Source organism: Sciurus vulgaris (genome assembly GCF_902686455.1).
Source record: "Sciurus vulgaris genome assembly, chromosome: 4".
Lineage (NCBI taxonomy): Eukaryota > Metazoa > Chordata > Mammalia > Rodentia > Sciuridae > Sciurus > Sciurus vulgaris.
The window spans coordinates 10,492,058-10,553,005 of NC_136464.1; the positions used below are offsets into that span (position 1 = coordinate 10,492,058).

Here is a 60,948-nt window from a genome sequence, read left to right on the forward strand (position 1 = left end):
TCAATAACAATTCAAAGCCGAATGATGTAATTGTTTAGATAATCACTAAATGGATAGTAAAGAATTTATTAGCAACAACATAATGGGGGGAAATGGAATAATAAAATACTAATTAAAGAAGATAAGAGAGGAAGGAAAGGGACATAAAACAGGTGGGAGAAATAACAGCAAATGATAAGATAGTAGATTTAACTCACATAGCAAATATTGTTATATATATAAATGGCCTAATGTTCTGATTAGAAGATAGAAAATTAAAAAAAAATTGATGGTAATGAGAAGACACATAAGTCATATTAAGGTTAAAGAAGGCTATACATAAAACAATATCAGCCCGAGGGAAAAGAAAACTTTTGCAATCAGGCTAATACCACACACAGTGGAGGATAAAGGCCGAAGTAAAGAGCACAGGAATCAGCGAGGCCTGGGCCCAGCAGGCTCAGCCTAAAGGCACCGCCTCCTCTAGTCACAACACGGCCTGAGTGTCCTGGGCCCTGAATCGTCAAATCAAGAAGCAGGTGCAGGAAAACCTGGACAAGCCCAGCTCTGTGGAAAATGCTGGCCATGCCACAGTGGAGAGGCCCACCTAGGCCTGGAGTCCAGCGGAGGCCAGGCCAGTGAATGGTCCATTATTTTGTAGAGGAGGGGTCTTGCATTAAGCAGGGGCAGCATTCAGGGGTGGGCTCCTGAGGGGAGGGGTGTGAAATGGGGTGGGCGCTACGCCTTCCAGTGTGTGGATGTTCCCTGGCACCTGCAGCAAGGAAGGGGCATCAGACAGCAAGAGTGTCGCCAGGCGGTGCTGCGGGTCCACACGCAAGGACTTCAGGACCACTGCAGTGTGGGATGGAAATGACCGCATCTTGAGAGGAAGCCTGGCCTGGCCCTGGATTATGTACCCATTTATGCCACTCAAAAGTGAACTTGTGCCTGGGGTAGAGAGACCTGGTAGAGGGTCCTGGGCCAGGAAGCAGTGTCGTTCCACTGTTTAGGGAAGATGGGAGGGGCAGAGTGGCTTTCTTAAAAGTTGGATGAGACAGAAGGGAGGGACGTCATCATTGCTGAAGTTCATCAAAGCAGAACAGACCGAGTGGGCAAAAATCACAGAGAACTCTGCGATCAGCCGGTTTTTAGGGTTCCTGAATACCGGCTGCTTTTCTTGGGGGCACAACTTGTATGTGTACTAAAGGCCCTGACGAGTTCTGCAGAGAACAAACTGGTCAAACTCTATCTGGGAAGTTTCCGATCTTACCTGCTCATGGTGCTTTAACAAATGTTCATGATATTTCCCAGGACACTGTAGTCCCAAGGAACACAGATAGAGGTATAAGGTATTGCGAAGGCATTGGCTCTAGAAGTTCAGAAAGCCAGAACTATGGAGACCTCCTACTCTAGAATCTTGCCCAACCATCCCCATGGCTCCAGAAAGTCTGGCAGACTGGACTCTCCTAGGATATGGGTTTAGGGGTCGCTAATGCCTATAATTCTCTCTGGTCAGCAGCAGGCAGCAAAAAGAAACACCGACAAAATTCTGGGAGGGCTGAGAATGGCAATGGGGGCAGAAGGCCCAGCGCCCGCGGGGCACCTCTGGTCTGGGTCCAGAGGCTCCAGTGGAAGCCACTCTGAAGAAGCGTGGCCCGGGGCCGAGGCTGCGGCTCAGTTGTAGAGTGGTAGAGATCTCCTGGCATGTGTGAGGCATTGAGCCACATAAAAAGATAAAGTCATGTCCACGGACAACTAAAAAGTATTCAAAAAAAATAAGAAGTGCTGACTGGGGTGCATCTCAGCGTAGAGCACTTGCCTGGCGGACAGGGAGGAGGTGTGGAGGGAAGTGGTGGGTCCAGAGGCAAAGCCACGCAGAGGGAGCATCCTCTGGCAGCTTTCTCGCAGGCCCACCCGCCCGCGACGTAGTGGCGTCCTGCTGCTTAGCAAACCTCGGGCCCTACTGTCTTCCTTTCAGCTTTGCTCAGCCAGCTTCAGCCTGCAGTGCTGTTGGAGGGTTATTTAGCTTCGTTATTGAATTTAAGCCAGTCAGGATTCTCAGTAGAGCGAACAGTGGTATCTGGGGCTGATCATGAGAATCTCTGAGACCATGGCTTGAATGGCTGGCGGCCACTGCGGCCTGTTCGTGTGATGAATGGTCCTCTGCCACTGTCCGGAACCAGTGCTATCCTTCGTTGGTCTCGTTGAAAACAGAGCCATCGCTGAGGCAGGAGAGGATCTAGAGTCCTGGACCAAGGAAGAGAGCAGGCGCTGAAGACCAGTATTTTGATTTTTCAGCCAATAGGTACTGTTTCGGTCCTCCCACCCCAAACATCTGCTATTCATTTAAAAGAAAAATTAGGACAAAAGATAAAGCATTGACATTTCCCAGTAGTTTCTGCATGAAAGGAGAGCACCCCAAATCCAAGCAGTATAACGTGTTCCAGTTTTGCAAATCCATTCAAACTCTCCCAGGATCGTTTTGAGAGCTGCGCCTTTTCTTGCAGTCCATGCCTACGAGGACAGTCCTTTAATTCTGGCCCCCACTACCTTCCTCATGATACCAGGTTAATTTGAAGGTCCTGGATTGGTATCTCAGGCACGAGTTGTTTTAAGCAAGGCTGCCTTTTTGTCTTGTCCCTTCCATGTGTGCCAGATGCTGCCACCCGGTCTTGGACCTTCCAGCCTCCAGAAGCGTAAACTAAAATGAGCCTCCATTCTTTATAAAGCTCCCAGTCTTGGGTGTTCTGTAGAAGCTGCAGAAGTGGGCTCTGCCTGCGGTGAGCAAGTTAACAGATCACAGACTTGTTCATGCTGGTGGCAAATCCAGGAAAAGACTGGACTGGCAGGTGGCCCAAGCAGTCCCAGTTTAGAACAGAACAGTGTCACGAACTTGCACAGTGCCATGTGTCAGACACTTTAGTAAGGACTCGCACCACTCAACAACCCGTAAGCACAATGTGTGGTCCCTCATTTTGCAGATGAGCAAACTGGGTTAGTGTGTTACCCATTTGTGCAAAGCCTGTGAGCAATGAGAGGGGATTCTAACCCAGGAGCTGCAACCTGAGTCCAGGCTTCGTGCACTACACTGGACGGCCACTCCACATGGGTGTCCCTGGAGGCCTCCCACTGTTTTCAACGGCGCATTCTGGCGGTGGGAGTTAGTAGTAGTACCAGGGGTGGCCGGGGAGGCAGTGAGCACCTGTTACAGGAGATGGGTACGCAGAGGCAGGATGCCACTTTGAAGGGACCGTGGCAAGGCTGTCCTTGCAGCCAGGACAGAAGGAAAGCTGTGGTGGTACAAGCCAGTCAGAAACCTGAAAAGGCTAAGACCCTCTTCAGCGTGCTCCCTTCTAAGGGATTTTTGGGTTGGGCTGCTTTGGATTGTCCGAAGTGTTTTTGGATTTTTCCTTCTCCATGAAGTGTCTCGGCTTGGAAAAAAATATTTGATGATCTAAATCCTAGCTTTGTATATAGAAGTCTCTCTGGGAGAAGACATGAAATCCTTTTATGTTGACCAAGATCAGGTTAATTCAAAGAGAACGCTGAGACTCTGCTCTGGAAAGAAGCCCTCTGTGCCTGTGGTTCAGGTGCCAGCTTCTGGCAAGGCTTAGACTCTAGGCTACATGCTGAGCATTTCAGAAATCCTGGCAGGTGGCTTCACTGCTGTGTCCCCTGCTTTGAATGGCATCCTATACTCCAGCATAAGGAGAAGGAAAAAAAATGAAGGGAGGGAGGAGGGAAGAAGGAAAGAAAGCAAAGAGGCCGCTGTCTGGCGAGTCTTGGCTGAGACAGTTCTAAGACTTCCAAGAACCTCCCAAGCGTTCATGTGCACGGTCCGTCTCAGGAGGCTTGAGAATGCCTTCTCTTCTCAAACTATTTGGTTTCCCCTTCTTTCATTTTTTTTTCTGAGGGATATTTTGTGGGCATTTCTTTTCGGAAATAATATTCTAACTTTAAATTGTCATCTGTGAATTACAACCTTTCCTCGTCACAAATACTTATTTCGGCAAATACTTATTGAGTACTGAGAGCCTGGCTAGTCTTCTGGGGACATCTCAGAAAGGACTCATTTCTCCCCTTGGTTTACTGAGTTCAACTTATACAGGTAGTGGGGCTTTGTAGCACTCAAAACCAGGGCCAAAATTCGTCGTGCCAAGCTCTGTTCTAAGAGTTTTACAGTTTGACTGAGGCAGGTCATTAAGCTGTCACTAAGTCCATTTTACAGATAAGGAAACGGAGGCATCAGGAGGTCATCAGGACTCAACTGGCAGAGGCACAGCTGGGACTCAGGCCTGGGACTCAGACTCATGAGAGCAGCAGCTCGGGCACCTGCAGAGTTGCTGAGAGGATGTCGAGTGGCAGAGTCAGCAGACCCCTGTGTGGGTGATGGGACAAAGTCCACCCTCTGTTGCAGCCACAGCACTCACACATAGTAGGAAGAGAAATCCTGGCTTTTCAGGACGCAGTTGCCTCTTGGTTTCATATCTGAATACAGATTTCAGAAATGAAAACACAAAACATGACGCATCATTTTTCTTTCTTCAAAGTACATATACTTTGTCCTGTTTTCATCAGCCATAGCAGAAGATGTTATTACACTAAACACTCCAGGTATTAAGTTTTCTGAGAATTGCACTTAAATAAAACACCATGTGCATTTGCTAAAGGCAGGGCAGGGTAGTTGAGTGCCAGGGGGAAAAAAAAGAAGAAAAAGAAAATTGGAATGTGGTTACCCAACACCTGTCAGTAAACTTTCTAGAATGTTCTGCAGATGGAGGGTACCTCTCAGAGCAGAGTCAGGTGGAAGGCCCAGGGTGAGTCCTTGGGCTGGCCCTTCTGAGGCCTCACCTCTCAGTCCCAGTACAGCTGAGCCCTCATCATGTGGGCTGAGGCCGTCTCCATCTTGACTCAAAATTCAGCCTCCTCTCTGGCTTTTCCCAATCACCCACTCCCATCAAGCCTGTGGTGGCTGTCATCATTGCACGGACAATCTGTGGGGTCTGAAGGGGAGGGTGTACTGCAGTCAGAGGCATTCCTGAGAGAAACTCCATTACCTGTGCATCTTCTCCACATCCCTGGAGAGGGCTGGTGGTGGGTGGGTGAGCAGGTCTTCTAGAAAATGCTGGAGACTCTTGGAGGTTCCATCTGTCTCTAAATCCTACCCATTCCTGGAGCAGTAATCAGCTCCTCTCCATCTCCTGTCCCAGTTAGAGAGGGATGTAAGCAAACCCTCAGACCCAGGGAAACATCCTGGGCTGTCAGAGTCACTCGTGAGCAGACAGGCCTACGCTGGCTGCCACCCCCAGGGGGGATGGCTCCAGCAGGTCCCTCCTTGCCCTCCCACCAGGCCCAACCTCCCTTGACGTGCATCCATTTATCCAACATACAGACATGTCTGACGTGTTTATCAAGTGCCTTCCACGTGCTAGGCCTTCTTCTGGGATCTGAGGACCAGAGGAAGCCACAGGACAGAGACAGGAAGCAAGCAGCAAGATCCTGAACAGACCCCCTGCAGACAGGCCACGGTGAGGGGTTTTATTCCAAGTGGAATGGGAGTCACCGTGGAGATGTGACCAGGACAACGTGTGACAGTTCAGGGAGAAAGACTCCCCTGGTGCTGGGACCAGAGCATAGCCAGCTGCAGCAGGGGAGCAGCGTGGGCTCCTCTCCATAAGCAGGAACGGCAGCTCCTTCCCTTACCTTGGAGTCCCATCTGTCTCTGCCACTCTGTCCAGTCATATTGCTCTGAGGACAGCTTTTTTGTTACCTGGAAGAGCTAATGGGGCTATCACTGAGTCCCCTGCCCTGCAAGTGCAGGGCATGCAGGCCTGAGCCCCCACAGGGCTCTATGGCATCTAAGCAGCAGGCCCACCTGCCCAGAGGACTGGGCTACCGGCAGCAGGCTCTGGGGTCATTTCACATTTCCACGGCATGTTTCTGGCTGGTGGTACCTGTCCAGCTGTCTCACGCTCAGCCCTGCAGGCCCTAGTTCCGCTCACCTCTCAGGGCCACGCTCACTCACTGCCTCCTCTTAAAGCCTGTGGTGAGCCACCCTGCTCCTCCCTCCTCTTGCTGCCTGACTTCATGGAGACTGTCCTGTTTTTGCTGTTGTGAGCCATTGACGCCTGTCCCATTGGCAAGAGTGAGCTCTGTGGATCCTTGGTCGGGGGTGAATTTCCCTTCTCTCCGTTCCCTGCCAGCTCCAGGAGCCCTTGGGGATCAGTGGGAAGGTAGAGGGGGAGGGAAGCCCTAAGCTCACCCTCTGAGCCCCAGGAAGCGTGAGCTGTACCCTGCTGCTCGGTCTCCAGGAGCAGAGAAGGGGGCAGGCAGAACTCACAGGAAGCTGCTGTTGGTCAGCTCCTTTCCTCCCGGTCAGGAGAGGACCCTTCCCCTCTCTTCCATCCAGTGAATTCCAGGCTTCAGGATTTAGTTACCACTCCTTCAGGGAGCCTTGTCTCCCAGCTGTGACAGCTCGTGATTCTTCTGTGCCAGTCTCAGGCCAAGGGTGAGGTGTCTACCTTCACTCACTCTGGGGGCAGATGTGGCCTGCGCAGCCAGCTGGTGCAGTGTCCTCAAGACACCGAGGCTGAGCACCAGGCTCTTGCTCAGCTCAGAACCCTGACTTCTCCAGCCTGAAGAAGTCCCCAGGAGTCACAGAGAGACCCTGGCAACAGCACTTGGGTTTAGAGGTCCCATCCCCAGCCTCCTCCCAGCACCTCCAGGCCCTTCCTCAGCCTCACTGGGCTCACACTGGCCCCATAGCGGCACTCTCACCTGCTCCACTTGCCATGCAGTCCATTCCGCCTGGAAGGTTCTCCTCTGTCGCCCCAGCTGGCCCCTCTGCCTCCTTCTCATTTGTGGCCAAGTCTTCTCCCACCATCTATTTGCTGCTTTGGCTGCTCTTTTCCCAACTCCTCCAAATCAGGTGCACATATATCCCTGGCCATCTTGCTCATCTCTGCCTGAGTGCCTCCCACAGGTGAGGGTTCCTGGAAGGTGTGGGGTGCAGTGGTCCCCAAGGATGGGAATGGGGGTTTGGAGGGGCCAGGAGCAGTGGGATTTTCAGGGAAGGAACCGTTGGAAACAGAGCCAGTTTCTGGAGATGACTCAAGAAGAGAAATAGTGTTGTCCCCACTAAACATGGTGGCACACACCTGTAAATCCCAGTGACTCAGGACGCAGAGGCAGGAGGGTCCCAAGTTCAGTAACTTTGTAAGATGCTAAGCAACCTAGTAAAACCCTGTCTCAAACTGAAAAATAAAAAGGGCTGGGGATGTGGCTTAGTGGTAAAGCAGCCTGGGTTCATCCCCAGTACAGGGAGGGGGATGCAAGATGGTGACCACCTGCATCCAGATCAAGTTATGTGCAAAACAACTTTCAGAAATCAGTCACGGGAGATTCAGAGGCTTCAGGAATCAATCTGTGCTTCTCTCCTTTCTCTCCTTCCCGCTTCCACCCATTCTAGTCCCTGTTCCTGCATGTCTCTGGACACTGCAGCAAGAATCCCTGTCCTAAATGAAAGTGAACAATGAAATCTCACCCCCTTCCCACGAGGTGCCCAGCTGACAGAGTGCACATAGCTTGGAACAACTGCCAAGGGTCAGAGAAGGTCTTGCAGCTGTCTTCTCTCTCAGCCACTGAGGGAGTCAGTATTATCACCATCTTAAAATGAGGCCCAGGTGACACTGGCCCAAGGTCACACAGCTGGAGTCCCAAGCTCCACTCCTTTCCCTTTGCTCCCCATCTCTGAGTGTTTAGAATCATCCAAGGGGGTTTGCCAGAGGCGAAAAGCAAAACCCAAGGTGTAGTGACAGCTAGCGTTAGCCAGAGGAGCTCCATCAGGTGCTAAGAGACGTGTATCGGCCCTTCCTTAAGCTCAGACTCCAAACAGGGGGCAGAGCAGAGTCACACCACTTGAATGAGCTTACGTGGGAGTCCTGTGGGATCCTGCCCTCCAGGCAGCTTTCAGGCAGGCACCTTAACAGGCAGATAAAGGTATATTTTCCTTGGTCTACACTTGGCAAAGATCAGCAACTTCAGAGAAGCAAGGGGCTGACATTCAATTAGATTTCTAATCGACAGACATTTCTCTAAAACACAGGGAAGCAAAAATCTGTAGGAATGAATTTTGTTGTTGGACAGGTAGCTTTTAAGAAAACCGTCCAAGTCATTACCCTCAATCATCCTTAAGAAACCACTTAGCCTTTCCTCCCACAACATACCTGTGCAAACTTATGGTTTGCCAATTTCCTTCTTAAACTTCTTTCATTTTCTTATATTGCAAACTTTCCATTCTTCACTTCTGATTACTTTGTTCCATTTCCTGGTTCAGCTCTGTGGGACTGTTTGAGGTCTCAGTCACCAGGAGTAGAGGATTCCCTGGCCCAGGATTCTTTTCCCAAGTAAGACATCTAATTGGATTCTCTTCTGCAATAGGAGTGCATGCCGCTGGTTGAAGGCATGGCTATTTTTCCTCTTCTAGCCTGCCTTAAGTGTTTTGACAAATGATGACAGAATGACAAGATTGGAATGAGGGTCTCACAGCAGAACAGGTTTGGGGGTGTTGGAATGAAACTGAAATTTGCTTAAACGTGTTTTGATAATGAAACAGCTCTAGGATTTGAACCTACCTGCCATTTACTGATGACCTTTACCTTAGAATTGTCCAAAGGGAACATGATTAAGGTCAGCACAAATCCATGGGGACCGGACCCTGAAGGAGCATAGAGATGGGTGCATACCATCACTCTTCTCAGCAGGTGGGTCCTAGTGAGCCAGGCTAGAGAAATCACAAGGGACCTTGTGCTGATCCGTGGCCAGTGGGGCAGCTGGACATCCAAGATTGCATCACAAGGAAGCAACCCAGTCCTCCGGCAGGAGTTAGAAAACTTCTGTCAAGGGCTAGACAGTAAACACTAAACTCTTCAGGCAACCTGATCTCTGTCGCCAAGTACTCAACTCTTGTTGAAAATAACCATAGACGATGAACAGGTGGGCCTGGGTGTGTTCCAGGAAAATTTTATTTACAGAAACAAGCAGGAGTGGGGTCGGGGCTGTGACTGCACACCGTGTGCTGGAGCCCCACAGTGGCAGGCGTCCCCACACAGCCCTACCCCAGCCCCATGCCAGCAGCCTTGCTTCATTTCATAAAATGCTGCAACAGCAGGGAGGTCAAGCCCTAGGGCTACATTTTTAGGCCAGTGATGAGAAACATCTTTTTATCTCATCTCAGATTCTCAACTTCTTCAAATCCAGTTTTTCTAAAGCAGAAACCAGACTTCTTCCACTAGCATGGGCCTTCCTGACACAGAAGCTGCCACCTACCATCCAAGTCCCCGCAAGCAGCTCCTGCAGGGCTGGGTGGGACTCGGGTGGAGGGGGCTCCCTGAAGCCATTCTTGCGCTCATTCCCCTCTCCAGCTGCTGTCTTGCTCGGAGACCATCTGCTGATACATCCATCCTGAGACAGTGTTCTCAAAGATGGTTCATGAAGATAAACAGATACTTAGAAAGGCTCCATGTGAAAAATGACTCAGATTTGTTCAGCTCTTGGCTCATGAAGCTTCAGAGAGGTGAGTATAGCAGTTTTAGCTCAGTGACCACAAGCTCGCTGCAGAGAGCACTCCTGAGTTCCAGCTGGAAGGGGACTTTCAATTGCATCTCGACACACACTTGGTTCATCTTGTCAAGAGCGCTGACTGCTACACCAACCAGCACTGTAGCACAGATCCAGGCTCTTGGCCTTGTCTGCCCACCGGGAACCAGCTATTGGCAATGCTTGGCCCTGCTTGTTTCCACAATCAGAACGTGCTTCGCTGCTTATCTGTTGGTCCCAAATCTGAAGACTATTTTTATTTTCAAAATGAACTGCTCAGGAATAAAACGCCTTCCTTTTCCTCTCTGCTTACTAAGTTCACATTCTGATTTTTCAGCTCATTGGTGGTTATGGGCTGAAAGTATGGGTCCACTCTTCAAAGTGGAAGAATGAGAAGTGATCAGGTTTAGATTAGGAGCTGAAGGTTCACCCAGCAGCTGGGACTAGTGCCCTTACAAGAAAGGGAAGGTGGAGAGATCTTGCTCTCTTCATGTGACTGCACAAAGGAAGGCCACAGGACAGGGGCCTTCATCAGGAACTGAGTCTGTTGGCACTTTCCTTGATCTTGGACTTCTGGTCTTCAGAACCGTGAGAAATAAAGGTCTGTTGTTTAAGCCATTCAGTCTATGGTCTGGTTACAGCAGCATGAGCTGAGACAATGGCTGAATAAAATACATCTGAACAATCACCTTAAATAATACACAATATGGGGAGAGCTGTGCTTGCCCACAGTCTTTACAAATTCCAGTAACCTGCTGAGGCAAAGAACAGTGAAAGGAGCCAGATACGGGACCAAGGAGTGAGCCCTGACTGCTTCCGCTGAAGCACTGGTCTGGGAGCAAGCACTGCAGGGTAGGCCTTCCTCTCCAAGCAGCTATTTCCTACCACTGGGGATCAGTGGTTGACTTCCAAGGGTAGAAAGAAGCTATGACCCTATCTAAAAACCGTACCTCCTGGAGGGTGAGGCCATGTGCCACCCAGCAGCTATAGGAGGGGAGAGATGGAAATGCCCATTCTCTTGCCTCTGAAAGCCAGTGGATTCCCACCAGGAACTCGGAGGCAGATGGGTCCAGGTATGGTGTCAGTCCTCTCAGTGCTGACCCTGGAGGCTGGACAGCTGGACAACTCCTGAGCACACAGCATAGCATCAGTCTTCATGTACCACACCATGAGCATAAGGGCCTGGACGGAGCTGGGTATGGTGGCACACATCTGTAATCCCAGGTACTGGGGAGGCTGAGGCAGGAGAATTATTGAGTTCAAGATCAGACTGCCTGGGCAACTTACTGAGTGAGACCCTATCTCAGAATAAAAACAAAACTCGAAAAGCACAAGCCCTGGTTGGAATTTCCTTTTTATTTATCTTTTTTTTTTTTTTTTTAAGTTACAGACACTTAAATCTTCAGCAATAATTTATAATAGTTACAATACAACTTGGATATTTCAGCTATTAGAAGAACACAAACACAGAAAATTAAAGTACAAAGAGAGATGTAAAAAATGAGGTTACTGTAATGTATCATAGAAGGGGTTAAAATTCAAAATATCAGACCCCACATACTTAAACTGAACATGAAGTTTAAAACCTCCCCATGAGAATATGAGTCTAAAATTACAAATGTCAGCAACTGCCTAAGCCCAAGAATCAACTGTGTTTTCAAGGTAAGGGGAAAAAAAATGCTTTGGTAAGCTATCTTTAAACACGTCTGCCCTGTCTGCATCTGGAATGACTGTATATAAACACAGGCACAGCACATATTTGAGTCTCACAAACTTCTTTACTAATGTCTCAACCATCTTTATACTTTAGTAAATGAGAAAAGCAATTCAGTCTTTTGAATTTTAAGTTTAAAAAAACTTAATAAAATTATTTCTAGGAATCTTAAAGCTCTCTATCCAAAAGTATAAAATGTTATACACCTTCAAACTCTGAGGTGTTCAAATCTTAGGGAGCTCAATACAGGATATACAACTTGTTCTTAATATGAAACCCCACAGACTTCTATGCACCATGACTTTAGATGGTGGGACAGTTTACAGGGGTCTTCCTTCCTCACTGGCCTGGGCTTCGGCCATGACAGTGACCACAACCAGGTCAGCTCCCCTCCCAGCCTTCTTCCAACCTCAGCTTCTCTGGCACATAACCTGTCACTCCTCAGTTAGTTCCTCCTTGGGGGATTCAAGCTCACTCAATAAATCTTTGCCAGCTGCTCCAGCTTTTGAAGCAAAAAGAAGTGCTCCCTGTTTAAATCCGAGGTTCTTCAAGCTTCGGGCGTAATCTGCATATATGGCAGTAGTGAGTTTCTGTAAACCGCAGTTAAGGAAAGAAGAGCAGAAAGGGTGGGGCTGATGCTTGACTCCCAGGGCCAGGAGAAGGGCCAGCCCTGCCCTAGGGGACCTGACGCCCACAGTGGGCAGCACAGGATGAGAGCAGGCAGCTCCCTGCAGGGGGATGATGTCTCAGTCTCTAACATCACTGCACTCTGTGCCAGCGGAGCACACGCTTCTCCTTCCTGAAGATCCAAGCAACAACTTCCCGGAGTCTGCCACCACCTACACCCAACTGAAAACTAGGAAAGATGACAGAAGAGAAACCCCCAGACACCCTTGCTCCATGTGAAAGTCTGAGAGGCCGGCAGCTGGGGGCCAGATATTCACTTCCCCAGGGAAGGAGCTCTACAGATCTGGGTGCTTAGCACTGTTATGTTGGCTTATATCTCAAAGGGGTACTTCGAACCAGAGTCAATTTCACCAGTAACTAGCTACATGTCCATGAGTGAGCTTTTGCTTTAATTTTTCAAAAATTTTGGTTTAATTTTAGTGTATTTCCAGGTAAATATACAAAATTTATTTAAGAATACTATTTTACAGGTCTTTATACCTTTTTTAAATTATTTCTTCAGCTTCCTTTGAAGTGCAAACAAACATTATGGAATTGAGCTCCTCCTGTGCAGCCCTCCCTGTGCCCCCTCCATCCAGCCAGGGCCAAGGTCAGTGATACAGTGACCCTCGCTCCAATTCTTCCTCCTCCCATCTCTGCCTCTCACCTGGCTTTGGTGAGTCAGAACATAGATCTTTTTTAATATAATATCATTTCTGTCCAGGCAGTTGGACTAGGAGAAGTTCCAAGCCCCACTCATGTCACCTCCTACCCCTCCACGCCAATGCCCTCCCTCACAAAGGATATCTGTGTCCTCGCCGGCTTCCAACACACCATACTCGAGACACGCTTCCACAAACAAGGCCGCTCTGTCGAAGTACCGCATGCTGCTCAACACAACAGAACAGATGTGAGCCCCTACAGCATACGGGCAGAACCATCTAAGGCACGTTTCTCTATGAAGGCTTAGACACGTGCTCCCTGGAACTAAGTACCACACGAGTCATGTCAGCACCTAGGCCTGGTTCATAAAGGGAAGGAGACACAATACAAACGTCTCGAACCCCAAGCTTTGCTTCAAATCCTTAAGAACTTTGTCAAACACTTTAAATCACAGAACTCTACAGAGGCATGACAAAGATGACGTCCTCACTATAGACCAAACAAATAATCTTTTGTCATATTCGCCTCCTTTAGTTTTCAATAAGTAAATGTCCCATCAAAAGCAATGGGTCCCCCTCCTTGAAATGGTCAGAAGGGACACCCCACCTTGTTGTGCTCCCTTCTTACTACTCTCTCTGGGCGTTCCCTCAGCTGCTCTGCTCAAAGAGGAATCTTTACTGATTCTCTGAAGATTTCTTTTATATTATTTTTAAATAAGTGCTTGTTAGGGTTGGCTAATATATTGGTAGGAAACTATCACAGTTCCTAGATCAAATGAAGAATTAATGAGTTCCAAGGGTTCTACCCCCTTCAGGTTTTTAAAAAATAAACCAAAAGGGATACTTCTTTTACTGCACACATCAGGTACCTCATCTACCCACTAAAGCCTCAAGGAAGTGTGAAGTGATCAATCAGGACAGTCCTGAGAGCCAGGAGCACTTGAGGTGTACCTGTGAAGTGTCTCCGCCACACTGGAAAAGCAGCCCAGAGAGAGCAGGACAAGGAGGGCCTTTGACTTCTGATTGACTTGTGGGGAGCAAAGGTGATCCACCCACCGCTTCAGAACATCAGCACATTCTTCAGAATTCAAACGGACCTGGGAAGGACACCCATGTTAGAAACTAAAACATCCTGCATTAAAGTAATTAAATCAAAGCGAGAGATCTGCTCCTATGAACTAAGTGCTAGCCTTTGCTTTACCAAAACAATGCCCCAAAGTGGCTGCTTACCATGAATGGCAGCCAGTGATAGTGACCTGCATCTGTGGAACCAAGGGGCCTGACAGCACCCCTGGACTGCACACTGGGTCAGACTCCAGCAGAAAGAAGAATCAGGTGCTTTCACTTATTTGTTACCAATATAAGTTCTATTTATCAATATGAAGAGATGCAATTTACAAAGAACAGGAGGGAGGACAAGAGTTACAAGAAAAATATTAGCAAAGCAGGTTTGCAGGTGAAAAAATGCTTCCAAATCACGAGTCAGAGTTTGAAGACTGAGCTTTCTACTCCGAATGTTCCAGATACCTACTGGACCCACCTACCTTTGCAAGCCACGCTGCCCGATTCCACTCTCCATATGTCTGCAGGTAGCGGCAGGCATCTGCAGCTTTGTCTATCAGGCAGAGCAACTGAACACCCTCTAGAAGACAGAAGAGCAGCCCCCTCAGGTGACATAACAGCCTTCTGTTTGGCACATCATTAAAGAGTAAGATCAGCTGCCATCTACCTTCATCTAGTCTTGACCATCTTTTACAAGCTGAGGATACTAACATGAAAATCTGAAATCCAAAATGCTGCAAAATATGAAACCTTTTGAGCACTGACGCCACATGTGGAAAATTCCAAATCATGAAACTTTGTTTAATGCACAAAATGATCAAAAACATTGTGTAAGATGGCTTCAGGCTATGTGTGTAAGCTATATAGGAAACATAAATGAATTTTCTGTTTAGACTTGGGTCCCATCCCTAAGACATCTCATTATTTCTACACAAAAAATCAAAACTTCAAAAGTTTTAACATCTGAAACACTTCTGGTTCCAAGCATTTTGGAAAAGGGGAGCTCCAGCTGGACCTAATAGAAACATTCTTGACTTAAATTTTAATATGCAATATTAAAACAGAGTTCCGCAAGGTTACAACTCAAGTAACCAGAGCAATAAGCACAAATACTGCCCTGGGAATCACGAGGTAAAGCTCATCTCACTCACAAGCTTGATCAATCTAGTGTGCCCAGGACTGTCTGACTCCTCTTGTTTTTGCAATTATTAATAGTGCTCCTTTCATTCTGAAAACAAGTTCTGGTTTAGATTAAAAAATCAGTCACCTTACTAATAGCTAGCAGTAACTTTCTTCCCTCAGCACATACCAGAAAGACATGTCCTCAGCCACAAAGTGCTTGGCAGAGCATGGGCAGGACCTTCCTGTGCACTGACAGACGTTGCCACAAAGTGCACCTTACCTGCCAACTTGCCGTTTGCAATCATGTTGGTTGCCACCAGCTTAATGGTGCTCTGAGAGGGGCCTGATGAGGTGACAGTGGTGACCAAACAGGCTTTCAGCGAGTCACAATAATAATGCTGGTTATCTGCACTTGTTTCCAACAGTAACTGTACCGCTCTGTCTGTCTAATAAGAGAATCAGTTTTCTTATTATAATTAAGAATATTTTCTTACAGTATAGCCTTTTAAAATTCATAATGCAGAATACTAAAGTCTATAGCTCAAGGAATACATTCACTTTCAAAAACTGCTCCTGAATGTTTTGTTTACATAGGCAGAACTTAAACTGAAGAGCCACACTACTTCTCTAAGGCAAATATAAAAACAGGTAGACCTGAGCTCCTCCAGCTCCAGGCTAACTGATGCAGCAACGACAGATGACGCGTCAGAGCTGCACTTCATCCTCCATCAAGGAAGCCAAAGTACAAGCTGCCTAATCAGGTTGGTATCTTCTCACAATGCTTCTTGTTTTAAATTTAAAGGAAGCCAAAATTTACAGGGAAGGACGGACACACACACACACACACACAATGGTCTAAAATGCTAATGAATTAGAAACTTCATGGAACATGAAAAGAGTTATAAAAACTGGCATACTTGACCCAGGAGCAGTAACTGGTCTGTACATTTCCTGGTGTGATCATAAGTTGACCGTTTTACTTCCTGTAGATTAACCCTTTCTAGTTGAAATTTCTAGAGTAGGAGAAAAACAGGAAAATTGAGATTGGATTATAAAAACTTTGAGTTATTTAAATTTTACTGTACTTGAACGTTTTAAGAAATGTTAGTTTGACTCGTGAGATTACTAGATGGTTAACTTTACTGAAATTCAACAATTTAATAAGAATCTGGAAAGAAAAAGTGTTGACATGTACTATATCACTTGTGTGTATATCTGCCTGCTTACAGACACTGGCACTTGAATACAACTGGAAAAAAAAAAAAAAAAAAACCTGCATGTACTGAAGTATTATGACAGAGGGCAACAAAATTTTATGAAGCTATCTTTATACATTTTGAATAGTAAATTTAAACCAAATGAATAAACAATTTGTTACGTATAGGGAAATGAGAATCAAAATGAATCTTCTAAAGTTAAAATATTTCAGACAAATAAAAATTAAGATTGTTTGATAGTAGGAATTTAATGTTTATTAAAAACTCAGGTTTATAAGTTTGCAAGTCCTGAATCAGACGTTTTTATGTGAATATGCCAAAAAGACTTATTTCTATGATATGGACTTTAACTCAGTTTTATAAGTTTTCCAAGTTTAAGATATTTAGAAACAAGTAAGATAAAACCTTTAAATATTTGAATTAAAAAGTATAAATATTTTTAAAAAGTATAATACCTGAAAATAGGCATTTTCACAAAGGATATCATAGCATATATCCAGCGGGTTGTTCAATTTGTCCCGAGGAGTGGTTTCCTTGGTTACCACTGTACTCCCAGACTTGGCCTGGGACAGACTGTGCAGGTAGTGGGCTGCCACTGTCCAAAAGTGCAGCTCTGATTCATCACCATAAAGCCTGAGGGGTGAAATCAAGGTTACAACTCACACAGCAAACCTGGGCCTGCAAACACAGTACTGTCATTTCCAACTCCATCAGGTCACTGCAGTGGAGCCTGGGAAGGGGACAGGGATGAAGCATCAAGTTCTCCAGGTCTGTTACTGGGTTTCCAACAAAACATAGGGGTCTGACTGCATAGGGCACCTGCAGACCATAACATCACTCTGTTCTGTGTGAAGACCAAGTGTCTATCTGGTTTGCCAGTAGCAGACAATGCGGGTCAAAGTTTCACATTGGGAAGAAGTTCCTCTGGGATAACTGGCTAAATAAGACGTGAGTGTAATTTAATGTGCTCTGTGAGCGTGGAGGGAAAGGTCTTTTTTTGAAAGTGACAACTCTACTGCATAGTGACAAAGTACAAGTTATCACTTCTGAATTCAATTTACTGGCATATTTCAACACATTCTGTTTGCATCTGATATTTTATTTTTTTTGGTATTGGGATTGAATCCAAGGGTGCTTTAGCACTGAGCTACATCCCCAGTACTTTTTATTTTTTGAGGTCATACTAAGTTGCTAAGGCTGGTTTTGAACTTGTGATCCTCTTGTCTCAGCATCCCAAATGGCTGGGATTACAGGCTTAAGCCACCTCACCCAGCCTGTATCTGGTATTTTAAAACACATCTTAAAAAGTTCTGTGTAGGAAAAATTCATTGCAATATAGAAGGGCCTAGATCTCCTGTTTAAATGTAATTCAATTTTACCCTACTTGTACCACTGTTCTTAAAATTAAGACTCAAATCTAGAGGAGGGACTCATATATTTTTCTAAAATATGAGAATCTGGCCATAACTTTTACAAACTCTTGATAAGAGAAGTGAGTTAACTTGAAATTTTCTTTCTCTTACAGAGTCTATTTCAGAGTGTTACCTTGAAACAAGCAGGCACCTCTGCAGGAGAGTGAATTCTGGATCAAGCAAGAGGTTCTTTATGTCACTGTAGGTAGGAATCCAAGGAGGTAAAGCAAAAATTTTCAATCAAACAATGAAGCCAGATAAATCAATATACTGTTGAGATGGAAAATTCCACCCAATGGATATATTTAGAACTTACAAAAACAAAGTTACTTTGCCATAATGCTGAGATTACAAAAGCTGAGGGGGCTGAGGACCTAGGCTTGGAGCACTAGCACCTATCTGCCAGCAGGAGGCAGTGTTCTGGCTCAGCCCTACAGACACGCAACAGTTTCATGGTAGTTTCAGAAACTATGAACAGTTGCCAACAATCAAAATCAGAATTTCATTGCTAATTAAATTATTTTGCTAATCATGAGGAACAATACATGCTTTAGAGAAGAAGGCATTCAGAATTTATTTTGAAACTATTCAAAAAGTAAATATTTAACAAAAATAGCTAGTATTTCTATGAATTAATGTTTTTAAAATAGATAAGTATGGAATATTCATAAATCAGAGGGAAGATATTCTTTACAGTTTCCCACTTAAATGTTAATCTTTTAATACAGAAAACAATAAAATAATTATTTTGGTTTTTCCATTAACAAAACATTCTAGGATACTTAATTTGTTAAATACTATAATTACATGTGGCAATCTAGGTTGCAAAAATATCTTACATATTACCAAGAACTCCATGTGGACCCACGATTTTCTACTTCCTTTACACTATTAATACCAATATACACTCTTACAGGTAACATTAATTTTTCAGTCAGAACTATGCACACACAGTACCAGACACAGGTCTCAGTTTTAATGAGGGAACTGGACTCAAGTCACTTGAGTGTGTCCTTTAGCACCTGGCTTCACAGGGGTTTGTGGTGGAGGCTGGTCAAACACAAGGATGTCACACACAGCTCCTAGTCCTGCCCTGAGGTGAGGCTAGAGCAGTCTGGTAGTTGTGAATTTGGTGAAAACAGATGCTCTGTCCCTGTAATTATTAAACAGGTCCTTCTCTTAAAATGTCAAGGATGGTAACAGAATGGTCTCTTCTTGGGCCCTAAATAATTTTAAAAACACAAATTATTTAAATTTTAAGAAGTCCCAATATGCTTTTCTTTCTCATATTCCTATCTTCTAGCACTTACTTAGACACATAGCACTTACTTAGACAATGAATTCAACTGCTCTTGAAGGAGATTCTTTATTTCTTCATTTTCTGGATAATCACTGTTCAGAAAAGATTTTGAATAGGTTCATTTTCTCTCCATTTACAACCACTTATTTCTTGACCAGAAAAAAAAAAAAGTTGTTTTAATATAGAAAAAAACCTCTTTGTAGAGCCTGGTTAAAAATCCAGCTATAGATTAATATAGCAACAACATACTCAGGACCCATAAATCACCTTTAATGTCTGAGTCAAAGAAATGAATAAAGAAAATCTCTCTGGCCTCCAAGAGACTGAAAAATTTATCAGCAGGCTCTAAAAACTTTGAAGTTTAAGTTAATTTTAATAAAGAACCTATAATGAATAAAGGAATCTGCTCTTTCTGCCTTACACATGGTCATTTGTGTCCCTAGGGAGACAGTTCTTAGAGAACAGACATTCATTGTATTTTTTTAGAAATCCCTCATCCAATGCCAACCTCAGTGCTCCACATGGTGAAAGTTCAGTCCTGTTTGTAGATTTAATTAATAACTAGTTCCTGTGACTTCTTTTCACTATGATGTAGATGTTAGACTAAAAATTCCTCTGAAGAATTAGGTTTGGCCTCCAATCCCCCATCCTCCCTTGGTCGTCTTCACACTCATCTTTTTCATCATCATGAGCCCACATTCAGACCACCTGAGAGCAACCTGTGTATTCCCAGCTTCACACTGATCCACACTTCCAAGGCCCCACAGAGACAGAAACAAGAGGCAGACTAGAAACGTTTAGTGTCTCTGCCCTCTTTCTGATGGACTTTAAGGCTCCATTCCTTCTAAGCTCTGGAGTATACACTACAGCTGATTTTCATGGGTGACCTTCAACCTGCAAAGTTATTATAAAAGAAAAATAAAAATGAAAAAACTTACACCTGAGAAATAACCAAAGAATACCGTCCATTCCAAGGCTGGTGTAGTAAGAAGGCTTTCAGGGCGAGGGAGGCCCTTGGAATAAGGAGATATGGGCACCACACAGGCTCTAGACATTAAAAAAAAAAAAAAAAAGAAGAAGAAGAAAAGAAAACAAAAATTCTTTTTAAGTAAAATAAGGTATTAAACTCTGGTACTACCTAAATAACAGACTCAGTATATTGACCAAACAGATACCAACAATGCTCATGAATTTAAAATATTAAAAATAATTATATTTACCAGTATCTCTGGTACCACTTGATACCTTTACTTTTCTGAAACTGTTAAACTACTATAGCCCAAGAACCTGGAGTTTGTCACTGAAGAGACCAGGTGACTTCTGCTCGCTGGCATTCCCAGGTCTTAGGCAGGCAGCCCTACAACAAGGGGGCTCTCTGTCTAGACCAGGCCCAACATTCACAGCCAGTGCTGGCTTACTTAGATGCCAATGCTTTACCATGTTCCAGTGCAGAGCAACAGAGGACCCAGAGGCTCCAACAGACAACACCTATCACTCCCCACACTCTCAATGCCCACTCAGTACTTGAGGGCCACTGGCTTTTGCCACTCAGCCTCATGACCCCTCCAGCCCCTGCAGTCTTCCCTCCATGCTGAGCAGACATGATTACTTTAAACCACCCAAATCTATCAATGATGTTAGTAATACAGACTTCAGACAGAGCTGTCCAATTCAACGGCCAATAGTCATGGATGGCTACTGAGCATTTGAAAAATGGTTAGCATGATGAAGGAAATGAATAAAAAGTTTATCTTACCTATATTAAAAAAGTGATACTTGATTCAGTCATTAGATAACTTTTAGCAATGTTTGGGTACAGGGTACAGAATTATTTTTCAATGGAAAATTTTATAAAATCCAAATACAGCTCAAGTATGTCAGACTGAAATTTGTCCTCTGAATCGAGAAGACAGTAATTTATTTGCAATAAATGCAAAGTACTCACTGGATTATGAACACCAAGTACTAAAACATGTAAAATACTTCATTAGTAATTAAGTAAGTTAAAGGCAGCCCAACCAACACCAGCAGTAACTTGGCAGTGCCTCCAGCTTGAACATAAAAAGGGCGGGTTTTCGAAACCTCACTGTCTCCAAAAGTGCCAAATAGTTTCTGCAAAGGTACAGACATTTCCCAGAATTGACTAAGTAATGACTAAATGAGTTTCTCGAGCAATCATCTACAAATAATAGTCTGGAGTATGCACCAAAGGTATGCTAAGAGAATACTCAATGCAGAAAGTTCCTACTCTGCTCCAATTAGGATCAGAGGAACTGTTTCCTTCCACAAGTATCTTCCAAAAGTAACATTGCACTTCCTAAGACAAAAGCTGCCTTTTCAATCTCTCACTTTAAGAAGCCAGCAATCTTATCACTAGATTCATCTTTGATGAGTCCTCCTAAATTCTGAGTAAGCCATGATGAATGTAGACATACTCTATCTTGTTAACAAACTGCACAAAAATGGATAAGAAAGGGACACTTAGGAAACCTGATCTGGGAATGACTGATACCTGCAGTTACCAGGAGTGGCATCTCAGCAGTCACAAACTCTCAAGATTAAAGATCATTTACTTTCTCACACTCACGATTTCTAGAAAATGACAGAAATTATAAAGCAGCAGCTCTCTCTCAAGATGATGGCAGCTTGTGGCGAAACTGCTGGACTCGGAACATCCCTTCATGAGAATCTCATACCAGTTAACTCCTGCTCATCCATCCTGAAACACGCAGACTTCATGGACATCTCTAGGACTCGGATGCAGCCATCATCAGACGCCAAGATCACTTTATCTGATGTGCACCAGTCCACATCCAAAATCCGAAAGGTCACATTTCTTCCACTTCTTAAACTGCTCACCATCTGAACCTGCAAGAGTGAATGTTGTCATCACTTTCACAGAAAATGAAAACATCTATTATTTTGGATTAAATGATCAAGGAAGACAGCGCTGTGTGGGAGAGGCCTTGACCAAGGGTAGCATTCAGCAGCCCTCCTGGCCTATTTTCCACATGCAGCCTAATTATTTAATAGGTCTCAACTGCAATGATAACATTAAAACATGACCTGTGAAGCTGTTACCTTTAAAACAAATACTGTAAAAGTAAAAATGTTAAAAAAAAAGAAACTAATCTGTTATGAGAAGCTTGACACACACATTACACAGTTTTCCTTTCTGAGTCAGGAGAACGGGAGAAACAGAACCAACTCCTGTGCCTGGTGGCCTCGCTTATGTTATTCCCCTGTGGGGCTGCCTACCTCTTTAGTATCCCACACTTCGGCACCATCATTGTACATTGCTATTAATTTTTGGTTTCCTTTGCCAGGGGCAAAACGAATCTTCCTCACCCAACTCCGATGTGTAGGGATTCCTCTAAAGACAAAGAAACAAACAATAGAATGAACAGTAATAGCAAGTCACCAAGAACAGTAATAGCTAGTCACGAGCTGTCCAATGTCTCTTTCTAGCTCTGTTTCTGATGAGGTCTGATAACAGGAGAATAACTTCACATTCTGGGATGCAGTCTGCATTTGACAGGAAGGTCTGCCCATCAACAGGTGCTTCTGCCTGGGCCATTTGCAGTAAGGTTCTACTGTGCATGATCCAGAGCATGGCTTGAAGCCCTTCTTCCCAAGTTCAGGTGACAAGGGACCAAGGCTTCAAGCTTCACTTGGCCATGTTTATTGGTCCTGTTTGTAAGTCACAGGCCTCCAATGGAACCATACCAAGAGGTTACTATTACTATTTCTTTTCTCTCTCTCTTTTTTTTTTTTTTCCAACAAAGATTTCATTCTTGGCTCATACCTGGATACTCTGCCTTTCAAATCCCAAAAATTTAAATTTCCATCCATGTCTCCAAGTACTAATGTATCTCCTTTCCAAGCAATGCAGGTAATACTACCCATACTTCCCTAGAAAACAACAGCAATGAAAACACATGTAAGTAAGTTTTCTGGGTAGATCAATAGAGAAGGGATCCCTTTTGAGGGAGAAATATCTTAGAAGAAAGCAAGCTATATGAAGAAAGTAAAGGAAAGCCTTTCTGGAGAATTGATTCTAACTTGTTTTTCACTGCAAAGGGATAAATAAATTCATCCCAAGGAAAATTTAATTATTTTAATACAAATTGTGCATTGATTTTTCTATTGAAAAAAAAAAAGACCCAGAACTTTACTGATATCATCTGGAATTTCTGGAATAATGAAGGTAAAAAGATTCTGTTATTAAAGGCGTTCCTACAGTTTGAATTCACAGGAAGTTTTGCAAAGAAGTTACAAACATCAACATAATTATTAAGAATGAAACACGACTATAATAAATTCAACAGGGAGGAAGAAAACTCACTTCCCACAGATGTACAGAGGTGGTCCTGCAGATAGCTTAGCTGCTTAAGCACTGAACTCAGCCAGACTGAGCCTGAAAGCCAGCTTTACCACTTAAACTGGAATGGACATGGGGCACGTTTATTTATTAACCTTTCTGTGTCTGGGATTTATCATTAACAGAGAGTATGGTAAGCTCGTGAAACTTGACAAGATATTCCTTAGGTTAATAAATTTATTAAGGTAAAGGCCTTAAAGTCATGTCTGCCACACTATAAACACTTGAAACATGCTAGCTATTAAATGCTACTACTAGTCAACTGCTTCTCTATTTACTAAGAGAAATATTATTTATGCATTTATAGTTAAATATAAAAATTCACATGATGTCTAATGACTAGGAGCAGGGAAGTGCAATGTTTGACAAATTTACTATTAACAGACTGCCACCTACACCAAATATTGCATAAATACTAGTGGCAGTCCAGAAACAAAGGAAAAGCTAGATTAAAATTTAATATTATAATGAGTTCAATAAGAAAGAAACATTTTTATATTAAGTAAATGAAATTCTGCATAGTAAAATACAATGCTCTCAAATCTTATTTCTATTTTCTTGACCATACTAATACAATGTTTAAGAATTTACCTTTAACTTTACTTTTAGTCTTCAAAACTTTCACATTTTAAGTCTTCCTTTTTAACTTTAAAAAAGTAGAACATTACACTTCAAATTAGCCTAGCAATCAGTGTGACCAGCTTTGAGTTCATGGTGATGTACTGATACTCCAGGGACTGTCCAGACCTTTCCACCAGAGTGCCAATGGGACACAAGCATGTGAGGTATGGAGGAGCTTAGAGAAGGCCCGGTAAGACCTGCTTTGTGGCACTAAATAATCCCAGAGAACCAGAGCAGAACCAAACTCAGAGAGCACACTACTTGATACTTGCATACTGCCTACCTGTGAGATGGGACGCTCAGTGATCACAAGTAAGGCTGGTACAAGGCAGAGAGATTCACTCATCTGTTCCAGCTTTCTAAATAAGCAGGATTATAGAATTCTCCACAAATACATTATTTAAAATATGTCAAGCTTTCTCCTTCCTTTTACCATTTTATATACTCTACAGTTCTAGAGCCAAAATCCAGAGGACAAGTTTCAACTCAAAATGAATGTTAAATACTTTACATTTGAGAGAAGATTAAGATAAATAATTGGATTAAAATAAAACAAAACCTCAGCCTACATTCTACATCAGTCTCTGGAAAACAATTCCAGAAAGTAAAAAAAATAAACCCAAATCAATTTCTCAAATACTATATAGCTGTCAATTTCCTTTCCCTAAAAGCAATCTGCTCTAAAATATTTACTAATTTCATTGAAGGCTACATTCTCATTATTCTGGTCATTCCTTCAGGGAACTACACCTTACTGGAAAATAATGATTTGGGCAGAACCGAGACTTGCTACATCCTGACTCAGGTCTTCACAAAGTGATGGATCCCTGAAAGCTGTTACATGCAATGATCATGCTGAAAAAAGCACTTATAAAATGAAACACTCATGTCTAACATCCAAATATTCAAAATTTCTTTGGTGGACGGGTTGGGGGGAATGGCATCTCAAAAATTACTCAAGAATTTCTACATTTTACTCTCAATGTGCAATAATTAGAAAACAAAGAGACCCAGCTATTTGTGTGGAGCACTGGAAGAGCTCAGATGGTGCTTTCTCTGGGGTTCTAAAAGAAAAGCTGTTTAGAGTGCTAAGAAAGCAAAGTAGGACGTTCCAAAGGATGGCTACATTACACAGAAACGCATGCCTGAATTCTAACAATAGTTTTCATTTAAAGTTAAGTTTCTTTCCTATTATAATTAACAGACATCAAACTTCTACTTTTGCATTATTATTTTTATCCTTTCAAAATCCTGAATGTTTGGCAATATCAGGTGCTACGAGGTTTCAGATGTGATTCATTCTATTTAATATTAAAGATCAAATTACAATTTGAAAAGCACTCTTGAATGTTAGCTTCAATTTCAGAAGTCATAAAGGTTTTTTTTTTTTTTGAGTAGATAGCCTGAATTATTCTACAACTGTCAATATGGAAGATTGGGAGCCAGTTCCTAGGAGGTCCCCACTGATTGTGACTTCTGAAAGCAGGTCATTTTAAAAATACTGTAGCTTCTTTCCTGCTGTCTCTTGGTTCACTCACTCTGGTGGAAGCCAGCTGTCGTACTACAAAGAGACTCAAGCATCCCTACAGAGAAGGACCCATGAGGAAGAACTGAGGCCTTTCACCAATAGCCAGCATTAATTTGTAATAGCCAGTGAATGAAGCATCCTGGAAGTGGATTTGTCTGCCCTATCATATTTGAAATAACTGCAGCTCTGGCCAACATCTTGACTGTAACCTCGGGAGTCCTCGAGCCTAATAAGGAGATTGGCCTTTCACCAGAACATTCCATTTTTAGATGGCAACTTTAAGAATGGATTTTTTACCACTTTAAATAGAGATTTTAAAAAATCTCCTCATGTCTCCATTTAACCATTCTAGTAGTTTATATTAGTTGACAAAAACATTTTTTAATCCATCTGCTAAAAACAACCTGAGAGTTGCATATTGACTATAAAACCCTAGTTGAAGGATTTCACAGGGCCAAAAACAGGGTGGGGGGGGATATACATCTATCAATATAGATGTAAATATCAATACTATTACACTTACAATCTAATTACTATTATCTGAAAATAATACTAGATTGTAAGTCAAATCTGTCAGAGGAATTCCTGAAATGGAAATAAACAGATGAAGTTAGACCTGAGTTTCAAACACTGTTCTGCCATATAACTAAGTCAGGTAACTTTGGGAAAGTTACTAATTCTCTTTCAGTTTTATTATAGATAAAATGGAGATAACTCCACACCAATTATTATGGGAATAATGAGTAGTGCATGGTAAATATTTAATCAAACAGTTACAATGTTACTCTCTAGCAGTACAAAGCAATTTTATCAGTGATAATACCTTCTTAAACAGTAAAATTTATTTATATGAGGTTTTTTTGAAGAAGCATTCCAATTTAACTATGCTTCACTGACAAAATGGATCAACACAATCTTTGATAAGAACTGTGATGGAGATTTAGTCAAGGGGTAGACTCACATCCGGTGGAATCCGAGCACTATCTTTCACAGAGTTTCCTTCAACAGTGAGATGATAAACTTGGCCATCGTTATCAGTAAATACAAAATGCTCCCGAGCAGAGATGTTCTGACTGAGTTCAGATTTACTTTCTGCCTCCTGCAATAAGCTTTGTGACAGAGAAAAATAAGGTAAAGATTTTTTTTTACTTAGAATGACATTCATCATTAACGAACTTGCTCACAGTCCAGATCCATTAATAGAGGTCCAAAACCATTTAAAAGTCTAAAATGAATCCTGTCCAACAAATAAAGTAAAATATAGATTACTTCCAAATAGTTACATCATGGGAGGAAGTTTTCCCAGTACAGGGGAAAACAGTAATGTAAACTTGACACAAACTTTTTTTTTTTTTTTTTTTTTTGGCTGCAGAACTCAACAGAAGAGAGTGTTCACTGAACTCTTATGGTCTCTGAAGCTTTGAAGCTTTTTATTTTTAAAATGGTGTGGATGGGGATGATAGAAAAATTTAGAATTTCCACCTTTTCTGGGGTGTGCAGAAATAATATCTGCTCTATGTTTATGGTACATTCGTTTGAATTTTGGAAGCTGAAGTGAAGAGAACAGAAGGGCACTAGAATAATCATATTCATTAAAAGATACTGATGGGTGAATAGTACTACATGTTATTGAATGCACTAAGTAACACAAAATTCAATTAATTTTTCAGATTTCGGTTACATACTGAAACATGAACCCAAGCCTGTTAAAAAACGAAGTCCAACCTACTACTGCAGATGCCTTTTGATGACCTTGTCGACTTCTCAGTCACAAAACTGACAGTGTAAATGACACTGGAAGGAAATGGCAAACTATACCTGATCACAGAGGACTCGACAATACTCAGCTCTGTGTCCGACACAACAGTCTGGCGGGCCATGGCCTCTCGGGTAGCGAGCTGTTTCTTCTTCAGGCTCTTCAAGTTGTGAGATGGTGACCACTCCTGCGAAGCAGACAGACAAACCCAGAAGTGCCAGGTATCCCCTGCCAAAGCATCCTTCTAGAAGAGCAGGGCACACTCCCCACTGACCAGCATCACTTACTCTTACTGCATGTGAATTGTTCTTCAGATTGTACCAATTTACAGGAAGGTTGAATAAATGCATTTTAATTAGAGTATAAGGCAGAAAAGCTTAATGGCCGTTTAGATGCTTTCTCTTTTTACAAAATGAAAAGAACGGATTCAATTATGGAATCTCCTATTCCTCAACTTCCCAGTATACCTCTTACCCACACAGGGTAAGATGCATGCATGCCCCTCAAGTCAGGGCCCACCATCAGGTCAGGAACTGCTCCTTTTGTTTTTTTCTACATCCCCACCGATTCCAATGCATTTAATCCAATATCCTCTCATTCGTAAAAGTTCCTAACAAGTAGTTATTTTAAATGATTGCGTTTCTAGTTTACATAAGCAGTACTGTTATACAGCATTGTTTCTTCCTCTTTTCATTATTTTCAATATATTTTAGGTCATCTTCTTATTGGTTCTACACAGAAGCTAACACTCCACAGGCATTCACCAATTTTTAATCTGTCTGTTCTCTCAGCAAAGAACACCAGATCGCCGCCAAACTCCCATCATGACAAATGACTTATAAAAGTTCACTTACGACCGTGGGCTCAGCAGTTGCAGACAGAGGATATCTGTGCCCGGATGCGCAGTGTGCAACAATTCCCACCCCTGTATCTCACCCACAGTTCAAACTATCTGGTTTCCCAATTTTTGTTAGTCTAAATGAATCATGATTATTTCCCTTGGTACATCTCTGAAAACCAATGAGTTTGATTTTTTTTTTTTTGACAGCACTGGGGATTGAGCCCACAGGGTCCTTACCACTGAGCTACAACCCCAGACTCTCATATTTTAAAACAGGGTCTCCATAAGTTGCTGAGGCTGGCCTCAAATTTGCAATCCTCCTGTCTGGGATTTCCAAATCACTGGGTTTGGAGGCATATGCTGCCATGTCCAAGGAGCTCAAACTTTTTTTTTTTTTTTAATATTTTTAGTTGTAGACGGACATAATATCTTTATTTTATTTATTTTTCTATATGGTACTGAGGATCGAACCCAGTGCCTCATATGTGCTAGCCAAGCACTTTACTGTTGAGCCACCACCAACCCCTTGAAATTTTTTATATGTTTGTTGGCTTTTTGGATTTCTGTCATGTATTAAACGTTCAGACACTGTCCACTTTCCCACTGGGATTCTGTTTCTTCACTGTTGATCTGTAGGAGTTCCTAGTTAATTTTAAACATGGGAACATTTCTTGACAATGGTATCCTTCAAACAAACAGAAAGCATGAATTGGGATGAGGTCAAATTCATTGGTTCTTTTTTCTACTTTGAGTTTCTAACATACTCTCTTGCCTCCAGTTCACAAAAATATTCTTTTGTACTTAGTTATATAAATTTTATAGCTTTCCTTTCCTACACACAGGTCTCTAGTCCTGTGGAGACCCCTCATGTATATGGTATTAGTGGCAATTCTGCTTTACTTCATGAGGTACGCCAGTCTCCCAATCCTGTTTCCTGCAGTCTGTCGTCCTCTCTGCTTTGTGTGCTGCCTCACTGCACTTGCAGCAACTGAGCGTTCACAGGTCTGTTTTCAGGCTCTGCTATGTTGGTCCACTTCCTGTTCTTGTGTCAGTATGACACTGATTGTACTTCCACAGTTTTATCAAATGTATTAATATCAGGGAGTGAGTGCACCCTGCCTCCTGCATTTATTCCTCTTTTTCATGATAACTTAGCTATTTAGAACCTTTCTTCTGCTTATCGTGTTCCTCAAAATGTCCAACTGGAATTACACTAATATAATATTAAATTAACCCATTCTAGAAAATAAAAAGTAATCTCCAATTAAGGAGATCATCTTCCATTGACAAAATTTTTTAACAAAACATATGGCAGTGATGACAGCAATTTAAGTTAAAGAAAAACACATACCACATACATAAGATATCTACATTAGCTAGTTTTTAAACTATAACTTACCAAAGCTGTTATTGCAGGAAAATTTTTAGACATTTCTCTAAGAAGGGTACAAGTCCTGACATCCCATAATTCCAGGGGTTTATCTTTGAATACAACTGCCAAATACTGCCTAAAAAGAACAAAATATAAATAACAAAATACTAAATAAGCTCCTTTTGCAAAAATTTCATCATGAATTAGTACAACTAAAAAGTCAAGTCAGAAAGCTCAGATGACACATTTGAAGCATAGGAATTTAAACTAACTAACAGCCCCCATGATTAACAGCTATAAGATGGTGAAGCTCTGAAATGACCTTTGAGAGTTCACACACCCTCAAATTAGGCAAGCAGGCTACTCAGAAGAAAGTGTGGCCTGGGTTCTCAATAACCTACTCCTCATGTCTACCATAGGAATACTACCACCACCTCAATGAATTAGTGTGCAGGTTGTGATAAAAATTGAAAGTATATAAAGTTTCTATAATCCTAAGTATGCCACAAATGCCACTTTATTCACACTGTCAAGCCTGGAAATACAGAATGAAGTCAGTGAAAGCAATTTAACAAAGGTAAATTGATGTCTCAGATAACCACTATGAGAAACTGCACCATTATCCACAAATGATGGCTAACAGCAAGGAAATGAGAGTAAGAACCCTGTACTCAGTGTATCAAAGGACTCAGTCTTCCACTCATGTCTTCAACCTGATAATTATAGGGTTTCTGACAAGCTATGTAACCTTTTTGAGTTTTATTCTTTCCTTTTTTCTTTTTTGGTGCTGGGCTCTACAGTGTTAATACCTACCTACCACTCCTACCTCACAAGTGCTAGATGGATTAAAGAAATAAGGACAGTAGACACCATGACAGATTACATAAATACAGTACACTTATTATGTCTAACATATTGGCATGTCCATAAAATACTAATATTAAACAATGAGGTACCTGCTGAGAAGATCCACTGTGAAAGAGGAGATTAATTCTGACAACAGAGAAATGGCCTTCTAGACAGTTACAGGTATGACAAATGACAAAAGGAAAGGACAGTGTACACTGGAAAACATGCTACCTTAAATACAGAGTATGTGAGAACGATCATAAAAAAGAAGACTAAAATGTGAATTTTGGTTCGCATTATTAGAGACCTTAAATTCCAGATAGGCTATAAAGGGATGCTTCCAATTTTAGACATAATCACATTGAATGTTCTGAAATCAGGGGAACTGTGACCAGCTGTTTTAGATGTCGAATTTATCCAAATGTTTAGAATGAGACTGAAAACAGAAAAGACTGGATTCCTATCAGTATGAGGAATTTTCAGAATTTTTAGTCTTGGAGATCCTTTGCACTTTTAAAAACTATTAAGCACCTCTAAAGAACTTTTGTTTATGTGCATTAGACCAAATGACGTTTTGTGCATTAAAGATTAAACTACATAAACTAAAAACTCTTTACTAATTCATTTAAAATGAAAACATAGAAAATACAAAATAACTAGCAATATGGTAGATTTAAACACAAGCCATATTGATAATTACGCTAAGTATGAATTATTTAAATACTGAAATAAGAAGGTTGAGATTGTCAGGCCAAATAGAAAAACAAGCCCCAATTACATGCTGCCTATAAGAACAAGATTTTAAATATAAAGACAAAGGTAGATTACAAGTGTAAGGATGAGAAACTATCTACCATGCAAACACTAACCAAGAGAAAGCTGGAATGATACTAATAGCAGACAAACATCAGACTTATCTCCAAACAAATAAGAGTACTGAAGATAAAATAGTCACAATAATAAATAAATCAATGAGTCAAAAGGATATAAACATTTATGTATCTAATAATAGCTTCAAAACAGCCAAAGCAAGGAGTGCTTCAAAAGAAAAATAAATCCATAACTAAAATTAGAAATTTCAACACTCTCAGTCCTTCATAGAATAAACAGGCAGAAAATCAGCAAGAATATAGGAGACTTGAATAACAGTTATCAGCCAACTAAACTAGACGAGACATGGAATACTCTAATCAACGGCAGAATACATTTTTTCAAGTTTGCACACGGAACATTTAGTAAGATAGACCATATTTTGGGTCATTAAACAAATCACATTAAATTTAAAAACACAAATAAAATAAAACATGTTCTCTGGCCACAACAGAAACTAGAAAACAACAAAAAGATGTGTCTGGGAAAAACACCCAAATAATTCGAAGTTTAAAAATACACCTATGAATACCCCATGGAAATGTTAAAATATTATGAAGTGAATTAAAATGAAAACGCAACATTTCAAATATCAAAGGTTATAGGGAAAAAGATAACTGCTCATATAGCATTAAATGCTTACATTAAAATTTCCAGGATTTAAGACCTTAAAACAGAGAAAATAATGTCAGCTTTCTCGCCACTTCTACCCTACATTTACTGGAAGCTCTCGTCTGCGATGAAGCAAGAAATAAAAGGCCAGGCCTAGAGAGGAAATATGTAAATGTGTCTTGCCGGGTGAGGTGGTGCACGCCTGTAATCTCAGCAGTTCGGGAGGTTGAGGCAGGAGGAATGCAAGTTTGAAGCCAGCCTCAGCAACTCAGTGAGACTTTAAGCAACTTAGCACAACCCTGTCTCTAAATAAAATTCAAAAGAGCTGGGATGTGACTCAATGGTGAAGCACCCCTGGGTATAATCCCTGGTACCAACAAAAGTGTCTTTATTAGCAAATAAGACGTTTTTGTGGAAAATCCTAAAGGACAAACAAAAAAGCTACCAGAACTAATAAATAAGTTCAACATGGTCACAAGTTCTAGGACAATATCAGAAACTATTTCAGTATACAAATAACGAATAATTGGAAAATGAAATTAAAAGATGAAAAAATTCTATTATAGCAGCATCAAAGAGAAAATAAAAAATTAAATAATACAGTAAGATGTACACACTGAAAACTACAAAATATTACTAAAATTAAAGTTACTTAAATAAGTGGAGAGAGATACCAAGTTCATGAATTGCAAAACTCATCAAGATGTCAACTGTTCCTATTCTAATACACGAATTCAAGGCAATCTCAATCAAAATTGTAGAAAGTTTTTTGGTAAAACTGATAAGCTGACTCTAAAATTTATGTGGAAATGCACAGATCCTAGAAAAGCTAAAACAATTTTGAGAACTATTAGGAAGCTTACTCTTCCTTTCTTTGTTCTTTTGACTAATTTTTATTCAGTTTCTGTTTTTAATAATTCTGCTTTACAGGTATTTTCTCTTGGAACAAAAAATTCAAAAAAATTCTGGAAGCAAATGGGTCTAAATTATAGAGAAAATGAGTTCCTTCACTCAATTAACCCCATGCTTTGTGGAAGTACACAAGAATTTCATAAGATAAAAAAATAGTTTTTTTAATGGGTAAGGCACATTTATATCAGTACAGGTATCACAGAACAAAAGTAGTCACTGGTTTTATTAATCTAATGACATGTTAAGAGTCCCTGAAATCACTTTACCTTTGTATAAATGGGGAATTAAAAGTGATAGCAACTTAATTTGATGGCCCAAATATGTTTTTTGATGTGGCTACATATCACCATTTTTTAACACTAAGAAATTTTACAGATATTTTAGTATATTCCCACTTTCTTAAAAATCTTTTAACAAATCTGTAAGATTCCATTAGCTAACACCATAGATTTCTCTGGTTGATACTTACTTCAAATGAGATACTTTAATCATTTCGATGGGTGACTCATCACTCCCTCGTTCACCACGAAAAGCAATGCTCCTTCCTTTAATTGCAAACATTAGAGAAAATGTGAAAAAGCAACAAACATGTAAGAAATAAGAAGCCATTCTGATGTCATCTGATCAGTCCTATCCTTTACCTTTCTGTTCATTCTTCCATTTACTTCTAAGCCGTTTCTAAAAATTAAATTCAAAAACAGTCTCAAAATACCATAATCATCAATGACCTATCACTTATATTTAAATATCTATTTTATAAAAAGACATTGTCATTTGTTATAAAGTTTACTAAATACCATTTTCTAAAATTTTAAGGCATCTATGATAAAGTAATTGTCACTGTAAAAACTACTTGTATATTGAAGGTACTATAAAACCTTCCCAGGTATCCAAACACTAAATAGTAGGGAAAAGTCTCTTGAAGCAGGTTTTGTATATTTCTTGTCCCATACGCAAAATAAAGTATTTTGAACATGTTCCCACCTAAACATCTCTATAAACAGAAGTTAGGAAACTCTTAACTACAGGGCTTATGTATGCTGTACAAGAATCAGTTAAGTGCTAGAAGAAGGAATGTTTCTGTGAATAAAAAATACACAGCTTTTAATTCATGTCTGAATAAATATTTTAGTACCTTTTCTTAGATTTTGTTTACATTGAACAAAAGAGAACATAATGAATTCAAAGATGTTGAATGCCTCCCTGCGAAAGGCCATCACTCTTGTAGAATCTCACTATGTTATTACTGTGCCCCAGATAAACTTGTCGTTTTCTGACTCTGCTAGTCTGTTGCCCTTCTTAGAGGAGACTATAAAGCTGTGAACTCAAATGTCCCAACTAGGAAGTCAGTAATTATTACTATAGGCATTTATTCTTTAAAAGGTAAATTTTTACTTAACAGTTCTGACTTAATCCCATTAGAGAAAACAAACAAGGAGTTTTGTTGTTGTTGTTTTTTGCTGTCAGTGAATGATAATAGAAAAAGGCACTTAATCGCTGGTATAGTACTCTACTGAAGAGAGAGCCAGTGCCAGGGCACTGGTAATCAGGAAGCTGGGGCTGAAGGTCACTGGGCAAGTCACTTCTTGAAACTACACTGGAAAAGGTGGGGTTAAATCTTTGAGTTAAGAACAACTATATCTTTGAGAACTTGGAAATATATATATTGAGAATGTAAGAAAGCAATCAGGTATGGGACTTATTACATATATATACATATATATGTCCTTATTACTTAAAATCATCTCTATATTAATTGTATTATATTATTTTAAAGAAACTTTTCTTAAAAAAAAAAACCTATTCAAAATAACAGTCCATGTTATAGTAACAAAGCTACCAATTCTTTTATATTTTTAATTTCTTTACTCTGAAACTCATTGGGTTGTTTTAAATAATCCTGAATAAATTATTTTACTGGAATGTTTTCTATGATGAAGTTTTCAACTACCCACTGAGTTTCCCATTCAGTCAGCCAGACACTATCAAAAGTTCTATATTTTAACATTTAAAAACTATCCTTAGGGGGAAGAAGAGAAATTCACTGGATTAGACAAAGGGGAAGGAAGGGAGATGGGAACAGGAAAGAAACTGGATGAACTGGACATAACTTTCCTGTGTTCCTATATGAATACACAACCAGTTAAACTCCACATCATGTACAACCACAAGAATGAGATCCTAATTAGAGTAAGTTATACTCCATGTACAATAAGTCAAAATACACTCTACTGCATATATGTCTAAAAAGAACAAATAATTTTAAAAAATCAAACCATTCTTAATCTATAAGGTTTTAAGGAGTTTCCTACAAAGGCCCCAACTTGGTGTGTATGTGTGTGTGTGACGGGGCGGGGGAGGGTAATCAGGAATTGAAGTCAGGGGCACTTTACCACTGAGCTACACCCCCAGTCCTTTTTATTTTAAGGCAAGGTCTTGTTAAGTTGTTCAGCGTCTGGCTGTGATGCTGAGGCTGGTCTCCAAATGATGATCTTCCTGCTTCAGCCTCCTGAGTCACTAAAGACCCAATCTCTAAGCAGAGAATCTAAAAGTCTAACTATAAATAGTTATTTTAAAATTACATTTAAAAATTATAATTAACAATGTACTTCAGTAAGCTTGGGTAATTTTTTTTTTATGAATCTGTTTTAGGCTAATATTATTCCATTTAATCATGTATTTGTGTTAATAATGTTTCCCTAAAAACAATGATGAGATTTTTCTGGGGCAATTATTACAGAACAAAAGATGGTTTTTAAACAGAAAAAGTAAGAAAAAACTCTTAGGTAAAAGAAAATATTCTGGAAAATGTTCTATAAATAGCAGCATCTTTGACCAATATGACAAACAATGGTGAATCTTTTAAGTCTAAACATACAAACCTGTTGGCAGATCAACCAGCTGAAGTTCATTTCTCACTAATCCCATATTGTTTGGTGTTGAGGTAGCAAAAGAAAGAAAACCTGTCAAACTTGTCCATTCAATACCCCTAGAAATAACAAAGATTAATTTAATACTTTTTTTGTTTGGAAAGTTTATTTGAAAAATAAGGTTTTCCTAAGATCTAATTTTATTTTAAATTTCAATTAAAAACTACGAGTATTTTTAGTATTATCCCAACTTTATTATCATATATTTCTGACACAAAATTATTTCTAATTAAAACTTTATCTACAGACAAGAAAATCATCAGAAGGCATGCTGTCATTAAAAGAATGATTAAAATTTGGCCAGGGAGTCACATCACAGTGGTTTCCAAGAATTTCAATTGCTTTAAAAAAAAAAAAAAAAAAGTGCTATAGAAATATTCTGAGTTGAATAAAGTTGAGAACACATAGGAAGTTTATAAAATTTTATCAAAAATCTTAGTTAAGCAGAAATTCTTGAAGCAAAGAATACAAACTGAGCCATTAGACTTGGAAGCAGATGAAAGTTCCAAATGGTGCATCAATTGAGAGAAGCTTAAGGTGAGGCTCAATGAGAAGGACAAGGCCGCCCACAGCAACCATAACCCAGTGCTCTGGGGGCCTTGTGAATGTGGGCCTGACAGTAACTGACACACATTCCTTCCTGCTAACGAAACTAGACAGTGTACGCCAACACAACACAGAGAGGTGGAAAAGAGAAGGGCCACAGAACCAGAGGATTCAGTCACAAGAAAAAGGCTCTGCATTGCTTCTACACAGTGGAGACTGGCTGAAAGGGAAGTCTGAACTCTGGTTCCATATGCAAATGCTCATCAGTACTTAGGGACAGCGGTTTTTAAAAAAACAACTCATTGTCTATGGCTGATCTCATAATACAAACACAGAGTTTAGTAGTTGTGATAGAGGTTTTATGGCCTAAATATCTAAGCCTAAAATATTTACTATCTGTCCCTTTACAGAACACATTTAACAAACCCTGATCTAGTCTGTCCATTTCTACACTGATTTGAATGCAACTTCTAGATTTAGATGTCTTGCTCATTTTCCCATGAAGGTACAATGGCTTCCTGCATCAGTTTCAAACACCTCTATGTGGCTTTCAAGGCCATCTGCCTCATCCTACCTAACTAAACTTACCACTCAAATCATATGCATCTTATCTGCTACTTTAGAGTAGTCTTACTCATTCATTCCTATGAATCTACCTACATTCTTGTCTTTCAGCAGAGGAACAAACATGATCCAAAAAGAACTAAAATATTTCCAATAGCAAGTGATTGCTTTTGTTATCTAGGATTCTTTAAATGTAAAGTTGTATTGAAACACTCAGATTCATGGCTGCTTAAAACTGAGTTCTCTTTCTGCACCTGAAATGATCTCTCTCCTTCCCTCTTCAGATACTACTGTAGTTAAGTACTGGCTCCAGAACTTATTCACTGTGATTTCTCTGCATCTCCATTTCCTCGCTTGTTATGCAGAAATAATAAAGCTAAATGCAAACAGAAGGACTGGTACACAACCCATGCTACACCCACTGGCAGTTATGAAATGTATTTCAAGAGCTAACTCGAGCCCCATTTTCTTCATCAGCTCTCTCCATTTACTGAACTCAAATCACACCCACAATGAACACCATATATTTCATTAATTATTCATTAGAAAAGTCCCTTTGTCTCTTGTTTCCTCTTTCTTTTCCCCCACAGGAAACAACACTCATGAATTTTTCTACTTAGCATGAACAAAAGAAGAGTGGAGTCAATTTGGACTTTACTCTCTATGAGTCTGGTAGCTTTAGTCACATCTATTTGTCCACAAAAACCCTAAGACCCACCCTCCAAGCCTTGTTGCTGACAATGTAAACTAACTCTAGTACAGTGATGCCACTCTCTCTAGACACTAAGAATTCTATCTTCCCATTCCTCAATCATGATTGTAAAAAATTCATCTGTTAAGTACCAAGTGTAAGTTAGTGACTATGCTGTCCTTCTGAAGCTTACATCCTAATAGCAGGTACTTTCCGCATTATCTGTTACCAGAGACACTGCTGTGGAGTTCAATAGGAGCTGTTTAAGAGTCACCCATGACCTGGTCTCAGGGGCAGGCAGGGCTTCCTGGAAGACCATTGAAGCTGAGACCCAAAGGGCAAATAGGGTTTTGACCTAACCCTGAATCACTGAGGAAATAATGTGAGTAGCTGAAAAACAATGTGCTAGATTACATTCTGTGAAGGGAGGTACCATGTCTCTCCAGGCATGTGACAGGCACTTGGGGATTCTGATAGATTTAATGAATGATGTCCAAGAAAAGCCTAGCACTGCTTCTTGTGTTTATTAGTGCTGTGAGTGCTCACAGAAACACTTTCCACTCTGCTTGCAAGCCGTCCCAGTGTACAGGATGTAGCAGATTCGAGGTGGGCCTACGTGTAATCTTGCAGTAGAAACATGTTGCCTTTGAACAGATTACAGCGGGTATTGATATATCCAATAGCCACAGAAGAGAATAAAAATCAAGATGGACTTCAAAGTGGATAAGAAGGGAATTATCTCTCAAAAGAATGAATGATCTTGTCCAATGAAGTTGAACTCATACTGCCAGCATGGTTTAAATATACACCGAGGTCTGTAAAAAACCAAGAACAGCAGCTAATTTTCTGATCTAGGACTTTAAGAACTCCTTACCACAGAGTAAGTGTGCCCTTTGAACTTATCAGCAGGTATCTGTGGATCCGACTCCTGCAGGTCCCTAGGCTAAGCCCACTGACCATTTACTGGGTCTGCTACATAGACTACTGCTCAACATGGTTGTGGGAGCACATTTACTGGGTCCGCTACATAGACTACTGCTCAACATGGTTGTGGGAGCACACTTTCGAAATGCCTAAAAGTTCTAAGATTCTTCTGCAAATTTACAGACAGACAAGAATGGAGATCATTTTACTTTCTACAAATCACTCAATTTAATCAAAGTCAATCAATGTTCTGATAGCTATAAAAACTACTGTTAATAATTTTGGGCATCCAAAATAGTACTGGGCAATATTATTTTAAATAACCTAGTAGACAGAGATACAAACTAGTAATCTAAGAAAATTAACATGTACCACTCCACTCTGTTCACTTCTAGGTTTCCTCCATTGGATTATCAGCATCAAAGCCTGTGGCTGTTTGCAGGAATATAGAAGACACCCAGTAGATGTTTGAAAAGCATTACTCGTTAAAAGACCATTGTTTCAAAACACACACACAACCATCTGCAGTTACACAGTCCCTGGCCACATGTATACCCAAGATTCATTTACAAGATAGAAAAACAACTTTCTAAAAGTTAGCCTTAATTTGCATATAAAAACCTAGAATATATTGGCTTTATTGCTAATCAGTTCAAAACTTTTTATAACACATCTGTGAAGTCTTCATAATAGATTTTATTTGTAACATTAAAATTGCATTAACTGAAACAGAAAGACAGTAGTATTTAAGCATCCTCTTGGGCAGCATCTCTCAATACAAAACAGATTAACTTTGAAATGACAATTAAGAGGGAAAATACCCATAAAAATTGGAGCATCTCTATATGCTCATCCATAACACTAGTCTGTTTAAGTAGCATATCCCTTAGAGTTGTTCAGTATCCAGCTAACACTATAAACAACTGCACTTACTCAATCAGAAATGCTATCACAGCATTAAAGTCATATACATAGTGACATCTACAAACTGAACGATATAGGTTAACAGATCACCTAACACCAATACCTAGCTGACAACTGCCCAAGGTTTCAGTATTTAGAAACAAAATGACAGTGTGTATGATTTTACAGAAGCATTTGGCAAATGCTTAGCATGAATCGTGGCTCATTCAACAATTTTATTTTACTGCCAACATGATTCCTCCTAGTATGGCATTTTTGAGCAGGAGATCTAGTTCATGTACTGTTAAATATAAAAGGCTTAAATATAAAAGGCTTAAATATAAATATAAAAGGTTAAATATAAAAGGCTAAATTCCATCTACCTCTTTCACAGGTAACTCTGTAATTCACAGTTTTTTCCTCTGTCAACTGAAAATACAATAGTGCCTATCCACTAGGATTGTAGTGGGGATGCAGTGAAATGATACATGAAAGTATTAATAATTAACATAAACCTTAGAACAAGAACTGGTTAAATGGAGAATTTTGATTGGTTGGTGTTAGCCATAAAAAAAAAAAATCATACATGAAAGACAAGGGTAAAAGGAAATGTGAAGAGCGAAACATTGACAAGGAGAAAAAGAGAAAAGCATCGGCAGCAGAGACTACTTAAAGAAGTGTCATAATAGCATACTGCAGTACTTGTAACAGAAGAGAATAGGAGGTCAACAGCCTGAAAGAGACCAAACATGCCCATGTTGCTGTAGCCCCCAAACTCAATGCTTTTGAGGACACCACTACTCCAGGTAGGTGTACTGGGAATACTACTCAAGGGATACAGCCTAAGATGGCAGTAAACAGTCATGTGGTCTACATAGCCAAACAAGGCAGTAAACATTTCCATTATGATCAGAAGCTGTGACACTCAAGAGTCAAACACTATTCAGAAAATGCACTTACTCAGAACAGTGAAATCCCTAAAGGTTAATTAAGAATCTTAATGTACATGAGGTTTATAAAGTGGACTTTCTTATACCTTCATTAAAGATCAAAAATATACTGTAAATTTACATTATATATGTGTGTAACTTTGCAATCTATCATTGATAGAGCAAAAAAGGAAAGTAGTCTTGCACTCAGCAAAATAATGCTATCAAGCAGGTATGTGTGACTTTACAGCAGAAAGCAAGAGAGGGACTTCTGACAATTTAGCCTTTTCTAGACACTTGTGTGCACACAACACTCCCACAGATCACATCTCGAAGTTGAAGAGTAAATCCAAGACATTTGGGGCCTTTTCTGATGATATTTAAGCAAAGAAGTAAAGCCAATTAACAGTTAAAATGTCTTTATTCAAATGTGTCATGGGCAGTCCCACTGACAGATTGTTACCAAACTGAAAAATAAACTAAATAAGGCAACAGGGTGATTTCTATTGAGAAAATAACCTGAACTTTGGAGGAATAAATAAGATGCAGCAATAAAAGAAAAACAGACTCCACTGCTTATGTCCTTTACAAAGAAAGCAATTAGTACTCATCTTTGATTAGCACAGTCATTAGCTAGACATGAATACTTACTATTCAGACTTTTCAGGGAAATAATCACCACTGCAGATTTATTGCATCAGAACATCTTCTGATCTCATCAGAACATGTTTTTGATCTCAATGTCATAGTGACTTACTCACTTGACTTCACATGAGTGGATGCTTAGCTCCTTGTGCAGCAGACCACTAGTGAGATGATATACCAGGATGGAACCATTACTTGTACCTGTCAAAATGACAAAACAGCAAATTGAAACAAAAAATTTTAATGATGTAACAGGAGAGTATTAATTTAGTGGGAGTTCAAATTCCTAACAGAAATCTTCTCTCAAGATTTTAATCATTTTACAACACTTATCTTTTATGAAAGGAACTCAAACTACATGCTAACCTACAATGTGTTTCTTTGTCTTCTCATCAAAAAAGGGCCTATTATCATATGCTCTGAAAACTTACTTAACTCCAGGGATAGATTTTCACAGAAAGATTTTAAAACCTAAATCAATATACAGAGCAATTTGAAGAAGCACTTTCCTAAGCTTTTCTACATATGGGAGTTTATACTTCTTGAGATTTAGAATGTTTACTACAGCTGGAACCTAGCTGAGTTCATTAGCCAGATTTTTCTATTTTTCTTTACAAAGTTTTTAATCTTATTTTGACATATCAAGTAAATCATGACAAGATAGTAAAATATGGTGGTTAAAATGTGGTTTCTACAGTGAAAAAAGCCTGTATTCATGCTCTGGCTTTGGACTCCTGAGTGGTTACTTGCACAACACAGAACCTATTTTTGCTTCTTTAAAACAGGAATAATAGAAAACCTATTTGCAAAAGATTAAATGAGAAAATATGCAAAGCATTTAGCACAGCACTTAACACAAAGTAATTACCTGGGTAACTAATATTAACTCAGGTAACCAGTACTTCTGTTATCACTGTAATGAACAGTTTGTAGTTATTATTATGCCCAAAGCTTTTTGTGGCCTCAGGCAGTCTGTCTAAACTTAAACAGAAAAGACATGGATACACCTGAGAAAGTTTTAGTCTCTAAAATGATTTTTTTAATAAGTTAAGCAAGGAAAGTAAACTGTGTAGCTCTTTGGACAACCACTTTTCCACTATGCATGGTTTAAAAGGATTGATGGATTTATACAAAGCAAAAGAATGGAAGCAAAAATGCTAGGCCAATTCCAATTTTAGATTATTTGTGAATAAAGCTCCAGAAACATTCTACATAACTATTCTAGAAAAATACATTTTATGGCTGTACACATTTATCATCTATTTCATCAGTCACTTCTGGTACTAAGAAAGAAGCTGAATAATCTTCCTAACAGTCAAATGATTCCTACGTTCTGCAAGTCTTGATGTGTGGAAATTACAATCTAGTCTTCAGAGGCAATAAAAGGAGAATTAACTGCACTTATTTTCCCTGGTGACACTGAAATACTTTAGATACTTTTTTCATATTTTTGCTATTATCCTAAATTTAGAAAATGATATTCACTATATACTACTACAGTACAGTTATTTGACAATGGAAATCTCAAACCTTGATGTATCTCTTACTATATAGCTATAACAAGAAGTAATTTCCCCAAGAAATTGACCAAAAAAAAAAAAAACCCAATGTCACTGTCATTAGGTATAGTGACACTCATTTGGTACACTGACATTGTATATACAGGTACACGCAATGTACACTGCTGAATCTTAATTAAAATTTCTATAAAACATTAAATATGAACCAATAATTTCTAAAGCAAAAATTAGAGATCTACAATTTTATGAGTCTAAACACATGTACCATATAGACTATTCAATCTTCAAATTGCTTTCAGAACATAGCCACAGAAAAATTAGGAGAATACCCAAAGGAGCTACTAATACTCACTTAGCCATTAACCTGACATGCTGGTCACAAAATAAATGTGGCCACATTTTCATTTAGGAAAGAAGAGAAAGAATCACGAATCATATGTTAGTAGACTTCAGGAGAAAGTCAGAAGCTATTCACTATTTTGTATATACTAAATTCAATTAGTATATTGAATATACTAAATTCAATTATTTATTTTGAAATAAATAAATTACTTATTCAATTTTGGATTAAGTGTATTTAATTTTACATACTTAAAAGAACTAATTTCTGGTTTTCTCTCTAGAGGAAATCAGGTTCCTTCCATTACTATGAAAGTAATGTAATAGCAAATTGAAGTCCAGATTTTTTTATCTATAATGTAAAAATATGTTTCAAATCAAAAAGCAAATCTTAGTTTACAGGAACCACCTCTTTAAACAACGGAGAATACACAGTTCTTAACATATGAAGAACACTGCTATCATAAAATCATTCACTCTGACTACACTATTAGTTAACAAAGACCTACTACAAAATGTTAAGCACAGATAGACTGGGGTAGTTCAAGAAAAGACAAGGAGTCTTGGATTTAGCATCATGTCAGCCAGGCATACCCAACCCATGATATTTCAACAGCATCAAGTGGACGAGTTTCACTGGATTAAAAATAAGACACTTGGAGGAAAAGGAGAGAAAATATAAGAAATTTGCTTCAAAATGAGTAGTTGCACACTTTACTAAGCCCACTCCTTCTTTTAAAGCATCGTCAAAGAGAATACAGGATTTTCTACAAATAAGGAGAATTTAGAAAGAGCAGGTCAAATACTCACCAACAGCAAGCAGTGGCTGATACATCTTGATGTTTTTTGTGGTCAGTGGTGGGCACATACGGATGGCAAACTGTGGGGAGGGCAGTCCTGAAAGCAGTCCTGTTAGCAGAAATTTAAGATGCACTTCCTGTAAAATGGAGCCTTTGGGCTGTTCTTCTCCAGCAATTGCACTTTGCCCTGATTTGTCATCAAAAATAGAAATATATTAATTATAAAGCATGCTGATCTTAGATTTCTCCAGAGTACTACTACCCAGAATTCAGAAACTAATGTCTTCTAAGAAACAGTTTCAGCCACAGTTCCTGGTATGAAGGCACTAAACAGAGATTTCAGAACAAACCAGGAGAACCTGGGTTAGACAACACTTTCCATGGCATGGGATGCTGCATTCCCATGTTACCATCTTTCCAAAAGGTTACTTTTCAATCTGAGGTGCTTAGTAAAGTACATATAAAACTGATAATCAAAAACACATGTTCAAAGAATGCATTTATGATTTCTAATGAGAAACTTTAATGTGTCAATGTACTTATAAAATTTAAGCCTTATAATTTCTAGATAAATATGTAAAACATAAAATATATGTAGTATATAAACTGTCACTGTTAACAGTTAAGTTTTAAATGTGTGTTTTAGAAACACCAAGTGTTTTTAGAAACACTCTATTTAGGTTATCAAATCTCAAACCAAAATGATGACTCCAATAAAGACCATTCTAACAAAATATGAATATAAAGACTACAATAAATGAAAATTGTTCATTAAAAAAGGTATACAAATTCCCTTCCTAGAAAGCACTACTGAATACTGGGATTAACTTGCCAAAAACACATACTGAAGAATATGTGAGTGAATATATATGTATACACACACATAAACATGTATATGCTGTGAAAGAAAAATATAAATAATTACTACAAGTGGGGGATGGAACCATGAATATAAAACCCTTTGAGGCATAATGTTAGGCTAGTAATAATGCTATTTTTAAATCTCTAAAATACACAGAAAAAATAACCATAAACTTAACCAAATTAAAATGATCCCTTAGAACTGGTCATACACTCAATCACAATCTCTCTGCTTGCTTTGGTAACAATGGATGGTACATTAAGGAAAGGGATGTTCAACAGGAAGATCCCATGAATACCAACACTATTAGCTTAGAGTTGACTCCTGGGAACCACCACAATTTTCAAGTATTTTTCATAAGAGGCAATTCACAAGGTAGGGCAGATTAAACCTTAATAAGCAGCAGCCTTTATCCAATGAATATAAATCAGCCTCTGTATTTAACTGAATTGCTTTCAATTATCACTAAGTACACAGTGAATTTCAAATTAAAACTTTAATTAAAAGTTTTAATTAAAATGTTTTCAAGTGACAAAGCTTTACCACTTTTAAATCAACTACATTGTCAAGAATTGCTATACAATCCGCATCCTTTTGTTTCTTAAACACTGTCGTTTATATCACTTATATACCTAAACAGCATAAAACTTCAACCTCCTATGGGCTTCATATTACTGATTATTTCTGTTTAAAATTCTTTCCACTTTAATAATTTATATTTAAAACAGACTAGATCAATTAGCTTAGAATATCATGTTACTGATAAAATGAATTCTGCAAAATATGCAAAATGTGTCCAAACCTCTTCCTATGAATTTGTGTTTGGGTGGTGAACAGGAAAAACTTTAAATATGAAATGCTATTGAGCAAAGAGTTCTACAACTGCAAGACGTCAAGACAAAACCAAGGCCCTGAGAGGTCAAGGTCTTGCCCTACATAGTGGAGCAGCTAGGTCTGGAGGCCACTGCTAAGGAGCAGGCTCCAGAGTCAGGAGGACCATGTCCACATTCTGGCTCTTCCACCATTGGTGTTCGGTATGGGGCAAGTTTTTTAATCTCTAGGCCTCAGTTCCCACGCACAGAAGATGAGGATAATATCACCCATCTTGCAGGGTCACGGTGAGGTATTAAGTAGAGTATGTAGCACTCATTTAAGGTAGTATTTAAGCACTCAATAAATGCCATTTGATTAACATGATTAGGCAATGCTCATTGTAGTACAGCACCTATCTATAGCATTTAAGCAAAAAAAAAAAAAAAAACTAAATAATATCCATTTGCAATTACATTATAGAAGAACAAATAATGACAGAAAAATCGTTTGTAAACCACATCCACAATTTTAAAATTACAAATTACTTAGCCTATTACAAAATCTTATGATTTCAGGTTGCATAATATTTGAAATCAAAATCATTCTTCTTTAGTGCATACTAGCCCTATAATAATTAAATAACTGAATTCCTAATGTAAGAATAAGGAAATTCATGTCAAAAAGTTCAAGTGATTTTTTTTTCTAACATTGCTGAGTTACTTATTCCTTCAATTAAATGCATATCTAGAACACACAAGGCCATGCATCAAGTGCTGGGATACACAAATTTCAATCAAACCTGTCCCACCCTTGTAATTTACTGGAGGAAACAGAAGTAAGGCCACAATTACAATACAGCTATTGGCTATTAGGGGCCACAAAAGAACATTTAAATCAGGCTTGGGAGATTACAGAAAACAGAGTTGAATTTTGAATCAGGAGGAGCAGAGAAGGGAGAGAAGGCCTGCATTTAAGCGCAGAATCCAGATGCCTGATGTCATTTCTTTCACTTAGATTAGTCTCTCAGGAATGAAGATGTTCTAGTTCCCACAATTATAAATGCCTATCCATGCTAGTTTAGGCACTTTTATCCTCGAATATTTTATACTCTTCTGATTTATTTAGGAAAAAAAGAGTCTACATTTTAGTCTTCTCAAGTATTATCTTCGACTTTATAATGACTGCAAGTCCATGTCTCTCTTAGTTTTACCCTTCAAAAAGATCTAACATGAAAGCTTAAAAAAACAAACAAACAAAACAAAAAAACAAGCTTACCAATCATGTTATCTAAGGAAAGGTCGGGGAGTCTATTCTGCAGCACTCCTGCAGGAATTCCACAGAAAGACACTGGTGAATACAAAGGTGACACACCAGAACTACTGCAAAGACATAATGGTCAGATGGTTTTTACATGTACAAACCATTATCACACATGAGGAACTCAAAGTACTAATTCCAGCGCACGGTATATTTTTATAGTAGTATTATATTACTCATAGGGGAAACAGCTTTGGCAGGTGTACATTCTTCCCAGATCACCTAAAGCCTTAATTATCTCCTTAAGATATTTTTTAATAGAAAAATGGCCTTTCTACTTTTAGATGATCCTGGTAATTTTTTTAAAAGAAAGGAAACAAAATAAAAAATACAAAACACAATCACAGTGGCTCATTACCTGCTCCGTGAATCTCGACTGCACACTGCAGACTTGAGCTCCCATATCATGACCCTGCCGTCACTCACTATGAGGGCAGCTGCATTCTCATTGACAGGACAGCACACCATACTGAAGGGACGGACAGTTTTTGTCACCCTGATTGCATCGCACTGGCTTCGTAAATCATAGGTAAGCTCCTGAACAGGATCTGGATCTTAACATAAAAATTGTTTTCTTTTAAAGGTCAGAAAGCAACCATATCAAATGCATAAGTTTGTTTACATTTAAATAAAACCTCAACTAAAAGAATGTCATTTCTTCACTAGTGCAAATTATCAAGGATAGCTTCACTTTTCACAATTACTACTAATTTCTTCAGAATATAAAGATACTCTGCTTGATGTTGGCACACAAGTTTAATCTCTAGATTAACGTGTATGATCAAGATACTTTGGTTCTAAATATTTTTTAAAAAAGAAAATGTTCTGAAAAGGGATCAACAGTGACATATGATTAAATAATAAATAAAGCACTATAGACTGTCATAATTTACAGACTGTAAGTCTGAAAATACCAGTACTTTATGAAAGACATAAGACTCACTTTCACCTTTATGTCATACATCACTTCACAAAAATATTACTTCTACACTCCAAGATAAGACTGACCTGACAAATGAGTGCCCTGGAGACATGTTAACCTTTCACTGTACAATGGAAACTCCTAAAGCAGAGAATTCAAGGGAGTGTAAAGACACACAAGGCTGCACTTGGACTGAAGACTCACTAAAGGTAAAGTCTACATGGTCCATGGACAAAATCAAGAAGAATTACCAGAAATTAGTCTCTTTACCATTAATAAGAGGAACACTGTTAAAACACTGAGAGACTGATCCTCGGCTTATGCTTTTTATTTTGTAACCATATTCTAACACTTTATTAAGGCAAGTATTATTTACAACACTATGTGCATTTGCTGGCAACCAACAGGTGAGGCTTCATAATTTTGAAGAAAAATATAGATAACATTGTTGTGAGATCTCACCTGGTTCATCACCTGAAGTAGTGAAAACACTGTTGTAAGATCTTCGAACACGTAAAGTTATACAGCCATTTTCATGAAGGCAAAATAAACCATCACGCTGAAAGCAGGGTATTACCTTTAAATAGACGATGTATTTATTTGTAAAAACACAAAAGGTAATTGAAGTCTATACTATGAAATTCAAAATCACATTTAGAGAATATGGGCAAAAGAAGAAACAAAAATAAGACATAATCCCCAAGATTTAACACCAAATGAACATTTAAAAAAATCCAATTTATAATCCTAAAAAAAAGTCTGTCTTTATCCACGTGACTTAAGTAATTCAGTAAATATCTCAGGAGAGGTCAGAAGAATTTTTAGGATAAATCAAACCAATTAAAAGTGCAGAAAAATAAGGAATACAAAACATTGCCATTTATTTTTCAATAAACAGAAAAGAGAAAGTGGAACAAATGACTTTTAAGATTATCGTCTTTCTCTAAATCCCAATCCTAATAACTTTTGGGGGTGTTTCTGCCATGAATACCTGCAGAAAGGGAACTCCTGTCCTTTCTATTGCAATCACGCCCACTGTTTGATTCACCTCAAGGTCAAGGATTAAAATCTCTCGAGGATAGAGCAGCAACATGTGATTCCTTTTTGAAGGAAGATATGCCAGCTGAAGGCAATCATTGAGAGTTACAAATTCAGCACTGAAAAAAGTACCAAGAGAGAACTGCTATCAATGTTAGTATTAAGACTTGATTCACATCAAAAAGGTTAAGAAAGATTTAATTTTGCACTTACTACTTAAAAACTGTCAATAAGAATGTTCAATTATTATTAATTATTAATTTCTTGAAATTACCAATATGGGTTAGCATCCAAATCTTAGATCTCTAGTTAGTGCTGGGATCCAAATTATACTGATAACATTGTACAGTCTAAGTAGACATACAAGTATTTCTAAATTTTTGAATGATTTAAGTAAAACAGAACAGCATTTTATCTATAATAAGATGAAAAGTGGCAATACTATCCTGGCATTTATAAGACAGTTTTGTTTTTACTTTGCAATTAGAAGTATGAGATTGATGAACGAAAGACTTGGGATTAAAACATCAACATTTAGGGTAATTAGAATCACTGGACTAGGAGTTATTGGACTATCTGTATAACCTATAGCAGGTCATCTCCCTTCTACTCTGCTGAATTAGCTTTTTTTTGTTCGTAGTGCTGGGGATCACACTCAGGGCTGCACACATGCTAGGCAAGCTATATCCCCGGTCCATCTCATTCACTTTTACACTGTCTTAAATCTTTTTTGAAACAAATTAGGGTATTTTATTCACTTATATCCCAGCATTGTCTTCTGTGTAAATAAGAGAGATGAAACTATGAGGACTATAAATAAGTGGTAAGTCTCAAAAAACATTTTAGTAAGTGGTGACTGTTGCATATATTATAACCTTTAAATATATTTCAGTGGTAACAGACATATAATTGTGTACTATTTTATGTGATAATTTACTGAAAGGTTTAGAAATTTAAAATAGTTAAATTAGTGGGCTAGAAAGGGAGAGATTTAGAATTAAATTAAATTTTTAACAGTCATTTCCTAGCTGGGTGAGCCTGAATAAGGTATGTAAAACACTATGGGACACAGTTTTCTTTAGGAACAGAGCTACCACCTGGGACTAAGACTACATAAAGTAATGGATGTGGAAGGACCTAGGTCAGTTCCAGTTGAAGGATAAAAACTGCTCACAGTGTACATGTAATTCACATAACAGATTAAGTCATTAATATAATACCATTCAGCCTGCCAAATAGTTATTTGCATATGATAGGGAATCCATGAACAGTAGAAAGTTCTCTTAAGATACTTAGAGGATACTCAATTCATCTTGGCATGAAGTAGAAAACAAATTAGCAATTTAACCAGCCTGTGGTTTAATAATATAAAAACATTTATCCACAAATGTAGAATGTATTATAGTAAAATAATTTTTTACCATATTTTTTAGGTAATTATCTACAAAGTCTAGATAGAATAATCTTAGTACATTTAAGATAAAGACTATCTTAAAACAAATGACAAAAAATCCTGCCAAAGCAGGAAAAATAAAACTAATGCATAAAAGTAGTTAATTAAAATTTTATTCAGGTACAGTTTTTCTTTTTTTGTAAGAGGAATTGAACATAGGAGTGCTTAACCAATAAGCCATATCCCCAGCCCTTTTTATATTTTATTTGGAGACAGGGTCTAGCTGAGTTGCTTAAGGACTCATTAAGTTGCTGACATTGGCTTTGAACTCAAGATCCTCCTGCCTCAGCCTCCAGAGCCGCTGGGATTACAGGTCATCATGCCTGGTTCAAGTAGTTTCTTTAACCATAACAGCTCACATTTTCTAAATGAATGCTTAGGAAGTATCAACCACAACATTAAGTACTTTAATAACATTACCCTATCTATTAATTTCTGTAATAATCATAGAAACCTCTTTAAAACCCTATTTCATAGATTGGGAGAGTGAAATCTGAATGAGATTAAGGAATATGCTCTGAGTCATAGTTATGGATTTCCCCAGAACCCAGCTTTTAATCAGGATGGGAAACGTTTTCACCTACATAAGAAAAACACCCATATTTTATTGGCTAATCAGAAGCCCAGCAAAGTCAGGAAAACATACTGAAATAAAATCCAGCTTTTGTCCCCTAATTCTTCACATATTCAATAAGCATAACTTCAGAATCATTTCATATTTTCAGAAGTAAAAAATTTTAATCTGTAAAATTCAGTGGGGAGTCTAGCATGGCTGGAGGAAGCAACGAGACCGTGCTAAAATGTCGGATCTCCTCCTATGGGAAAAGGTAGAATTTTTTTTTTTTTTTTTTCCTCTAATATATTTGAAACTAGAAAGAGAAGAAGTGAAATGAAGAGGAAAATCTATCTTAGTACAACTCCAAAAGGATGCTTTCATATCCGACAAACTGATGAATGCTTTTAATCTTACACTTTTAACTTACCTAGGTTTCTCTTGAGTGATTAAAATTTTTACTTTATTAAGAGCCTTCTTGGCTCCTGTGGCTGCAGCCAGCTTGTTATGAGCTGGGCTGGAGTGTGGGCTGGAGATGTACACTTTTTTCCCAGGTCCCGAGGGAGGCTTGGATGGAGAGAAGTCGGAGATGAATACAATACCCTCACTGGTGAGTACTATATTGAAAGAAGTAAAATTCTTATTAAAGTTTAGTCAAGTTGAGCACAGAATTTTATTCAAATACAACATGAGAGAAAGACAATGAAAATTTTAACAATATAGAACAGGCAATGTTATGGTCATAACATGATGGGAATGTTCTCCAAATTGAAGAAAAACAGGTGGTCCATTATAATTCATCAGAGGCTTCCAAGCTCAGCATTCTGAATTATGTTTTATATATTAAAGAGATAGTAACAGGCTGTTGGCAGAAAGAACAAATGTTTGTTCTTCCAGATAAATTCTGTTCACAGAATTTCATTAAAAACTTTTCCTCATTGTACTTCGCAACTTCAAAATACAAACACTTTTCAGAATGTAAGATTCACAAGAAAAATACCCCATATGTAAGAGATTCTAGATATCACGATTAGCTAAATTCAATATTTGATTGAATGATATTAAATTTTATAGGATTTTCACGAATTACTCCGTATAAATAAATTCCTTTTTTCTTTTTGAGCATCAGACTGTACCTTAGGATGAGTAAGACTGTTTTTACCTTTATATTTAAAAATGACTTAAGTTCCAACAGAGGCTTACTAATGTCCACAAAACAAAAATATTTTAGTATCACATTTAGCAATATAACCTAGGCCTTTTTGTGAATAAAAAGAGAATCTCCCTCTGCACTAGAGTTGACCAACAGTGGGATATATGGGCAGGACAACCTCATCCACCCTGAGTCTTGGCAGCTTGAGGCTGCTGCAGGCACAGAGATCAAGGAAGCATACAAGTTTTAACAACCCTTGCACAGTGAAGTAAATAAAAAGTATTAGGGAAAAGTGGTATTTTGAAATATTTTCACCAGCAAAATCACAGACATGTAGAATTGATGCAACCAATCTGGGCTAAAGCCTTATCTCCTTTCCAGGTTCCAGACCATCCCTGAAGTTCTCACGGGCTTCCCTGCTTTTGTGATGCCTTCCCTCTCTGTGCTGTTATATTCCTGCAGCACTGCATTTATGTGAGCAATCTGCTGAGTGAGTGAACATATGCATGCACAAGTTCATACAAATGCTTCAGCAGTCCACACTGTGGTTACTTTTATAGCCAACTGTCCCATTTTAACTTCCACTTGTCTGCCTTTCTCTGGCTCCTTCATCTCATCTCACAATCACACATATACACTTAATAAATATTGATGGACAAGTCAGAATTTTGTGTCATTCAAATCTAGAGAAAACATTCTTGACACAACTAATTCCCTCATCTCCTTCAAGTTTCTGATCATTATCAGAATGAAGCCTACTTTGACCATATGTCTAATTCAACTTGACCACGCCAACACCCCACTCATCTTCATACTCTTCATCCTGTTTCACTGTCTTTATATCACTTATCACCTCTTAATAGACTAGAACTTAACTCATTGTGTTCACAGTTTATCAACTGGCTCAAACTAGAATGCTAACACTACAAAGGCAAGAACCTTCATCCTGGTGTCAAAATTTCAAGAAATATTGATGGGTTAACTGAACAAAGAATATCTTCTAAATAATTTAGCCACAAAAATATCTAAAATATCATTTTTAGATCATCTGATCTATAAAACATCAAAAACATCAAATACTGAGAAAAAATTGCCCCTGCAAGAAAAAATCCCTTTGAGCTTATTCCATTTTTTGCATGTATCTGTTTAGGGCACTCAGAACAAATGGCATTAATTAGGATGATTTTCTTAAAAAGCAAGAACTTAATTTGGCCACAGACTAAATGAAACCCTTGATTCAAAGTTTTTAAATGTACCTAAAAAATAAAATTCAATTAAATTTGAATTAGAGTATCACAGTAACTCACTCTCCCTGGCTAGTCCAATACTATTCATAAATTCAACACCATGAAGGTGTGGGTTGCTGGCTTATATTTCTAACAATCAAAATTGGTGCAAATGAGAAGAAGTTATGATTTAGCATGTGGATCAGGACTTGAAGATATATGGATGAGATGTGCTTCACCACTTTGCTCAGTCATTTTAACATTATAGATGTACAATGTGTGTACGTATGTGTATACTGCATAGCATTAATTATATTTTAAGTGCTTCATTTAATTCATTTTCTACAAGGAACCATTACTCACATGTTAAATGTGAAGGATCAAAAGGGTCAAAAGAAAAAGAAAGAATATTATCTGCATAGCTTTTCTTCCACAGTTTGGTGCCAGTATCTGCATTCCAGAGCACAATGTAATTTGGTGGGTGGATAGCAAGCAACAAATCTCGGGAAGCATCTTGATTCCACAACCACTGAACATCTGAAAGACCAGATAAACAAGGAAAAATTCAGAAAACACCTACATTAAAACATCTGGGTAACTTACCCTTGATATTTGGTTTATTAAGTGCAATCCCTAAAATCTTCACACACTGCCAAATGTGACGTATATACTTGCTTACCAATTCTATATCAGTTTAAGGTGAGTAACATTAAAAAAAAATGCAAAGGAAAACTGAATTTTATGTAAAAATGAATTGTTTGGTTAAAATGTCAGGTAATCTGAAATATCACTTTCAAGAAAATTCAAGGCAATTTGTATTAATCATTCCTTAAACTATAAAATTAGGAGTTGGGGTATATAGCTCAGTGACAGATCCTTTGCCTGGCACATGCAAGGCCCTTGGTTTAATCTCCAGCATCACAAAAAGAACAAAACAAAACAAAAACTATAAAATCAACATGTGACACTCTCCTAGCCACAATCAAGATACCACACTCCCAAAATGCTTTTGTGGAGACTCTGAAGTTTTTCATGATTTTTTCAAGATGATAAACAGACTAAAGATGTAGCTTAGTACCTAGCACATAGAAAATACTCAAAATACATTTTTAAATTGTCATTTAAAAATTCATTCAGTTAGGTTCTCAAAGAGAAATTCCTAAAGAATATTTGATTGGTTTTAGATTAATAACAAAGAAATAATTAAGCAAACAATCTAAGAAAATGAGAATAAAATGTTCAACTCTATTAAAGTAAACATTGATAGCTAATTATTATAGCAGTTCAACCAAGTTTACTTATAATACAGATTTCAAGATGGTAATCTTTTCATCATGCTTGAATGAGGTTAAAATCAAAATTAAGGGTTTTACCGACACACCAATTAGTTGAGATTTGAGAAAATAAACCCAGAACTCAGTTCAGTAGAACAAGCTAAAAATCTCTAAGAGTTAACTTGTAAGCAATGATAATAAGTGAGAGGTGGAGTGGGGGCAAGGAAACATTCTGAGAATAAGTACATCAATATAAACTGAGGAGAGCACATTTTCCTCACCCTGGATAGGTTTGGCATGCTCTTGGATTTCACACTGAGCTACTCCTGCTGCTACATCCCAAACGATGATCTTCCCATTGACATCAGCGGAAGCTAAGCGCAAGCAATACGGTGAGCCAATGTTATGGTGGTAGTTTTCCCTGGCCCATTTAACCTAGTACCAGGAAGAAATCAGATCAAGTAAATACTTGCACTGGATAAAACTAAATATCAATTTAAACACATCAACCAGAGCCCATACTACATTTGTATTACGGAACTCTTTAGCATGAATAAAAGGAAATTGGTTTGCATTTTGAAATTTGACATTTTTAATATTCATGGTATTTTTAAAATGCTGCATTGCAAATATTTTTGATCACAATGCCCCTGCCTTGAAAATGTGAAAAATGATGCTTGCCTTAATATTTTGGGAAACTCAGGTTAAAAACAAAATAAAATAAAACACAAACAATAACAATAAAAACCTTCCAGAATACTTTGATTCAAATCCCTTTGAATTTAGTTTCCCTAAAATCTAATTATGACAAAACATATAAAATCATAAATTATTAAGAAGAATGTTTTCCTATATTTGTTCTCCTAATTAAAAGGAGATGTAGGGACAGAAAAAGCCTCCACAGGGAAGCAAAGAAAAAATCAAAAGCAAACAAAACACTCTGGCTGTACCACCTTCATAAAAAACATAAGTTTTCTCTAAAACGAAAATTTATGCTTCATACCTCCAACAACATTAAGAACAATTAATAACAGAATTTTAAAAATAAAATTCACAACGCCAGGGCAAATCTGATTAAATTCTTGAACAATGAATACACACAGATAAGAGATAAATCCTACAGTCCTCACTATGACCCAAAGCATTCCCTGGCCACTCCCCTGCTTCACTCCTCTGATGGTCACCACCACTTGCTTTCTCTATCTCAGCATCCTCTGTGTTTTCTTCAAAGCATTTTATTATACCATGTGTAATTAAATTACTTTTTTTTTTTTTTTAACTTATCACCATCCTATGGACTCTCAGCTCCACAGGATACATCACATAGGCCTTGATCATGCTTCTAGTCCCAGACCAGTAGAGCACCAGCACAGTGCTCAAAGCTAGTGTTCAGTATCTGTTTAATATATGGCCATAAGCATCAGAAAATCTCTAAATATACACATACAAATACACATACGTATATACATACGCACATGTGTACATACATATAAATACATTCGTGGATAATGATAAAATAGGAAAGGTAATAAACTAAGCATTTATGAAAAAAATGGAATTAAGTTTTCCGAATATCAGTGCTACTAATAATCTTTAAAATTTCACTGTTATGTATCTTCTCAAAGATCTTTTTAATAAAATATGCACATGTGTATATTTTTCATGTGTTCATGTATATATATGTATATATTTGAAGGCATGTGTGTATATGTTTACACATTATGTGTATGGATGTACAGTCAATCCTAATTATTTGCAGATTTCACAAATGTGAATTGCCTACTCTGTAATATTTGTTTGTAATCTCAAAGTTAGTATGTGCTATATATTTGCAGACAAGCAATGAACAGTGAAAATTTTTGTCACTCATAAATATGTTCCCAGTTGAGGGCAAACAATGTATTCTTCCTTCAGGTCTCAAAGCACAAAAAAGGGTCTGTTTCACATCTCTTTAGTATTGTATTTTTCACATTTTTGGGCTTTTTCTTAGTGACTTCAGTGTTTAAAAGGGCCCCCAAGCATAGTGTTGTCTACTACTCTTAAGGGTAAAAGGTTGTGCTATGACTTACCGAAAAATATATGAGTGAGATAGCTTTGCTCAGAGATAAGTTATTGGCCATGTATTCAATGTTAATGAATCAACAATACACATGTACAAAATAAGGTTATGTATTATTCAGTTGATGAAAAATGTTGGACCAGAGAGGTTCACAGCAACCTAACTTCTGGGAGTGAACAAAGTTTCAGTATTCACCAATACAGTTTACAGTGACTCTAGAGAATATAACTACTTATAACTACCTTTAAAAACAAAATGATTGTTGGTCTGTATGTGCATATACATGTATGCATATATGTAGAGTATTGAATCCTATTTATGTAAGCTCTGACTGATACACACACTTAAAAAAATCACCTAGATACATAATTAAGCTGCTGAAAACCAAAGATAAGGAAAAAATCTTGAAGGCAAAAAAAAAAAAAAAAAAGATACACTGCACACAGAAAAACAGACAAGAATTTCTCAGAAATTCTTAAGGAGTACATAAGTAAGTAAGGAGAAATTAAGTAAGGAGAACATAATACAGTGATATTTTTAAATTACTACTAGAAAACAAAGTTGTCAATCCAGCATTTTATCCTTTTAAAATATCCTATGAAAAACAAAGGTAAAACACTTTCTCAGACAAATAAAGGCTGAGTGCAACCACAATATGCACTTCCAGAACTTAAATTCTTCAAGTAAAGGGAATATAATACCAGACTGAAACCTGAATCTACATAAAGAAACAAAAGCTCCAGAAATGCCAAGGAAGAGAAAAAAAAGAAGGTAAATAGATTTTTCTTTAAAAACACTTCTGCATCTTACATGAGACTCAAAGATGAAGGACTGAATGATTTCCTCTTAAGCTCAGAAACACAAGTGTCCTCTCACCACTTGGATTCTCTGGTCTGACCAATGTAACATGACAAGAAAAAACAAAAATGAAGAAATACAGACTATCAATGAAAAAAGTTAAATTGTATTCATTTTCAGATGGTGCAAGAAAAACCCACTCCTAAATTATTGGATCTAATATGTGAGTTTTGCAAGACTGCAGGCATAGGTGAATATACAAAAATGAATATTTTCCCCCACCTCATACCAAATATAAAAATTAACTCAAAATGGATCAAGGACCTACATGTAAGAGTTAAAACAGTAAAGCTCCTAGAAGAAAACAAAATTGTAAATCTTTCTTTCGAAAAGCAATGGTTTATTGGAGATGGCATCAAAACACACGCAACAAAAGAAAAAAAAAAAGATAAATTGAACTGCACTACATCAAAATGAAAAACTTTTGCTCTTGAAAGGGAAAACCTATAGAATGAGAGAAAGGAAAACCTGCAGAATGAGAGAAAATATTTGCAAATCATATATCTGAAAAGGGACTTATATCTAGACTACAGAAAGAAATCTTACAGCTTAATAATAAAAAGATAATACAATTTTTAAATGAGCAAAGGATCTGAAGGGACATTTTTACTAAGAAGACACACAAATGATCAAAAAGTTCATCAAAGGATGCTCAACATCATGAGCTATCAGGAAAATGCAAATCCAAACTATAATGAGAACCACTTCATACCACTACAGAGATTATAAAACAAGGACAGAGGAGAGGGTTGGGATGATTTGGAGAAATCCGAATCTTTGCACACTGCTAAAGAGAAAGTAAAATGTGGAAAACAATCTAGTAGTTCCTCAAAAAACTAAACACAGAGTTACCATATGAGTCAGTAATGCTATTCCCAGACATATACCCAAGACAAATGAAAACAGGTTCAATATAAAAACTGATCTAGGAATGGTTGTAGCTGCATGATTCATAATGGCCCAAACTGAAAAACATCCATTTTATCAATAAAATAAATGTAATATATCCTTCCAATGGAACATTGTTCAGTAATAAAAAGGAATGGAATAGTGATACATGCTATAGCAGATGAACTCTGAAAACATTATGTTAAGTGAAAGAAGTCAGGCATAAAAAGCCACATATTTCTATGATCCCATTTATATAAAATATATAGAGCAGGCAAATCTCTAGAGACAGAAAGTAGTGGTTGCCTGAAGAGGGGATGGAGGCAAATGAGAGATGACTGCTAATGGGTACAGGCTTTCTTTTTGGGGTGATAAAATAGAATGTGGCAATGGTTATATAATGGTGAATACACTAAAAACCATAAAACTGTATACTTTAAATGGGTGAATTTTGCAGTCTATCTCAATAAAGCTGTTACAAAAAAGAAAGAAAAAGACCTCTATCTCCAATCTGAATTCTCTCCTAAACTTCAGGTCACTATAAAAAAATACATCAAGGGATCTCAAACTTTTCATGTTGAAAACTTAAACCCATGGACTTCACACATACTCATCATAACTGGAAGTCACTCAAATAGAAACCCTGGAGTCATAAGACTATTCCTTACACTGATTACTATAAAGGTCATCCAGTTCGTCTATTACACAGTTCCTAAATATGACTCTCTTCTTCCCCCAGACTTATTTTAGGGCCTTAGAATTTCTTGCCAAAATTATTCTAAGTCTCTTAAATTACTTCACTGCCTCCAGTCCTGTCTTTCTCTAACAGATCTTCCATAGTTACCAAAATGAGTTTTTCTAAAGTACAAATAGTTATATTCATCTCCCCTTTAAAAAGTCTACACTCCTTCATACTCTTATAAAATTTTCAAAGCACGCAGCTGAATCTCTTGGGCTGCCTCCTCTTTCAGCACGAGCACAAGCCTACCAGCCTTTAGCCATCTCTGCAGAACAATACTTAGCTCCACACCTGTTCCCTTTCCCTGCAGTGCTACTCCCCTGACTTTTCACTTGGCTGTTTCAGTCCCTTAACTGGAAAGACTTCTGTGACCCACACTCTGACTCCTACAACTAGTTGACAGGTTGCTCCTTTTTCTTCTTACAGCATGTTAAGCAGGTCTTAACATGTTGTGAATCCCCCTAACAAGATAATGAATTGCCTAAGACCTTTCATCTTTACATCTTCAATACAAACTAAGTACCCAAAACTAATCAATGTAATGAGTGGTCTGGTAAATGGCAGAACTGGTGTTTCCTCATAACTTTAAAATGACCTAAGAACTATCATTTAATACTTTAATAACTCATCCTAGAATGACACTGATACACACACACACACACACACACACGGAAATGCTGAGTTATTATATTTAAGAGCTATTCAACATGTATACCTGTGATTTAATGAGAACCTAGTGATATATTAAACCACAATATACAGTGTGTTATGGGGGTTAAAGTAGGATTTGACTTACCTTAACAACATTAGCTTTATGTTTTTCTAAAACTTGAAGAGTTTGGGCAGTACTGGAATCAATCACTACCACCAGCGAATGACATCCGTAAGCAATTAAACCTTGCCAGCCCCTAGCAAAAGAGCAATGTTAAAACTCAAGTGTACAATAAAGACTCAACTTCTCTCCTGCCAATCCTAAATAAATGATAAAGCTAATTCACATGTGCCACCATTAATAAAATTATTACTTAAACCCAAAGGCTGTATGCAACATTATGCCATTTAAATAAAGGTCTAGCTAAGTTTACAAATGTTTGCTGCAATTCATTTTTAATTTGGTTTAAAAAGAGTCTACGTTTATGCAGGTACAAATATTTATAAAGCAACTTGTGCTGTCTTTATAAGCATACGCTTTGTCTTATTCTTTTAATTCAGTTTTTAATGCTTAGTATCGACAATGTGCCTGGGATATGTATCTATGATCAGTTCTAGGTCTTAAAACCACATTTAAAAAAGACACAAGACTGGCGTTTCAGTCCTTTTGACAACAATCCCAGTGCCACAACTTCAGAATTTTGCTTCACATCCGTTTTATTATTAGTTTTCGGAGCTGCTGTTATCTCACGGTGAAAAGGTGAAAGGTTAACAGGGACGATCTGGGCCAGAAAAGATAAAGGAAGGGCAAAGAACGAACGGGTGCCTAGAACAGAGTCTGGCACGTTCTTGAATGAATACAAAAGGGGGACAGAGAGAGACAGACAGCAGGCGGACACAGAACCAGGAAGGGAAGGGGACGGGGGAAGGGGGCGAGAAGCCTGGATCCAGGGTGGAAAAGAGGGACGCGAAGGTAAACCCCACACCGGGCATTTGCTACGCTCATGGCAACAAAATGCATCATCTCAAAGAGAACTCAACGGCAGCAGTGCGAAGGCGGCGCCGCCAGAAACCAGACTGACACCCCGTCTTCCCCTGCCCCTGACTCTGGCCCAGCCCCGCTGCCTGGAAGCCGGCGCCCTCACCAGTCCACCGCCGCCTTGTTGTGGGCGTTGAGGGCCCCGGTGAGGGTGCGCGCCGACACCTTGAAGTTCACGGTGTAGGGCAACATCTCCGCGTCCAGCCCCGGCCTCTCAGGCAACCCGCAACCCGGAAGCGGCCGAGGCTGCGCTTCCGTTCCAGAGTCCGGGCAGCTCGTCCGCGCCGCCATCAAGTTCCGCCGGCACCAGGTTCCACTATTCACAGGTTCCGCCGCTCTCGGTTTCCGCTGCCTTCAGGTTCCCCTGCTCCTCGGTTCCGCCTTTCCCAGAGTCCCGCGGCCCGAGTGATTCCCAGGCATTGGGCCTTTGTGGCTATATTTCCCAAGAAGAGTCATGTGTTTCCTTTAGGTTTTGGGAAAAAATTGCTAGAAATCATGGATGCAAGTGCCAATTTGCCTTTCTGCCTCCAATCGGTTAGTTTAGGAGAACTGCCAGTGGCAGGCCCTGTTGTAGGTGTTTGGTGTACTGATGAAGAAATCAGCCCTCGGAGTTCACAGAGAACAAAGGAATCGTCAGTAACTGAATGAAATGGAGTGAGCGAAATAAATGGCCCGAATGTAGATGAGTACCAAACCCTAAGAACACTCCATGTCTAGTTTTGGAAATACTTCCCTCCCACTTGGGGAAAAATAGTGCTGTTTATTCTAGGGGCGAAGGGACCCCCTTTGCTTGTTTGCTGGGCTAGCTTTCATCTTGAAATTTCTCCTCTGCTGCTTTT

At 38.8% G+C, this 60,948-nt stretch overlaps 1 protein-coding gene across 1 annotated transcript; it reads right to left on the reverse strand.

Annotated features, from left to right (window-relative positions):
* Positions 1–10,895: 10,895 nt before the first annotated feature.
* On the reverse strand, positions 10,896–60,376 carry WDR11 (WD repeat domain 11). The gene is made up of 29 exons (XM_079137799.1): positions 60,216–60,376; positions 59,216–59,327; positions 54,157–54,310; positions 52,965–53,138; positions 50,653–50,839; positions 48,170–48,335; positions 47,641–47,755; positions 46,615–46,810; positions 46,215–46,318; positions 43,275–43,451; positions 40,722–40,806; positions 35,356–35,462; positions 32,943–33,018; positions 29,258–29,366; positions 27,080–27,204; positions 26,223–26,370; positions 22,537–22,643; positions 21,990–22,104; positions 21,428–21,599; positions 19,670–19,778; positions 18,761–18,823; positions 17,565–17,630; positions 16,475–16,652; positions 15,720–15,815; positions 15,083–15,248; positions 14,163–14,260; positions 13,570–13,715; positions 12,763–12,843; positions 10,896–11,881 (listed from the first exon to the last, which is right to left on the reverse strand). The coding sequence occupies exons 1-29, from the start codon at positions 60,299–60,301 to the stop codon at positions 11,725–11,727; spliced, it is 3,675 nt and encodes a 1,224-aa protein (XP_078993925.1). The 5' UTR covers positions 60,302–60,376; the 3' UTR covers positions 10,896–11,724.
* Between the last annotated feature and the right edge of the window lie 572 nt (positions 60,377–60,948).

Bases quoted from the DNA above. Each gene is read 5' to 3' on its own strand.
- WDR11 (XM_079137799.1), bottom strand. From the start codon at position 60,301: ATGTTGCCCTACACCGTGAACTTCAAGGTGTCGGCGCGCACCCTCACC. The intron at 59,328-60,215 runs GTGAGGGCGCCG...CTCTTTTGCTAG, and splicing joins AACAAGGCGGCGGTGGACTG to GGGCTGGCAAGGTTTAATTG. The intron at 46,811-47,640 runs GTGAGATCTCAC...TTTTATGTTAAG, and splicing joins TACTTCAGGTGATGAACCAG to ATCCAGATCCTGTTCAGGAG.